Source organism: Silene latifolia, chromosome 1 (genome assembly GCF_048544455.1).
Source record: "Silene latifolia isolate original U9 population chromosome 1, ASM4854445v1, whole genome shotgun sequence".
NCBI lineage: Eukaryota > Viridiplantae > Streptophyta > Magnoliopsida > Caryophyllales > Caryophyllaceae > Silene > Silene latifolia.
This window is the reverse complement of record NC_133526.1, coordinates 86,574,851-86,646,939: the sequence shown is the minus strand read 5'-3', so window position 1 is coordinate 86,646,939 and position 72,089 is coordinate 86,574,851. Positions and strand designations below refer to the sequence as shown.

The window sequence follows — 72,089 nt, the reverse complement described above, 5'->3', positions numbered from 1 at the left end:
TGGATGTGTTTGTCTATGGTTCGTGAGGCGTATCCTCGGCTGAGTGGAGTCACTTACGGGAGTGGCTTCACGCCCTTGATTCGCCCTCTGTGGAAACTACCACAAGAGGAGATGTGCACATTAAGGAACATGGGTTTTCGCTCGGAATAGATGAGCGGGGATTTGGTGGGTACGGCTACGGTACCCCACTCGCGACGTGGAATATCTGTTTCGATGGGTATTTTGGCAGGGCCACACACTTTAGTGTGTAGTCAGGTGTGTGGAGATGTGACGGAGTTGGGTGAGCTATGTATTGTTATCTTGTATATCTTGTTTTGTGTAATCAGTAACTGACCTCGTTTAAATGTTTTAAAAACTATGGTGATCTATTCGGGGGTGGTGAGCAGTTGTTTAATAGGTATACTATGGATGTGCGCGGGATTATATGGGGATGGAGTCGCCACGAGTCTGATAGTAGTCTTCTGCTGTGTTATCATAATACCTTTTTGTTACTTTAGTTGTAGTCTGGTTTTAGAACAGTTATACTTTACTGTTGGTTTTGATGTAATCACTTTAAAATTTATGCTTAAACTATGTTTCTTGATGGTCAGTTTTTATTACTATGCCTCGGGTAACAAAGATGGTAGCACTTCCATGCATTAGGTAGTCTTGGTAAGGCACCTTGGTATATGGGGGTGTTACATCACTAATCAAGTGTTATGTGTGAAGGATTTGAAACTCAAGTGTGGGGAAGCTTTTGCCTAGGCTAAGAGAGATTCTAAGCCACTCAATGAAGGAAGAAGAAGCTATAGAAGAGCTAAAAGGAGGATCCCCACGAGTTGGCCTTGACTCATGGGAGCTTGAGCTAAGAGAGATTGAAAGTTTTTATACTGAAGCGAAAATCGGGCGTCCTAGTATCGGGACGGGCGTCCCAAAAACTCAGGACGGGCGTACCAACCTTAGGGACGCACGTCCCTATCTGCTTGTCAAGAAATTGTTTTATCCTGTTACAAAATTTGGGCATCCCATGACCCAAGACGGGCGACCCAGTGCTCGAGACGGGCGGACCGACTTCAGGACGCGCGTCCCCCTCTGCATATACAAAATTTTCCTGAAGCAAGAAACGCCCGGCTCCATCAACGAACCGCACGTCTCCCTCCAATGCTACTCTTCTATTGGCTACAAATTTTATTTATTTTCCTCATTTCCACCACACATATTAAAACACATCAACTTCTCTCTTCTCTAGTAAACCTAAATCTCCCTCAGAGGCACTCAAACCCACCCAACCTTATCTCCAAACAAACAAATCAACCTCTCTAAACTTTAGCTCACCCAAATATAGGGTTTTCCACAAGCAAAGAGATCTAGTTTATAAGGTTTGATTTCACTCTCATACAATCACAAACAAATACCTTAACCCAAATCAAAATAAAAACACCAAGAAGGTTCATGACAAAAGAACAAAGAAGAACAAGGATAATTGAAAGTTCTTCAACATTACATCTCAAAACAAGAAGGAGAGAAAATGAAGAAATTATTGATCTTTCAAGACTTGATCGGTTTCCCCACATCGAGTTTGTTAATGATGCACAAAGAGTTGTCTTCCACCGGATATTGGGTAAGAACATCCTTCCAACTAAATTTGTTTGTCATGATACATTGAGAAAGCTAGGGATCTATCATCAAACAGAAGCATTGTTCTACTTTTTTGGAGTCTATACCATGTTTCATATGCATGATACTACAAATAAATCACTTGTGCTTTAATTCCTAAGCCACTTAAAGATCTTCACCCTTAACAACACCATATGCATAGAATTCCGATTGGAAAATGTCACAAGAATGATGACATTAGTTCCGTTTGCGGATAGTTTGGGCCTAGATATGTCAACCACTCGGACATCCAAGCCTAGAAACTATAGTGTGAAACCGCTTTGGAGATCCCTAAAGGGCCGTGATATGACAAAGATTAAATATTGTTTAGGCTCCTACATCCAAACCCCCATTATTCGATTCACTTACCATTTTATCACGAGCACCCTACTTTCTCGACGTGACCCGACCATTGTTAATGAGCTTCATCTTACTTTCATGGAATCATACTTGCAAATGCAAGGTAGAAGTGAGTACCATTTCAATGCTCCTTTGATACTACTTGAAAGATGGGCACGTTTTTGAAACGGATGTGATAATGAGATAAAGCATATTGTGAATGGAGGCTTAATAACAAGAATTGCAAAGTGACTAGGCTTAATGAAAGGCTTCTTTTCCAAACACACCATTGGATAGCCTATGAGGTATATGAAAGGAAAATCAAATAGTTGATAAAGGGAAGCGCCCCACTAACCCTTCCAATGGAAGGTTTAACAAGGGTTTCACCGAGAAGAGAGCCCCATTCCTGACTACTTTCCTACGTAGTGCCCGAAAACATAAAACAAAAGAACCAAGCCCCACCCCCTACTCAACAACAACAAGAGCATGAGCATAAGAATGAAGGGGAAAAGATCCCTATTCCTCCATACCCCTTCCCTTACCAATACTACAACCACCCTAACCCGTTAATTCTCCCAAAGGATGACTTTGCCACGGGTCTACTCCAAGCTTTACATTAACAACAATATGATGATAGGGTGGATGCTTACTACGCACTATATCCTAGTTTCCATCCAATGGCTCGCCAAGGGCGCATTAATGAAGAAGGGATGCTTCCCTCTTGGGCTGAAGTTGACATACTCTTTCCAAATTCAGCACATGGGAATGGCGGAGCAGGTGACAATGGTGATGGAAGGGAGAGTGAAAATGACACCGTGGAGGTGAATAGCGATGGGGATGAGTTCATGGACTTCTATGAAAGTGATGAGTCTAGAGTGAATTGGAGCGATGAGCTTGAAGGAGATGATGATGATAAGTGAAGAGTTCTTTGGCTTGATGGAGCAGGCAAGAGGCACCCACCATGGCTTATGTGAGCTTTTCTTCCTCTCTCATCTCTTTGTCAAAATGATTTGTATTATAATTTGGTTTGAATAGTTATTGTTGTTTTGGCTTTTTGCCTAGTGAAGTGTCCTAGAAACACCAAAGGACTTTTTCCACCTTAGCCACATCAAGGTGATGACAATTTTTGTTCCCACTAGAAAAATCCAAAACGATAATTTGCATAGCATTGCATGCATGGCCTTGTGGCCAAACTTCCCCCATAAATTTAACCGGTTTGGGGAAGTTTAGTCACAAGCATCCCGAGTTAATCTAAATTAGCTCTCCGAATAATACAAAGCATGCATCACTTAGACTAGTTTAGCTTGCATTATTTATAATATAATTTCATGCATTTGCATAATCCCTATCGTATTATCCATTGAGGACAATGTCCATACTAGTGTGGGGATGGGGAATTCTAATATTCTAACATCTAACCTCTAACTTATTTCAAAAAAAAATGATAAAAAAAATTTAAAAATCCAAAAACATGTTCCTTTCCCTTGTAGTGTAGAAAATGTATATATTGTATATATTTGTTTGTTTGTTTGTCACTCTTATCACATTGGGTCGACTACGCCACATTAAAAGCATGAGGGAAATAGAAGACCGCATGGTATGATCTTTCCAAATCTCCTTTCTCCATCTATATGTTAATGACAATGTGGCTATATTTTGATTGATGCAGTATAAACCAATGTGTTGCTAAGAGTTTGCATTTAGTTTGAATGGCATATTAGTTGATAGTAGCATTTGCATTAGAGTTGTATATATAATAGTTGCATCATGGCATGCAGTTGCATTTTAGAAATTTTTTGTGAAAATGCCTATTTGGGAAGCTTGACAAGAGTATGTAAGGTCCTTGTAGATAATTTTTCTCTTTGAGACTTTGTTTGCTAGAATACTCTCAAGGCACCCTAGGATGTGTCATACTAGTATCCTTTGATCCATGGACTAAGACCTAGTCAAGGGTTTGTGTAACACCCCCATACCCAACCAATCCATCCAGACTATGACCTCAAACCCATCCATAGGAAACACAAGTAAATTAACTGGTAAATCCACTTGCCCAACCACCATAGACACCTTTTTATACAACTTATGACATGACACTGACTCCCCCGATGTTATAAACACATTATCCTTTACCAACTCCCCCCCCCCCCCCCCCCCCCCCAAATTTATGCAGCATGACCTTTAGACACAAGTGAATGGGTTGCCCCTGAATCAAATAGAACAAAAGTCGATTTATGATTAACAATAAAAGTACCAGTGATGAGTTGCGCATCATCCTCAGCCACCTGTTTGCATGCCCATCATAAAGAGTTTGTCGTTGTTCTTCTGACACCCCCCCCCCCCCCTAGACAGTAGTCGCCGATATAGTAGGTTTATCCGCCGAATTCTGAGTCACACTATTGTTCGGGCGCCAATAAGATCCACCATTGTTGCGGTTATAGCCGCCATTGTTGTTGCTCTGACCTCCCTGGTTGTTCCATGACCCAGATGGCATGTTACTCGCCAAACTATGGCTCGGAGTTTACGAATATTTTTCCTGATAAGATCATGTAAAGCCTTCACCTCCTCCTCTAGCATTATTACACTCAAACCGTTTATGGCCTACCCCGCCACAGTTAAAGCATTGCAAGGTAGAGTTGTCGCTCGTACTCCGACCGCCTCTTCCCCACATATGAGATCCCCCACTAAAGCTAGATCCTCCAGAATAAGTTTTAGCCTGATTGTGGTTACCACGCTTGTAGCTTGATTGATTGCCACTCTTATTCTCAGCTTTTCTCTTATCACTTCCCTTTCCTTTGGCCTCCTTGGCCATATCAACTAACCTCTTCACATGCCCTGCTCTCTCATAGGCTTTCTTTAGATCCAAAATCACCCCATCTGGTAACTTTTCCATAATCTTCAGCGATATTCTCCTCTCAAAACGGAGAGCCAGACTCAGTTGGCTCAACTACATGTCCTTCGTCGACAGTTCATTGAACTTCTAATAGTATTCAGCCACGGTTATACTATCAGTCATAGCAAAAGTGTCAAACTCGGCCCTCAACTTGCTACGAATATGTTCTAGAATAAAGTGGTTCCTCACCGCCTTCTTAAACTCTGCCCAAGGAATTGCAGGTTTACCCAAGTTCCTATAGTATGCTCGTGCAGCCTCCCTCTCATGGTGCTACCATACCCTAGCCTCATCTCTCAGATAGAACGCAGCGTGTTCCACTTTTATATCCTCCGGACAATAAACAACTTCCAACACACTCTCCATTTCCGGGTGCCAGTTGTCGAGCATTTTGGGCTCGGCGGTGCCCTCATAGGTGGTAGGGTTAAAGCGGGAAATAGTGGTGCTCAAACAGGACGCATCAACAACTGTTTCCATCTCTTCCCCTACATTCTTTAGGGCCTTAGCGAGCGCCTCTTCCTACTCGACCATCGTAGCAATTTCATCTAGGCTCATCTCAGAAGCCTGGATATAAGCAGCAGATCTCTTTGGCGGCATTTTGAGCTTCAATAAACAAGACAAACGTAATCACATAACCTACGGCTAAAAACAAAATTTCACATCCGCCAAAGAGGTACTCGGTCGAGTACACGGAGGTACTCGGTCGAGTAGGAGCCACTCGTTTGAGTATACTCACTACTCGGCCAAGTGCTTAGACTCCAAGAGCTGATCTAAAATGCATATAAAGCATACTTGGTTGAGTACCATAGGTACTCGGTCGAGTACGCTCCACTTGGTCGAGTACGCTCCACTCGGTCGAGTACTGCCTCTACTCGGCCGGGTGGTCATATTCCAGTAGCTACTGCCAAAATCACGTTCTCTCCTACTCGGTCGAAGGCCAGGATACTCACTCGAGTACCCCCTACTCGGTCGAGTACCCCCTACTCGGTCGAATACCCTGCTACACTCGGCCGATTCATGCAAAAACGATACCCTCTTTACCATTTAAAAACATATAAACCACACTTCCTATTTTACATGTTACTTAGTAACAAAATGCCAAGTAATAAACACTAAATCATGCCTCACACCATTCTATAATACATTAAACATGTCTATTACTCCATATCCATCCAATTCACATCACAACTCCTTCCATCCAACATACTTACAAAGAAACACACACAAACACATATAACGATCCCTCGACACACCCCGTAGTGATCGGCTAGAAGTTGTAAGGGCTAAACTTGCAGTCTTCGGACGTTTCACAAACCTTTGCGGTAGCTCCAAATAACTCCTGCCCTGGTTCATTTTATTTAGACACCCTATGTTCATTGGTTTTAGGTTCCAAAATCGTCGCTCTGATACCACTTTGTAACACCCCCAATCTACAAAGCTGCCTTACCAAGGCCTACCTTAGCAAACGAGAGTGCTACCATCTTAGTTATCCGAGGTAGTAAGTATTACAGATACCATAATGAAACGATAATATAAAAAGTGTAATAATTTAAGTTTCAAATTTCAAAACTTCAAATGAAAAGTAAATACAACCAATTGTCATAAAAATAAAGTCTACTAGTGATCATCAGAAGCTATAACCAAAGCGAGACTCAGCGACATCCCATCTGTCCCGCAAGAGAGCTCAACCAATCATAACCTGCTAGATATATGTTCACTATTCCTCAATGGATCACCGCAGATTTTGCAACAACAGAAAATGAGTTAGTCAACTGCACAATAAAACATGTTATAACAACAACAATAGCCATCCAATCTCAATCCTACAACAAAACAAACTCCAACCTCCAAGTAACATCATCATCTGAGCCGTAGCCCGGATCTACCAGGTAACCCGACGCAACAGGTACCCACACCACCAGTGGGAGACCGCAGCCTTGCCACTTAAGCCCCGCTCATCGCAATGAGCAATCCCAGATCATTAATGTGCACATTCCCCTTGTGAAGGGAGTCACAAGGGGCGAACATGGGGGTGAAGACCATCTCCCGACAATGACTTCACAATCAATACCAACCACTACAAGAAACAGTGTTGATTCCTACGGATGTTTTCCGCCGGTAATAGTAAATATAATATTTCGTAAGAATAGTGATTTTCCTACGGAAAATCTGTCGGTACTTGGGCGTCGGAATTTTTCGTAAGAAAGAATGAATTTCCTACAAAAATTTTGGTCGGAATTTTGTTTCCTACGGAGCATCGGTTGGAAATTTTGTCGTTTAACTTTTCCTTCTTCTCTTTGACAAAAATGTCATTCCTACAGATTTTTGTAGGAAGCTCCAGGCGCTCCTACAAAGTATTCAGCGTCGGAATTTTTTCCCAGGGAAGCTAATTTATGAAATTTTTTCCCCTCCAACGGAATTTTGTAGGGATATAAATGAAATAAGGCACATTTTGCCCATTTTCTAGCATCCTCAATAACCCATATACCAATACAAACACAATCAACGAAGATGCATCATACACAACAGCAGAGTGGAAAACCACAATTCCACACATCAACTTGCAATATAAGAAAAAGAGGCAGTTTTTCATAAAAACAATAATCTCAAATATGTATTACTAACATAAAATTCCAAGGTAAAAACATGTTTTGCCCCTTCCAAATGTATTTGATAACAACTTTTAAACAATCTAACCTACATAAAATGGTGCTCATGCACCACTGCTTCCATCTTCATGATGGTCTTGGCAGAATGACGCAAATTGGAGCACGTGTGAGAGTTTATGCAATTTTTCGTGCATTTTCATGATTCTTTATTTAGTCACTTGAAACTTGTCTTAGCTAATTCTTTGGGCTTTTGGTTTTATTCTTTGAACTTACGTTCTCCGCTTGCACTAGTTACACTCTACTCACCCAAGTACCACCATGAGAAGTAGGAAGATGATGAATAAGTATGCCTCATGCAGTCTCGTATGTCGTCTGTTCTATCGCCTTATGTGGAAGGCACTTACAACTTCAATCAAATGATGGCCTTCAATGAAATCTATCCTCTTCCCCTTTAGTTGTGCCTTAAAATTCTCCTGAAGAAAAAAATTACAAACACAATAACAGTAAAAATAGTATTAATTTAAAAAAAAAAAAAAAAAAAAAAAGAGGTCGGGGAAGGGTACAGATTAAAACCAAGACATAACTCTTCTCAATTCTTAGAACTGAAAAGGTAAACAAGGTGTAGATAGATAATACTCTACTCTACCTCTTACGATATATATGAGAAATTAGTAAAAAAAACGTTTACCTCTCACAAGTATAGTCAAAGTACTCTTTCAAATTCTTTGGTTCTGCTCAAGGATAAACCAAAGAGTTAGGCAAATATATGCTTTACAGATAAAAACAAGTAGAATATTTTAATCAAGCCCTACTATCCAGAGTTCGCTAAATTTATAGGTTATGTTGATTGCCTACGTGTCCAGTCTCAACACTTCCTTACAATCAATCTAAGTATGAAAAGAGAGAAGTGAGTACAAATAAGGAAGAATGGAGTAGGTACAAGTAAAAAAACTTCCTCCATAATCCATATAACATATAAAGTCCACTCAATTCAGTTTTATACTTATAAAGTTCACTCAATTCAATTTCCCACTTATGTCTCTAATCTCTACACATCCTTGTATTAGGTATTTAATTAAAGGATATATCAAGCTTCTTATTTAGGTCATTGGTTCACAAAAGTACGTCTTTTAAAGTGATGGATAAACAATTGCGAACAACCTGTTTAAAAGAAAAAAAAAATGGGAAAATATTTTACCCGTCATTTGTATTCCCGAGAAGCTTGGCCGGCGTAGGTTGAAGGACGGTAGAGTCATGGAAACGCAGGTGGACGAGATGAGTGTTTTAGGCATGACGACAGAGGGAAAGGAGGAAGCGGAGAAGAAAGGAGAGGAGGGTTGTAGGCACGGCCAAGGGACGATAGCGGAAAACGACGACGGAAAACTGCAGCTCCGGTGCCGCCGGTGGCCGAATAATTGGGATATGAGCCTCTTAGGGTTTTGTCAAGGAATTGGAGAATATGGGGTGGAGACTTTTGAATTGTGATTCGAAAGAAGGGTTAGAGATTTTAAGGGATTAGTAGGCTAGTTTTGTCGAATGAGTTCTGATAAGAAAGTCCGCAGGAAAAGCATTGAGTTCCGTCAAAATTTCTTTAGCGCGAAAAGGATCTAATTTCCCTCCATCTGTTCCGACAATATTCTGTTGGCACCTATTAAATTCCGTCGGAATTTTCAATGCTCACCCGACAACAATGTATTATGTCGGTATAATCTATCGGAAATACAAAATTTCGACGCCTTTTCTATTCCGTAGGACCAATTCCGTCGGAAACAAGACTTTTTCTTGTAGTGCAATGATACCAGTAACAACCAATATCCACAATACTATCACAACAAAGAATCACACAATAACACAATACATGAAATCAACCATACACAGACTAAGTAGGAAAACCCTACCTTATTCACAAATCCACAATCAATCACAACAACAAGGCTAGAGCTGTTCCTCTACGAAATATCCACCTAATAAGATCAAGTAATTACTAACTATAATTCATCATTAACTAATCATTCTCAAGAACCAACCCAATTAGGGTTTATAGCCAATTGACTTAACGTAAAAAGGGTAGAAATCTAGGACTTACAAACTGGTAGGCACGCGAACTACGAAATCCGAACACCAAAATAATAGATCCTTGCCTAGTAATTAATTAGGGTGATTAAGGAGTGAATTAGGTTATAAAAGTGATTATGAAATATTAATGTAATACTACGGATTTATGAGTCTCTGGATACTCTATCGAGTAGGCTTTACTCTGTCGAGTAAGGGTGAGTTGCAGTTTAAAATAGTTTATGACCTGTTGGGTACTCGATCGAGTAACATAGATACTCGATCGATTAAGGGGGGCACTCGATCGAGTACCTCAGCTACTCGATCGAGTAGCCGGTTTACGGGGGTTGATTTGTCGGGTTTTGTTAATAATGCCTTTAAGTATATAATAACTTCCGTCACTTTTCTTTACACTTTTAAAACTTAATTACTTTCAAAGAGAGAAATCAAACTACGTTCTTCGCATCAATCGCATTGTTGGCAAATCCCGGAGCTTGGAAGGTCGGATTTTACCTTTCTTTATACCGCTGTGATCCTTGCGTCGAGGGTAAAATCTATGTACCGTTTTTATAGTATTTTATTAAAGTTGGTTAAACCCTAATGTTGGGAATTGGGGGTTTTGTTGTATTTTATGATTGGTAGTGATTATATGTTTGTATGTTAGGAGGAGGATTCGTAGAGGAAGCGTTTTGATATCAGCTCTGAGAACTCAATGCTTTTCCTGCTGGACTTGGTTGCTGATAGTAGTTGTGATTGATTGTATCTGTCTGTGTTCTTCGGGGTGCGTCCCTGGCTGAGTGGAGTCACTTGCGAGAGTGGCTTCACGCCCATGATTCGCCTTCTGTGCAACCCGCCACAGAAGGGATGTGCACATTAATGGATTTGGGTTTATCGCTCGATGGAGATGAGCGGGGCTTAGGTGGGAACGGCTGCGGTCCCCCACTGGCGGCGAGGAGTGACCTGTTGCGATGGGCACTGGCGGGGCTACACACTTTAGTGTGTAGTCGGGATTGTGGAGTTGGGTTTGGAGTTTGGAGAATATCTCGTGATGATTGAGTGTTTGTTTTCTTTGTATTATTGGTTTATATAAATTGTGTGATTAGTCTTCGACCCGTTTAATGTTTTAAAAACTGTGGTGATCCATTCGGGGATGGTGAGCAGTTATTGAGCAGGTATGAGTCGAGTTACAGGGATAGCTGGGATGTGCCACCGTCTGATGATAGAAGTCTTCCGCTGTAGCTTAGTAGCTTAATAAACATTTCAGTTAGCTGATTAGACAGTTGGTTTGAGAACATGTATTCGTGTTTTGGTTTTGGTTTTGGATTGTAACCTTTCGCTAAAGTATTTCTATTTAAATGTTGTTTCGTTATTGTCTATTTGATTACCATTGCCTCGGGTAACCGAGATGGTAGCATCCTTATACCTGGGTGGTCCTGGTAAGGCACTTGGAGTATGGGGTGTTACAGTTAATGACGACGGAAATGATAAATATACACTCCTTAATCATTCTAATAAAAACCGCGAAAAATACCCTTCAGACCGGGTACTCGGTCGAGTACCTGACGTACTCTGCCGAGTGCGCCCTACTATACCGAGTTCCTCACAACTCGGCCGAGTGCTCCCAAAACAGTAGCATGTCTAAAAGCACTCGACGACCAACTTGGTCGAGTACTGTTAGAAAAAGTGGAGCAAATATTACCGTAAATAATATTATAACATAAATATAATAATATAAATGACATAAATAAAAGAACAATAGTGTAAAATAGAGTAGAGAAGAAAGATGTAGCCTGGGTCGAATCGCGCTAAGCGCTTTCCTAAGAGAGATAACGCCTCCACTGCACTGGTTACCAAATAGTGCGTTCCTCTCCCAAGATACGACAACCCGTTGGACTCCTTCGGTAGCAGCAAGAGGAGCCCCCGAACCGACGATCACCCGATGCTCAATAATATTTTTAAGATAAAATCATTTATAAGAAAAATTCTCTCGTAAAATAATATAAATAATAAGATAGTTCTGTGTAATACCAAACTCTAGTTAATAAAACCATTTGTTATTTTTCCACATACCAAAAACAAAGCACCAAAGCTTAAATATATGGGTAATATGTATGATGCTCTAACGTTGCACAAAGCTTACGTAAACACCAACATAAATACACCCCATTAACTCACATTGAAAAAGCCGAATAATTAGTGCTAACCAATTACCAACTTATTCACATGTACGTTGCAAGATTTAGATTTAGGAAGGAATAATCTCTGAGAATTAAAATGCAACATTAACAATAGCTTTTAATATTCATAAATCCACCAAAATAAAGACCATTGACCATATAAATCTTTTTCATAACTCATAAGAATAACGAAGGAAAAATACCTTAATAAACCATATTTAATATATTTTCTCAAATATTAAAACACATTAAATAATTCTTAAATCGCAATATTTTCCAACAATCCCCCACATGATTTAAGAATTTAACACATTTTAAAATAATAAATAAACAAGATTTAAAATCCAAAAAGAAGAAATATCATTTTATAAAATAATAACAGTGAGCATATTATACCGCGTAATAGGTATAGGTACCTTTCGGGTTTGAACCAACACTTAGTGTAAGTGAGCTTGCACTCGAAAGAACCATAGTGGTATAAATACTTTGAACTACGTCCCTTAGATCAAGTTTGGACTCACCACACACACGGCACGGGCAATCGATCAGGTTCTATCAGTGGTGCGCGTTAATGGTCATGCGCAGGTATCTTGTATCATGAGTGTATCTAGGGAGTTGCCCACGTCCCATAGTAGCGACCACACTACGAACACTCACTAGATGAATCCTCCAAGGGTAGGTGTGACATCCACCTCGCAAAAAATTATGCCTTCGGATTCATTAAGAGTCAATGCTCAACCTCAAACCGTCACAACCAAAAACAATGAGAGCACCTCATAAAACACAATACCAGTATACCACACTTCGCCATAGGAATGAGACGCGGACCAAAATAATATATCCATCAAACGAATGGTGCTCTCCTTAATTATCCCACCTACAGCTTCGTTATTACCCGTTGAACTTCTTTCATGGGATCTCCAATCTATGAAGACGAGTTTCTGCTACGATGGCTATCATATGGGCAATAAGTCTCATTCCCCTCGACGATTCGATTCTCATAATAATTCAAGTACGTATTTGTCGGCCGGCTTTTTCATAAACGGATCCGTGATATCACTTTTATCATATTCAAATAAAGAACATCATCATGATGGAAAACCACGTGTCTCAAGGACCACGTCTCAAATATCAAATATCTCACTTTCGATTGATCTAATCAAACTTTTGTTTTTTAGCTTTAGCTAAAATTCTTTGATCAAATAATAACGGAATATGAGCATATGCGGCTCGGATATTATAAGTATATATAATATATCTCGATAACTTTTCGATCATTTCGCTTCCATGCTCGTGGTATCCAACATAATATAATAGTAATAATAATCCACAACGAAAACTTCCATGATACCGCGCACATCTCTATAAAAATAAATAGCAATGATACCAGACCTCCGCCATATAAAAATAAATAGCCATGATAAGAGTCCTCCGCCATATAAAGATAAATATAATATATAACCATGGCTGCCTTTGGTCTCAAAAATAAATAACCATCTCGCTTTAACATATCCTTCAAGTAAAGAAGGAAAACACAATTAGTGAGATATATTATAAACATCCAATAAATAATATATGTCCCAAATTCTACACTTTTACCATATTAAAACTAGTACATGTGATAGAATCTCATGAATATTTGTCACCAATTTAATATTGTCAAAACTCACACAACAAACCAAAACTCTAGATATTCTCAATAATCACATATCAAAGCTAAATAAACATAGTGATAAGATTAATATTAATACAAACATTACTCTTTAAGCATTTACAAAATGCATTGATAATATTGATAACGAAAATAACCACTCATGAAACCAAAGATTAAGAAAATAAATCAAACTCAAAAACATACTCCATACTTGTTATAAACGTCAACTTATGAACAAACTTGAATAAATCATAAACCTAATAGAATAAATGTGACAATCAACCTTTAATTTTCTCATAAGTTACAAATCACCAAAGGAATAGTGATGTAGTCATGTAACATTATAACAAATGCAACGACAATATAATTAAAATGGCAAATAAGCATAATGATTCACAATATATGCTCATAAATCCCAACATAAAAAGTATTTATCATCTAACTTGATATTATTGACAGTTAAAAGGTTATTCACAATTCAAAAAAGAATTCTCAATACTAATCGTAGAGACATATACATTGTCATCAATTTTTTAAGGAAAATAATCTAGTTAGACAAACATAAATAATCCATAACATATTTCTCATCACCCGAAAAAAAAAAATTATATTTTTTCCACAAACATAAATATTTCACACTCAAGTTGCTCCGAGAATCACTAGAGTTAAACATCATACAAATTTTAAAAACAAAAACAACCCCCACACTTGTCAAGTCCATGATAAACGAAATATTAAATCGACTAATATAAATATATAGTAAAAATGTCAAAATATCCGGCAAATAAACAAAGCACACTTCACCACAATATTTGATTATATATATGTAGATACCTCATTTCTGCACCTCCCACAAACCACCCGGTGATGATTGGGCCGCATGTTTGGTACGCGGAACGATTTGTGACAGTTCGTAAGTTTATCGTCAAGTGATTGCTCAAACACTGATGTCTACCTCTTAGTTGTCATCTACGCGCCAATACGGTCGTTTTGACAGTAATTAGAGTACATTTGGAGTCCGGGCCTAAAACCGTCTTCATTTTCTGATAACCGTTAAATCCCGAATCAAAATGTTCTGGAATGTTCCGGATGTTTCTATTCCATATTTTATAAATATTTCACAATCTTCTAATCTTTGGTAAACAATTTCCCGTAATATTCATACAAAATATTAAGGAAAATAAGATAATCCCGTTATTCCATAAATTAAGCACGGAAATCTTTCTTCCACAGGAGGAAACCGCCTGGGAACAGACGCAGCAGGTGCTGCGCCTCTTCTAAGAGACGCAGTGACTGCTGCGCCTCTTCCCAGGTCCTTTTCTGCGTATTTTTCGTATCTTTTTCATATCTTTTCGAGATTCACTTCCAAAGTCTCTCCGAAAACCCTATGCCTTCACGTGATTAGTATAAATAGGAGCCTTCGCTCCTCATATTTCTCACGCGAGTGTCCGCCCTTATCTTCTCCCTTTGCATTCTAGACCACATTCTTACTTTTTGGCGTCTACGTGCTTGAACTTTCGACCACGTAAGCTCGGATCCTTCTGAGTACCAGCCTCGTTTGCATGACCGACCAATTTGACCAACTCCACAATCAATCAACTTAATTAATCTTAATCTTTTTCCTCCTACGAGGGCACTTTCGTTACATTCGAGTCGAGCATCGCTAATCATAAACTTAGTTCATCTTGTTTCGTCAAACATGTAAGTCCGAGGGTGTGAATCCTTCTTTATTTATTGTTATTTACTTTTTGTATCATTAATGTAAGATTTATGTCGAAAATACTTATTAAAACCGATTTATAAAACCATGTTTAAAACCTTTTTTACAGATTACCAGAAGATAACCGTCGAGAAAGGACGCAGCAACTGTTGTGCCTCTTTGAAGGAGCGCAGTACCTGCTGCGCCTCTTCGTGAGGCTGCCGCAGTTCCTGCTTCCTTTCTTCTTCCTTCGTCCTCTGTAAATTCGTTTTCTTTTGTTTTGTTTTCGTCTTGTTCGTCAATTCTTTGATATAATAGCATAATAATCCCACATGTACGCTGTTTATCATTCATTAGCATGTAATTAGTGATTAAATCCGACCTTAAATCCCTTATAATCAAATATTTATTGGTTTTCGTCATTAAAATCAATCCGGGTTGTAGAGATTCGATTCATTCGTATTGAGTTTCTGGAATTCGACCTTTGATATATTTCCACCTGTCATATTCGTCATTAGTTCGTCATTAATTCGTAATGTTTAACCTATTTAGTTCACCCATGTCACTAATCAATCTTTCATTCATGTAATTAATTCGTTTGCATTCGTTTCATCCATGTTTTACTGCCTTTATAACTCATTCACATGTAATTAATGTATTAAATCACTTTCATCCGAGTCGAATATCATTATTAATCCTTAAAATCACCAACGAACATTAACGATTTGCAGTTCCGGCTTCACAGCCAGAGCTCACCCTTGGAACAGACGCAGCAACTGCTGCGCCTCTTCCAAAGGGCGCAGTCCTGCTGCGCCTGTTCCAGGTTGACTTCTGTCTCTGAACTTCCGTTCTTCCTTGACCTAGTTTAATTAGTTTACGTATAATTAACTATTACCCGTATTATCGCCTAATGATTTGTTCGTTAATTCATTCCTTTTTTCTTTTTCTTAAATTATCCGTTTTAGGAGTATTTTCGACATAAATCGCTAAACCCGATGTAATTATTGTAATTTTTATTATTTTAATTTTCCTTTATTGTATTTATCATTGTATTTATCATCATTTGTATATTTTCACATGTAATTGAACCTTAATTTCTACTTCGACCTAATTGTTTGTTAAATTAATTGTTCACCGACTTAGTTTAATCTTCACATGCTAGGATCAAAACTTGGATGTTGCATTGCATGCATATAATCGACGATATATCGAGTATGAATAACTTCCCTAATCATTAGTAGAGGCCGCTATCGAGGCGGGCGGGATTAGGTGTTCGATCAAAAGAGCTTCCTAATACGTACCCTCATCCCTTACTCCAGATCTCTGTGAACATCCGTGTTCATTGGCATCCACGAGAGTCATTCTAGACATAGAATGCTAAGGGTAACGAGTTCTTAGTGTTCATGTCACTACTTTGTGTCTTGACATGGCACGAGGTATTCGAACGGTTCCAATTTCTCATAAAATTGGTGGCGACTCCACAAATGCAAACGCTTGTTTCCCAAGTGCCCCCGTGGCCCCCATTGTCCACAGTTTGGCGACTCCACTGGGGATAATACACTTACGTGTAGCCAAAAGGGTGAAACTTGAACAAGGTTAGGGAATAGTTTGTACAAGACAATTGTCGGTTTTCATAACTCGGTCTTCCTAGATCGTTTCATTCGGCTTTCCTAGGCCCAACCCAACCCATCCGACCAATCGTCCCGTCTAAACGGTCCTAATTATTATTTGGGCCTAAGGATGGATAGCGATTGACGTCATCCATACCATGATGCTTACTCTTGTTTGTATCAAGGACCTTCACTAATTTAGGAAATGGACTAGGAATCGGCCATACTCTTGTTTGGTACGAGCCTCTCCACAGACTTCGGGTTTGATTGTTCGGTATGGCAACCCACCCTTTAAACCAAAACCCTTTTAAATGCACTCAGCATCCCGTTATAATGCTTGTATAAATATTTGTACCTTACGTGATCACCGTCTCTAAACGAAACCATGACGATTTTTGTAAAATCAAAATCCCTTTTAAAATATAAATTTCGAAAAAGGCCAATGATTAGCGCAAAACCGAGTCAAAACTCTGTCCATTTGTCGAGTCAAATTTCGGGCCCAAGCCCATTTCAAAACCTCACTTCGGGTCCACTCCTACAACTACACTAAAGTTGACTAGGCCCAACATTTTTCAAATCTTGTCATTTCTTCAAAAGCTCACTGACACAAGTGGCACACATCCACTTCACGAGTCAAAACATTTCTTTCTTAGTAAGTGTGCTAGAATGGTCGATCGTGTTTTGATTCGTCGTCGATCTCTTATCCAGTTTCCAAGATGCCTGAAACAAGTGACGTGAACTTCAACCAACTCCAAGATGGTAATGATCGAATCCTAACCGCCCTAGCTCAACTCCAAGTTACCCAAGACCAAGTGTATGATCGCCTTAACACCATCGGGGCCGGATCTACACCGTAGAAGCAAGGTTGCCTCCTCGGGAAAGTGAAGTCGTTGATGACTTCGTGAATGACTTAAGGGACGAAAATCCTCCTATGGGTATGCCTGCAGCTGAGAAACGACTCCAATACTTAGAGGAGCAATTGATGTATCTTAAAGGGGATGACATTTACAGGGAGAATAATCGCAAGTATGAGGCCGTGAGTTCCAAGTTGCCAACCAACTTCAACATGACGGATATCCCTAAATTCAAGGGGCATGAAAACCCTTTGAACCACATCCGTGCTTTCAAGGACTACATGTCTATCAAAGGCATTAAACCCGAGATGTTCTTAAGGATCTTTCCTTCATCTCTTGACACCATCCCAAAGCAATGGTTCTACTCTCTAGAACACAAGAAGATCGCTACTTGGGAAGACGCCGCGGTCGAGTTTGCTAAGCAATACGCGGATAATGCCGAAATCCAAGTTAACATGCGAACTTTAGAGGTTCTTACCGAAAATGACAAAGAAGGTTTCACCAACTTCCTAAGTAGGTGGAGGAAGACTAGTACCCAACTAGTTGAACGCCCGGATGAGGCTACCCTCGTGGAGAAATTCGTGGACAACTTAAAGCCCATCTATGCCAATCATTTGAGGTACCAAAATATTAAAACTTTCAAGGACTTAACCGTACTAGGAACAAGGATCGAAGATGACATCCGTAAAGGGCTCTTGTCCAAAACGGTAGGTCGAGGATATCAAGGCTCAACAAGTCGTTCTTACGGCTCCACTAGCAAGACCGATGAGGTTAACCTTCTCGGGCCATCCAAGAAGAGTACCCCACCAAGGAAATTTACAAATCTTGGGGACACTTACTCCAATGCTCTAAAAAGGCTAATGAAACAAGGCAAACTCCAACCCATAGGACCTACGCCCGAACCTGAAAAGAAGTCCAAGTTCTGGGACGAGAACTCATACTGCGAATATCATAGGGGTAAGGGGCATGACACAGAAAAATGCTACAAATTGAAAAATGTGCTTCAAGACATGATTGAGGATGGTCGACTACCAATACCGCTGGGAGGTAAGCCCAACAACACTCAGAATCCTCTTGGAATTCTAGTGATCACAAGTGAAGAATCTACCTTAGATTGTTCACACCTCAATTCTCCAGTTGAAGTTGAAATCCACGCAATCGAGAATGAAGGGTTCTACTCTACCATTTCCCCTACCATCGCCGACTTCATCGCATGGGCAAAGAGTGTGGATATGCAAGTTTCGGAATTGGAAAATGTGGTGACAACTTTACATAACCCTAACGCAACACCTAAAGAACATGCGCCACTAATCTTCTCTCAAAATGCTACTATGCAAGAAATAGTCGCCGTGGTTGATGAACTAATCAACCAAATCACACAATTAGAGGACGAAATCATGAGAATGAGGGAACAAGCTACAGTCAATGGAGTATGGGCCGATGATGATGAAGACGAGTATCTCATTGAACACTCCCTAGTCAAGGAAATATTCCAAAATGGTGAAGACCAAGATGTGGACCACCTAACTCGTTCGGGGCGTCCATATCAAAGTACTACTCAAAATGGTCCAACCAACGTTGTCACACCAAATGATAACGAAGATGACTCCACCGATCATTTGCTCAAGCAATTACAGAAGACAAAAGTTGATCTTTCAGTCTGGGAACGAGTAGCAAGCTCATTCCCACATCACCAAGCTTTACTGCAAGCTTTGGCCAAACTAAATGTAGCACATAACTCCACACCCGACGATGTAGTCAACTTGGTCTTCCAAGAATCACCGAAGCTAAGTAATCCTATTACTTTCTCATATGAATATTTGCCACCCTTTAGCGCTAGTCACAACTTGGCTCTTTACATCACTGTCATTTGCTTAAAGAAGAATGTGCCAATGACCTTGGTAGATGACAGCTCCGCGGTCAACGTCATACCCCTCAAAACGGCATACAAACTAGGCATGAAAGAGTCGGATTGGACCCCCACCAATCAAGGTGTTCGCGCATATGATGGTACACGACGAAAGGTAGTAGGACTCATCAACCTAACCGTAGCCACAGGGCCAATTGAGCGAAAGGTTAACTTCCAAATAGTGGACATTGAAGCTTCCTTCAACATACTTCTAGGAAGACCTTGGATTCACGCTTCCAAAGCGGTAACATCCACTCTTCACCAAAAGATCAAGATCCCATTGAATGGCAAAGTGATGACGATCACTTCGTCACCCATCAAGGCGATAATCGAAAAGAAGTCGAATAATCAAGTCCTTGCGGATCCAGTATATGAACTTGGGGGCTTTCAAAGCATATGTGTCATAGAAAGTGAATTGGCACCCTTATACTACGATCCCTACTCCAACTTGGTGGTCAAACACATACTCAAAACCCAGGGATACTTCCCTGGAATGCCTTTGAACCCTACCCGAAGAAACACCTTCGTACCCTACAAGGAAGGTAACTCAAAAAGAATACCACTTGGACTAGGGTACAAACCCACTAAAGAGGAAGTTCTCGAGATGCTCGCTCAAGTTCAAAACCGTAAGTACGTAGGAGTCCAAATGCGACCCTATCTCCCTACCCTAAATGGATAATTTGTTAAGGAAGGAAGTCAAGAACTCTTTCACGGATTTCCCGAACCTTGGCATTATCTCGAAAGGAAGCTAGCCGGAATCGAGATCTTTCACGATTGCTACTTCATTCCTCCAGAAACGGTTCCTACCGTCAAAGCCCGTCAAGCACCTTGCTTAGACGAACATGCTGTTAGTCTACTGTTTGGAGAAGATTGATTTGTTAGAGCCGCGCAGGATGAGATCATTACCATGATACTTCAAGACAACCACTTCAACTCTACCGCGTTAATCACAGAAACAAACACAAACCAGCAGAAAGGATGGAGAAAATCAATCAAGTGGACCAACAGTCAAGGAAGACTTTTCAAGCTCACCACTGGAGAAGGAGAGATATTCAAAGGAGAACCAGAAGACGATGAATTCGAGTCAGAGTCAGAGTCGGAGTCGGAGTCAGAGTCGGAGTCTAGAGAAGTCACTAAGGAGTCTCCTCCTGTCGTCACCCCCATTCCCTTTGTTTCTCCTAGCTTAGCCTCAAATAGTAACAGTAGTTCGGGAAATGTCCCAACAACTGTCCCTTTACCGCCGCTGACCACAGATCAGATGGCTTCTTTGTTTCAACTTTTCTCAAACTTTAATATGAATAAATCAGGTTCTGCTTACTCTTTGTGTTATCTTGAATGCAATTCTGTTTATGATGATACTGAGGATGACCCAGACCCAGACTCAATCGAGATACCTCCCTACATAGCCAAGGAAATACTACAAGAGGGGGAAGGGGGACCAGTAATAGAGAACACTGAACCCATCAATGTAGGAACCGAACTAGAACCCCAAGAACTTAGGATAGGGACAACCTTGAGCCCCACCGAAAGGGCCAGTTTCATAGACCTCCTACACGAGTTCAAAGACGTTTTCGCTTGGTCCTACCAAGACATGCCAGGGATCGACAGGGATATCGCCGAACATAGAATCCCAATTAAGCCAGGTTTCAAGCCCGTGAAACAGAAGCTTCGTCGAATGAGAACAGAATGGGCTCTCAAGATTAAGGAAGAAGTCGATAAGCAATTCGAGGCCGGGTTCATCAAAGTTTCCGAGTACTCTGACTGGGTAGCCAACATAGTACCTGTACCCAAAAAGGATGGGAGAATCCGTGTTTGTGTTGATTTTAGAGACTTAAACAAAGCAAGTCCTAAGGATGACTTTCCTCTACCACATATCGACATATTGGTGGACAATACCGCAGATCACGCGTTACTATCCTTCATGGATGGGTACGCAGGTTATAACCAAATCAAGATGGCCATAGAAGACATGCACAAGACCGCCTTTGTCACTCAATGGGGAACCTATTGCTATACGGTCATGCCGTTTGGGTTAATCAACGTCGCGGCTACATATCAACGTACCGCAACTACACTTCTACATGACATGATGCACAAAGAAGTTGAGGTGTACGTAGACAACATGATTGTCAAGTTCAAGGATAGAGAGGGGCATATTGCGAATCTTCGCAAATTATTCTTAAGGCTACGAAATTACAACATGAGGCTCAATCCTCAGAAGTGCACATTCGGAGTAACATCTGGCAAACTCCTGGGATACGTCGTTAGCCAACGAGGTATAGAAATAGACCCTTCCAAGATCAAAGCCTTGATCGAAATGTCGCAACCTCAAACAGAGAAAGAAGTCAGAGGATTCCTGGGAAAAGTACAATATATAAGTCGATTCATATCGAAGCTCACCATGATCTGTGAACCTATCTTCAAGAAGCTAAAGAAAACAGATCACAGCATGTGGGACGATGACTGTCAGAAGGCATTCGACCGAATCAAGGAGATATTAGCTAAACCACCAGTGCTCATGCCACCTCAACGAGATAAACCTCTTGGTTTGTATCTCACAGTGACTGAAACAGCCATGGGCGCCATGCTACCTCAAACCGTAGGAAAATAAGAAAGGGCTATCTACTACCTTAGTAAGAAGTTCTTGGAGTATGAGTGCAAATACTCACAACTCGAAAAGACATGCCTCGCTCTTGTGTGGGCAATGAAGAAGCTACGCCATTACATGCTTAGCTACTCCGTCAAAATATACTCCAAAATGGATCCAGTCAAATACCTCTTCGAGAAACCCGTCCTCAACGGATGATTAGCAAGATGGAATTTGATGCTCTCAGAGTTCGATCTCAAGTACATGCCTCTAAAAGTTATAAAAGGGCGCGCCGTTGCCAAATTCTTTGCAGAAAATCCCATCAATGACGCACAAACAATAGATACTTGGTCATTTCCAGACGAGGATATACTCCAAACCGATGTAGACTCCTGGGACCTTTACTTTGATGGAGCATCAAACTTAAGAGGATTTGGAATAGGAGTGTTGCTCATTTCTCCTAAAGGCGAGCATACACCAATCTCTGTCAAACTTGACTTCGAGGTGACAAATAATGCTGCAGAATACGAAGCTTGTCTCATTGGACTACAAGCGGCAGTGAGCTTAGGCATTAAAAACCTCTGAGTACATGGGGATTCATCTTTGATAATCAATCAAGTTACGGGATCTTGGAAAATCCGAAGCGAAAGCTTAGCACCTTATCAAGCCAGAATAGACCAAGTTGCCCAATTCTTTGATCACGTGACCTATCTACACCTACCTCGGGAAGAAAATCAATTTGCAGATGCTCTTGCAAAACTCGCATCTTTGATTAATATGCCAGATGACATGGTGGAAATGCATTTATGTATCGAACGACGATCAGAGCCAGCTTATGTCCACCAAATCACCGATAAAGAGGAAATCACAGAGGAACCATGGTTCCAAGCAATCCTAAATTTCAAGCTCAACGGTACCTATCCACCGAATATGGACAAAAGGGGACAACGTGCTATACGCCTACTAGCTTCCCAATACGTTCTCATGCAAGGAGAGTTATACAAAATAACACCTCTTGGTGTAATCCTACATTGCCTTGATCATTCACAGGCGCGGAAAGTAATGGAAGAAGTCCATGATGGAGAATGCGGTCCTCACATGAGTGGGCCCATGATGGCAAAGAAAATCACATGTTTGGGGTATTATTGGACCACAATGGAATCCGATTGCATCAAATATGTAAGACATTGCCACAACTGCCAAATCTTCGGAGCTGTACAGCATGTCCCTCCTTCATTGCTCTATACGATGACATCTCCTTGGCCATTTTCTGCCTGGGGAATTGATATAATCGGGAAGATAACTCCGGCCGGAACAGGAGGTCACTGTTTCATCCTCGTGGCAATTGACTATTTCACCAAATGGATAGAAATGGCTTCCTACACTAGTCTCACGGCTAAAAATGTGGCAAAGTTCATACAAAACAACATCATCTGTCGATACGGTTGCCCACATGAGATCATTAGCGATAATGGATCACATTTCCAAGCCGAGACTAAGTAATTGCTAGCCAAGTACAAAATTTGGCATCACCACTCTTCGCCATATAGAGCACCGACTAATGGCGCGGTAGAGGCGGCAAACAAGAACGTTGTCACAATTCTCAAGAAAATGATCGACAACTATCGAGATTGGCCAAGCAAAATACCCTTTGTTTTGTGGGGATATCGCACATCTGTTAGGATGCCTACTGGGGCCACCCCTTTCTATTTGACCTACGGTATGGAAGTTGTACAACCAGTCGAGTTAGAAATACCATCGTTGCGTATCTTACTCGAAAGTCAAATCCCGGAAGCCGATTGGAAGAGGGATAGATATGAAGAACTCATCCTCCTGGATGAATGTAGGCTACGCGCCTTGAATAATCTCCAAACCTATCAAGTATGTATCAAATGAGCCTTCAACAAAAAGGTCAAGCCAAGGAACATCAAGGAAGGAGACTTAGTACTCAAGTCGGTTAGAGCTCTTTTACCTGTCGATCCACGGGGAAAATTCAAACCTAATTGGGCCGGACCATTTCTAGTCAAGTCCATACTTCCAGGTAGTGCGGTTAGAATCACAGACCTAGATGGGAATGAATTTTCCAACCCAACAAACCTTGACTAACTAAAACGGTATTATGCCTAGAATAGGAACAAAAACGTGCCTCGCGTAACCTCACGTGTCGCTCTTGTGGCACTAAATAAACGGCCCCTGGCCAAGCTGAAATAAGCCAATGTCACTCTCCTCTTGCATTTTGACAAATTGTCATCCTCATATCATCAAATAAACTAAATTTGCACCTTTAGAGTAAGTAAAAAGCTCATGCTTATTTTCTAAGTTCATTACAAGATCTTGCTTAGAACAATTATTCTTTTACATTTACTCGAACTACGCGCAAGGATTTGATTTCATTTTTAAATGAATACGTACGTAGGCAATCATTCACGGGATACAACCCATTAATTCCAAAATGTAAATAGAAGGACATTTGCAATTACATTTAGAATTCGACAAGAATGATAAATAGAAGATGACAACGGTTTCATAACCAATTAACATCCTTTATTTCATTTATTTCTAATAATAATAATACGTTACATAATAATAATGCCAAATAAAATGAAAAAATAGGCTAGGATTCTAAAAACCCCACCTTCTTATTACAATAATAATAATAGTAAATAATAATAAAGACTTGGGCTATTCCTCCATCTTCCTTTTGCCCTTGTCATTCTTGTCATATTTCTTGTCACGACCCCGAGCCGGACGCTCTTGCGCCACTTCGGACCTAATCAACAACGGTCTTTCTCGCGGTCTAGCCTTCCCATTCTTGTCCATACTTTGTCCACGGCAGGAGAGGTCTTCGGTTTCTTCGAAGGATGAACAACTCGAAACCCGGCTTCTTCCTCTCCCTCAGTCAGATGCTTCTCTTTCTCCTTTTCCACCTCGCGCACCTTGTAATCAACAGGCTCGCGCTTCCTCAATCTCTCGCGCTCCTCCGGAGTAGTAGCTTTCCTCCATCGCAGGTAGGAGTCCGACACCCATAAGGCACTAACAAAAGAATTCAAGAACCATACATTTCTTTGAGCCCATTTAATGGCCCACTCCTTTCGACTCTCAGTAGTAAGCGCCACGGCAGTCTGCGGGACAGTGTCAAGCTTCGGGATTGTCTGCTTTAGTCCAACCTGTCTCATCAGCCTCTCCGGGAAGATGCATACCATGAATTCCAAGCCAGGAATGCGCACAGATCGGGTAGGATCCAAGGAAGATACTCCAGTGACAGATTTGAGGTGCCACCATGGTACAATCCACCTAATCAAGGGGCCGTCATCACTCTTCAATTTATTCTCCCAATAATTGCAGACTTGAGTGAAGTCCACCATGTAAAGCCTGATCCTAATTGCAATCGAGCGAGCATGATAAGAAGGAGCATGAACTGGGGGCTCGATCAATCGAAGACGCTCCATAAGCCAGACCTACCAAAAGCGGGTATTAGAACAAAAACAAAAAAAACGATAAAAAAACGATAAAAATGAAAAAATGAAAAGAAGAGAAAAGTGTTCTTTTACCTGCAGAATAATGGGACTTCCAAAATAAGGTAGGTCACGATTGGCTTTCCTGTTATCCAAACCCAATAGGATCTCTCCTAAGCATAAACAAGCTGGCCTCCTGCGCAGTTCCATTTGTTCAACTAGGCCTAGGAGACGAAGATCACCTCTCAAATCTTCATCAACATGCCCTTGAAGGACATATACATGTAACAAGCAAAACCCAAATGCCATTCGCCTAGCAACATAAGAAATGGTGGGGTCGGCCCTGTTAATGAATCGGTCAATAAAGTCCAACATTCGCACTCCTTTTGAGGTCACTAAACGGTCCACCTCAATTCTAGTCAACCCAAGCAAGTCTCTAAATTTGTTCTTATACCCTTGTGAAGTAGAAGGAATAGCAGGCAACTGTTCTGGGTCCCACCCACCGATCGCAACAATTTCTTCAGGAAATGGGCAAATGTCACCTCCGGGGAACGCAAAAACATGATACTTCGGATCCGAATAATCAAGACAAGCATCTAGGAATGGTTTGACAACCTTGATAAGCTTCAAACTCAACAAAGATCCAAGATTATAAGCACCCATATCGTGCTTCTCCATGTTGGAAAACTCGTTGGTCCACTCTTTTAGACGAATCTCCAAAGTATTCATGATGAGTGATTATATTGAGAATTTTATGTAATAAGACGAAGAAGAGACGGAAGAATTGTGTGAATAAAAGCTCTATCGACGTCTCTATTTATACTGAAATCTGTTTCCAAAAATCCGCCAGAACGGATACACTTGGGAACACGCCTCTTCCTCAGCAATGTTTCTGTGATTTTCCGCGTTGGATCTTTCCTAAATACCTTAGCAAATAATTTCCTATTCCTACGGGTTATTGTTTTGGTAAATACGTCAAAATTACCATAGTTCGTGTTTCCTAATTCCACTGGCACGCATTGCGAGGCAATATCAGCATTTTCGTCATTTTAGCACACTTGTATATTTTCATTTTAGGAAATCATTTTCATTTTAATTTATTTTAAAACTTATATATATTTCTTTTATTTATTCCTTTTATTTAAACATTTCACTCCCGTCCTACATTACATTTCTAACTTATAGATCTCTATTTTTTCATTTTTTTTTGGGGGGGGGGGGGAACCCTCCCTACCATCCGGTCATTTCCGGTAAATTTCTTGCATTTTTTTAGCACTTTCTTTTGCATTTTTTTGCACCTTTGAGTCATTCGTTTTGCACTAATTTAGGCCATATGTATATGCAAATGTACGTTCTATTTAATTTCTATGTAAATTTCGGCAGAATGACGGTGTAAACCGTTATCTATCAAATCTATTCAAAGCTAACCTGCAGGTACAAGCAACACAACCCAGCAGCAAAGGCACTTAGGCCATCATATACAGTCAAAAAAGGAAATGTACAACAAACTGGGGGCTCGAGCCCCAAGCATGATCCAAAATGTCCAAAAATGCAGGTCCTAAAATGTACAAATGTGCAAGATACAAACAACAACAAAACAAAACTACTGCTGGTCGCCCTCTAACTCCGCAACTCTCGCCTCGAGAGCAGCAACCTCGGCGTCACGAACCTCGAGCTCCCTCAACAAGCGAGCCGTCTCCTCCCGAGACTGGGCCAACTCTCGCTCCAGCTCACTCCCCCCTGCATACAACAAAATTGACTCATGTCAATCATTTCAAGCAATTACAAGAAAAGTTGGAAAATCAAAATTAGGAAGAAAAGACATAAACGAAAGGTTCATACCTGACGACCTCGACCGCCGACAAGTGCCTCGACGGCAGTAGCTCGCAACCGGTTGGCTACCCTCCATAACGCCACAAACCAAGACGGCGCAACCTGCATTTTCAAAAAAAAGAAGTTCTTAATAAAGGGATAAGTTCAATCAAACGTGTTCTTACACAAAAATCGTGCAAATTAGAGGCTCACCCTCCGAACCAGATGCTGCCAATCATCCAGGCCAGCATCCGTCACAGGCACGTCAAAGTTACGCAGCTCGGAGATCGTCGTCCTCCCGGTCGCGTCAGTGTACTCAAGGGTCTCGGGGTACTCTAGGGGCTCGATGTCCGCCGCCTCGACCTCCTGCAAATTCAAATGTTTCTCATTAATCGATGATCTTTCATCGTATTCTCAAAATCAGCAAAAATAAAGAAGAGTAAGATGCTCACCACAACCGGCCAGTGCGCCAACCTCCCGTAGAGGAACGCCGAGTAGTCCTCACCAGGAAGCAGGAGGGCGTCACCACCAACGCCAGCCAAGTCAGCCTCCCTCTCAGTCTCAGAAGGCTCCCTGGACATCGTCCTAGGAGGATCGATGGGAACCGTCAAAACATCTCGAGAGCACTGACGAGCCAAGCGCTCGCCCAAGTACCTCAGAGGACCCATCGATGTCCTCAGCAGTAGCTGGCTCGAGCTCCTAGGACGAAGGACCTCAGCCACAAAAGGAGGCGCACCAGCGTACTCCGTCCAAGGCCTGGGCACTCACTGGGAAAAGATAAGCAAGGAATCATTCTTATGATCGGTTAAAAAGTAATGAAGAAGCAAAACAAATATAAGTGAGATGCTCACGCTGTCCAGCTGAAGAGCGTTCACGTCCCGCCGGTAGACACCATGAGAGGAGCGCTTGCTCCTCGTGCGACACATCACCCAATCCCTCACGACGGGATATGCCTTCTCCAGCGGCTCCGTCCTCTTGGGCGAGAGGCTCGGAAAGTAAGAGTACGCCCACGCCTGCAAAGCAAGATAGCCAATAACGATCTTTCGTAATTTGATAAGGAAAGAAAATGATCTCAGTCTAAATGAAGGTTCATACCTCCAACAGTAGTCCAGGGCCGACAGCACCAGGAGAAGTCCCCTTCTCCATCAACTCCGGACGAACCATGGCCCTCATGAAGCGGATGAGGACCGCAAAAACCAGCGATGACCGGTCCCACGCCCTAGGCAGCTCAGGTCAGAAAGGAAGGGAAGGAGTTTTGTCGACAGCCTCTCTCCCTTGTCTCCGAGGTAGATCGAAGACAGAAACCACCAAAGCCACAAGCGGGCCCTCTGCTCAGCTGTACAGGGAGGAGGAGCCGTCTCTCCCCCGTCAATCACCACCAGCGCCGGGGTCTTCCCCGCAAAGTAGTCTCAGACATAAGAACTAGGCACCAAGCCAGGCACCGTAACAGCCATCGGCGCCAAGTTCCAGCCGATCAACCTCCTAGCATCGGCCGAGTCTACCCTCATGGCAGTCTCCGGCCACTCCACCACCTCAGTCCCATACGGCAGGCCAGAAATCATGTCGTAGTCCTCCAACGTGACTCCCACCTCACCAAAAGGCATGTGAAAAGTGGAAGTCGTGTCCCAGAATCGGTCTAAGAAAGCGCGGACCATGCTAAGATTAGCCCGCAGCTTCCTCTTCGCGATATCCCTCCAAGCCTGCACCAAGGCACCAAACGCTCCCTGCTCGATCATGGCGCACTCCTCCGCTAACAACCTCTCGTAGTACTCCATCGCCGTCGTGTAGCCCGAGAATGATCTGATGTTACCGGCCTCCTATTGTGATTTGAAACAAAAGCTATTTTAGTTTGAATGAAATTGGAAGAGATATGAGCAAATGAGATAAAAGAAGATGAGTGATGAGTAATGAATTCAAGATTACCAAGCTCTTCACCGTCCTATAGGACAGGTGACCCTCCGCAGCCCAAAGCAAGTGCATGCTGTCCCAGATCTCAGCCCACGCAGGTGCTCCCCTCAGCTGACGACCTCCTCGCCCAACATTGGCCGCCTCGGGGCCTCCTCCTCCTCGGCAGCCTCCTCCTCCCGGACCTCGTCCTCAGCAGCCATCACCGCGGCGGTGAAAGCCTCCTCCAAAGCCTCCTCGATAGCACGAGAAGGGTCAACAACAGTGTCTATCTCCATGGGAGCTCTCCCAGAAGTAGAAGCCTCGTCACCTGCAACATTAAAGTAAATTTAGGCCGCGTCAAGTGACGACGAGCCTTGATTAGGGGATTTTCGAGTTTTAGAAGCCCGAAATCGCTCTTTTCTCGCCATCTTTGGCCGTATTCCCACAAACCCGATCACTCATGTGGTAATTTGGGTCAAGTCAAGCCTAAGTTGAAGCCTAGTCATGGGTTCAAGTCTAAATCTCGGCAGCATTTCGTTATAACGGCGATTATGCCCTAGGAAAGTGTCCTGAAAAAGCCGTCACAAACCAAACTTTCGAGATGGTATGAAGTTTACCCATCATCCAAGGATTCCAAATGTCAAGTTTCATCGCAAATGGGCAATCCTAAGGCCATTTTCGAAGCAATTTACGGTTTAGCTGTGAAACCGTCTCAATTTCACTCAAATGCTGAAAACTCAACGAAAATTCGAAACAAATACATGGTTATGATCCTTATACTACCAATTAGCCATTTCTAAAGTCAATTTTGCAAGGCAAAATCATTTGGGGGGAAAGCCCCAAATTTTCGACATTTTAGGGTTGGAAACCCTAATTTTGTCGATCAAGTTCATCCATTATAGAAGATTAATGCAAGAATGATATACATACCTCGATTAGTCATGGCAAATGCAAACTTTTGGATCAAATTTTGGCGGAAATGGTTAAGATTTGAGAGAGAAATTGATGATTTATGTTTCGAAGCAAATGAAATAAACCCTCTGTTTCATCGCGTTTTTACGCAGAAAAGACACCTCCAGGAATAGACGCAGCAGGCGCTGCGCCTCTTCCAAGAGACGCAGCTCTTGCTGCGCCTCTTCCTTAGCTTCCCTTCATACGAATTTTCAAAAATTCGTTATGAGTTCGTTATTTGTGGGCCCATCTTTGGTGCGCCTCTTCCCCGATGCCATTTTATTCTTTTTGGTCCGTTTGACGATTATTCTTCGTTCAGACCCGCATTTCTAAGCCAACAACAGACTATTATACGTTATTTATCGCTTCCAAGACTTTGCTTGTCACAACGAGCAAGTATTCCTTCACAGGTGTTTCGACACGCCTTCATTATATTCCCCCAGCGAGAGTAAGCGGATCGACAATCCCTCTCGAGGCATGGAGATACATTACTGATAAAGTTTCCCCAACGAGAGTTCGCGACATACAATCGTCCCTTTCAAGTTCCTTCAAAGTTTGTTTGAAGACGACCCAAGCAGATTTCTCCCAGCAGTTCCCGCCTGTGTCCTGCTACTCACAACATTTATTGTTTCCCCGCGGAGTGCGATAAAGGTGTCGTTCTCCAGAAGTTCTCAAACCAGTAGAGTTCCTACACTCAAGCCTTAGTTACCCCTTAGATTGAAATTGTATTCGGGCCTCCTTCCCGTTGATGCTTTCCTTTAGGGCCCCACACCCTAGCACAAATCCTTATATATCTTTTAGGTCTTACCCTTAGCTCCTACGCTTACCCTTAACTCTTATGCACCTCCAGAAACATCTCGAGAAAGAAGTCTCAGGTATGATCTCTTCTTATGGCTGGCGAGCCTCCTTACGTAGTCTAGTGGACTTTAAACGACCCTCCCCGATAGTCGGCAGACTCTAAAATGTTCCCGACGACAGGTCCTTTGTTCAGACCCCTTGAACTGCCTCGCGTCGCCATAGTCGTTAGGTTGTAATCTTCGATTGACCTGATGGCTATACTTTGACTTTCGCCTTGTCCAAGCCTCAGTCAAAGTGGGGGCTCTGTAGATACCTCATTTCTGCACCTCCCGCAAACCACCCGGTGATGATTGGGCCGCATGTTTGGTACGCGGAACGATTTGTGACAGTTCGTAAGTTTTTCGTCAAGTGATTGCTCAAACACTGATGTCTACCTCTTAGTTGTCATCTACGTACCGATACGGTCGTTTTGACAGTAATTAGAGTACATTTGGAGTTCGGGCCTAAAACCGTCTTCATTTTCTGATAACCGTTAAATCCCGAGTCAGAATGTTCTGGAATGTTCCGGATGTTTCTATTCCATATTTTATAAATATTTCACAATCTTCTAATCTTTGGTAAACAATTTCCCGTAATATTCATACAAAATGTTAAGGAAAATAAGATAATCCCGTTATTCAATAAATTAAGCACGGAATTTCTTCCGCATGAGGAAACCACCTGGGAACAGACGCAGCAGGTGCTGCGCCTCTTCCAAGAGACGCAGTGACTGCTGCGCCTCTTCCCAGGTCCTTTTCTGCGTATTTTTCGTATCTTTTTCATATCTTTTCGAGATTCACTTCCAAAGTCTCTCCGAAAACCCTATGCCTTCACGTGATTAGTATAAATAGGAGCCTTCGCTCCTCATATTTTTCACGCGAGTGTCCGCCCTTCTCTTCTCCCTTTGCATTCTAGACCACGTTCTTACTTTTTGGCGTCTACGTGCTTGAACACCACGTAAGCTCGGATCCTTCTGAGTACCAGCCTCGTTTGCATGACCGACCAATTTGACCAACTCCACAATCAATCAACTTAATTAATCTTAATCGTTTTCCTCCTACGAGGGCACTTTCGTTACATTCGGGTCGAGCATCGCTAATCATAAACTTAGTTCATCTCGTTTCGTCAAACATGTAAGTCTGAGGGTGTGAATCCTTCTTTATTTATTGTTATTTACTTTTTGTATCATTAATGTAAGATTTATGTCGAAAATACTTATTAAAACCGATTTATAAAACCATGTTTAAAACCATTTTTACGGATTACCAGAAGATAACCGTCGAGAAAGGACGCAGCAACTGTTGCGCCTCTTCGAAGGAGCGCAGTACCTGCTGCGCCTCTTCGAAGGAGCGCAGTACCTGCTGCGCCTCTTCGTGAGGCTGCCGCAGTTCCTGCTTCCTTTCTTCTTCCTTCGTCCTCTGTAAATTCGTTTTCTTTTGTTTTGTTTTCATCTTGTTCGTCAATTATTTGATATAATAGCATAATAATCCCACATGTACGCTGTTTATCATTCATTAGCATGTAATTAGTCATTAAATCCGACCTTAAATCCCTTATAATCCAATATTTGCGGGTTTTCGTCATTAAAATCAATCCGGGTTGTAGAGATTCGATTCATTCGTATTGAGTTTCTGGAATTCGACCTTTGATATATTTCCACCTGTCATATTCGTCATTAGTTTGTCATTAATTCGTCATGTTTAACCTATTTAGTTCACCCATGTCACTAATCAATCTTTCATTCATGTAATTAATTCGTTTGCATTCGTTTCATCCATGTTTTACTGCCTTTATGACTCATTCACATGTAATTAATGTATTAAATCACTTTCATCCGAGTCGAATATCATTATTAATCCTTAAAATCACCAACGAACATTAACGATTTGCAGTTCCGACTTCACAGCCAGAGCTCACCCTTGGAACAGACGCAGCAACTGCTGCGCCTCTTCCAAAGGACGCAGTCCTGCTGCGCCTGTTCCAGGTTGACTTCTGTCTCTGAACTTCCGTTCTGCCTTGACCTAGTTTAATTAGTTTACGTATAATTAACTATTACCCATATTATCGCCTAATGATTTGTTCGTTAATTCATTCTTTTTTTCTTTTTCTTAAATTATCCGTTTTAGGAGTATTTTCGACATAAATCGCTAAACCCGATGTAATTATTGTAATTTTTATTATTGTAATTTTCCTTTATTGTATTTATCATTGTATTTTTCATCATTTTTATGTTTTCACATGTAATTGAACCTTAATTTCTACTTCGACCTAATTGTTTGTTAAATTAATTGTTCACCGACTTAGTTTAATCTTTACATGCTAGGATCAAAACTTGGATGTTGCATTGCATGCATATAATCGACGATATATCGAGTATGAATAACTTCCCTAATCATTAGTAGAGGCCGCTATCGAGGCGGGCGGGATTAGGTGTTCGATCAAAAGAGCTTCCTAATACGTACCCTCACCCCTTACTCCAGATCTCTGTGAACATCCGTGTTCACTGGCATCCACGAGAGTCATTCTAGACATAGAATGCCAAGGGTAACGAGTTCTTAGTGTTCATGTCACTACTTTGTGTCTTGACATGGCATGAGGTATTCGAACGGTTCCAATTTCTCATAAAAATTGGTGGCGACTCCACAAATGTAAACGCTTGTTTCCCAAGCGCCCCCGTGGCCCCATTGTCCACAATATACAACTTACCAAAACAAATAAAAATAATTAACAATAAATACAAATGTCGTTTCTATAATATAAATAAGAGATATTATATAGTTGTATTGAGGTTAACAACAATAGACAAACACACTTATAAAACAACGAATAAACTTGGTGTTTGATGATGATTAACAAATTTATAGTCTCATCTTAGACAACCAACATGTAAATATAATACTTACGGATTAATCACATGTTATACACACAAATAACATATTCTACCTTAACACCAAGACATTAACAAACTTAATCTAGCTACATGCCAAAGAATCATGTGTTTCATTCATAAGTGTATCGTAAGAATATACTATTATAATATTATTTACGATAACGCGTTTTATCTCTCTTAGATTGTTAGAAAAAGTGGAGCAAAGATTACCGTAAATAATATTATAACATAAATATAATAATATAAATGACATAAATAAAAGAACAATAATGTAAAATAGAGTAGAGAAGAAAGATGTAGCCTGGGTCGAATCGCGCTAGGCGCTTTCCTAAGAGAGATAACGCCTCCACTGCACTGGTTACCAAATAGTGCGTTCCTCTCCCAAGATACGACAACCCGTTGGACTGCTTCGGTAGCAGCAAGAGGAGCCCCCGAACTGACGATCACCCGATGCTCAATAATATTTTTAAGATAAAATCATTTATAAGAAAAATTCTCTCGTAAAATAATATAAATAATAAGATAGTTCTGTGTAATACCAAACTCTACCATTTGTTATTTTTTCACATACCAAAAACAAAGCACCAAGGCTTAAATATATGGGTAATATGTATTATGCTCTAACGTTGCACAAAGCTTACGTAAACACCAACATAAATACACCCCATTAACTCACATTGAAAAAGTTGAATAATTAGTGCTAACCAATTACCAACTTATTCACATGTACGTTGCAAGATTTAGATTTAGGAAGGAATAATCTCTGAGAATTAAAATGCAACATTAACAATAGCCTTTAATATTCATAAATCCACCAAAATAAAGACCATTGACCATATAAATCTTTTTCATAACTCATAAGAATAATGAAGGATAAATACCTTAATAAACTATATTTAATATATTTTCTCAAATATTAAAACACATTAAATAATTCTTAAATCGTAATATTTTCCAACAAGTATAACCTACTGGACCGAGTTCACTATGTCCAGAATTCTGTGGTATTAGACACTAGGTCTAGTCCGAGTCCTAGTAGGTTTAGTGTACACTCACTAGGTCCATCCAACACTCCACTAGGTCCACTGTAAGGTCTCTCCTTAACCCAAGTGGCCTCTCACGCATCCCAAGGTCTCTTATACGGGTCGCACTATATTCGGTTATTACATTTTTGCTTTTCTTAGTTCTTTGTTCTTTTATCTAATGTAGTACAATTTTCAATGGAGGGGAAATTAGAGGGGCAAGTATGTCAAAAGCATACTGCAATGAGCAATTTGCGTACTACGATAATCAACATCCTTTACAAATTAAAAGATGAGTTATCTAAATGTAAAAGATCATATGTTTAACTTTATAAATTTGCTTTTTTATCATTTGTTTGTCACCATGAACAATTAGAGTACTTGATTTTTAATGTTGGGTTTTCAACTTAACATGCAGTTATTGGCAAATCTACGATGTTAGGTTTTCTATATTGAACGTTGAGTTTTCAAACTAATCAATTAAAATTTTCATAGTTAAAACTTTGAGTTTTTCTTTTAAAAAAAAAACATAAAAAATAGACATACTTACTCCAACCTTTTAGCTAAGTTAAAACTTCTAGTTCTCAAATTAAAAAACAAATTTTTTAACTAAAACCCTAAAGTTTAAATTAAGAGTTCTTAACACAAACTTAAATTAAAACTAATTATTGATTTTTCAAGAAGAACTATAACAATTGAATTAACATAATATTTCTACAAATTTTTTCATTATCATTATTGTTGTCAAATACCAAGTATCCCGCAGCCAACGCGGGATCCAAAACCACACCTTTGTGTCATTGCACAATTTGCACATGCTCTTTCATTCCATTTGAGCTAATTTGCTTTTGATAAAAAAAAAAAATCACTTAAAATCTGAGTTCTTAAGTTAAAATCCTAAGTTATCAACTTAAAATTAAAAGTTTCAATTTAAACGCATGTCAAGAAAAATAAAATTAATTGGCTTGATGATTTTCTCACATAAGAAACAAATTTCAACTAATCAACTTCATTTATGTTGAGAATAGAAGAAAAGATGTATCAAAAACAAACCTCGCTTGATGATTTTCTCCTTGCTCGATATTATTGTGATGAATAAAGAGGTTAGCTTTTATAAAACTTAAGTTTGCTCCCTTATATTGCTATCCTATTGGAGACATAAAGGAACCCACAAAGCTTGCAATGAAATTGAGTACTTATTTTGCTTGAAGACACGATTTTTCTATTTGTGAGATGACTAGTTATTTAGTGGGTTAATGATGGTTTCTTTTATGTGAAGATGACAGTTTCCTTAGATAATTGATATTATATTTTTTTTATCTAAATTATTTGTTTTTTTATCTAAATTATTTATTTTTTATTTTTTAGATAATGGGTTGATCTTATTGCATGAAACCGTTTTATATAACAATTTGTGATAATTTAAAAAAACACTAAAAGCATCCCAAATACGACGGAGGCCGGACCACGATAGAGAGGAGGTGATTGGGCCAGACAAGACGACCCGCTGAGCCGTGCCGGGGGAATGGTGGGCACAAAGGGCTGACCCACCCGATTACCTACTTTAGGTCGACCCGGCCTCCCGGACCTAACTCGTCCCTCTTATCATTTTCTACCTGCCCCGACCCGACCAGGCTCGGCTCGGACCTGTTCGGGGTACCCCTACTCAAGCTCGACTCGCTCTCGGGTCAACCCTGCCTGCACATTTGACCAGACATATTATAGGCTATATCCAATTTTTTCATAAGGCCGTTGACTAGTACAAATTTTTGGGCAAGAGAGTTTGACACTATGTTATTTATTATACGAGTACGAAGTATTATATTTTACATGCTTAACCTCTTTACTTATAACTAATTTTCTTAGTTATTAGACTAGTATGTTTTAGTGAAGGGTATATATGTTTTTAATGAATGGTTTTACGACAACTGTATTTGTGTAAGTGGTAATAGTTTGACTCTAAACCGCCCCTAACTCGTAAGGTTATGAGAGATGATACTCATGAGTTAGATTCAAATCCATCAAATTTGTCTTTTTTGGTCGTTTTACAATTAAAAAAACATTAATTAAGTTTTTTACAAAAGACCAACTCATGAAAATATGAGTTTTATAAAAGCACTAGTTTTAAATTTTCATGATGATAAAACTCATATTTATTGCATTAAGTCATTATTTAACCTTTGTTATTGTTTTGTGTGATAATTTAAGGTACAAAGTACATGATTACGAAGCACTAATATTAAATTTTCATGGACATATTTTACTCTGTCACGGACATTTTACCATAACTTTTCCATTCATTACCCTTCTACCAAAATCCAAAAAAAAACTCTCTTTCACTTTGGATCAGAATTAGCCACGTTTTCACCCAGTTACTCAATTAAAAATTTTAATTCTCATACAAGTATTAGTTAAGTAATAATTCAAACTTCGATAATTAAACATCAAATTTGTTATTCAATTAGTACGTCTAAATTGAATTAGGAATAAAGAAATAATTAGGGTTTATTAAAATTAGGTTAGGGGATTGGCAGGGATGACGATTGGCGAAGGAGGGAGGCCGGAGGTCGGACGTGGGCAGTGGAGGGATGGACGACAGCAGAGAAGGGTGGTTGTCGTGCGGAAGGCAGGGTGGTGAAAGGTAAGGGCGGGGGAGGGTGGTTGTTTTTTAATTTGTTAATGTTTATTTTAGCAAGATATGTTTTATAGTTTGTTGGTGTATGTATCTGGCTGGAGAGTGCACGGAGGAGGGGCGGTAGGAAAAGTGGCGCCTGGTGGTGGTTGAGAGGTTGAGGAGAAAATTGAAATAAGAATAAATTTATAAAAATGAAGTGTTAAAATGGGAGGGGTAAAAGAGTAATTTGTGTCCATAAAAGAGTAATTTGTGTCCGTGAATGAGCAGCACCCTCCTAGACCTAGGCCGACTTCGTGCTGGCCCGGACGCTTTTGAGCGAGTCTTAATCAGTCATAATAGGTCGGGTGAGAGAGGGAGAGGAGCGGGCCTGTCTAGTTTAGGCTTGGCCTTAGCCCGATCGACATATGTCATTTTTACTTTTTTTTTTTTTTTTTTTATGAGGCCGTGCGGGTTAATGTGGGTTTGCTTTAAGCTATAGCCAGGCCGGGTGAGCCACTAAAAAAGTGCACGTCAGCACGAGTGAGACGGGCTAGGCTTTCTCGTGCCGGTAGCGACCTCTAGTTCATTGCCTTAGTCTGACTGACGTTAGCTGTTACGGAGTAGCTTTGATTATCTGGTCAACGTACATCAGTTTTAACATGACACGTGTCAACATTTGAGTAGTGTAGAGAGAATTCTAGAAGATCATGGAAGTTGGGAAACAAAAAAACCAAAGACCAAAAAAGTTGATTATTTAAACGCAAAGACTTGATTAATTACCCTTAATTTAATCACCCGGTATTTTATTTTCCCCGTTAAACTCCATTAATTAATTTTCTTTTAAAAAGAGCCAATCATAAATCATAAACACCTTGATTATTTAGACGCACTTGCACATTTACCTTCGTTTCTCCGGTAAGCTTCTCTTTCTCTCCTCGCAATTTCCCAATTTTTTGGACTTAGGGTTTGTTTCTGATCCCACTTTAAGTAATACCAAGTATTTTAGAAGACGCATTGATCTACTGTTATTATTATTATTATTTTTAAATTTAAATTTATTGTTGCTACAATTTGTGGATCATGTTCGATGGTTAACGGATCATTGGATTTCGGAGTCAGGCTGCGTACATCCGATTATTTTGGGCCGGTCTAACTGGGATTTAGGAGTGAAATTATGGAATTGTTTATTGTTTGTTTTTTTGAATTTTCAATTTGGGTCATTCGGAGATTGTCTCTCTGTAATGTAAGTTAGTTGCGTACATCCGACCCTCGCTTATCCCATCATTTAGAGGAACCCTTGAGGCACTGGGGTAATCAGGCAGTTGTCTTTTTGTATACCCCTTCATTTAGAGGAACCCTTGAGGCACTAGGGCAATGTTGTGCGATGAAACAAATGAGCACTTAGAATAAGCTACATTTTTAATGTGTTAGGACTTAGGGAGTAAATAGATTGCCAAAATTCGTGTGGTTGTGTTTAAGAATCAGAATTCCATGGATAATCCACTCTTTCGCTTTGGAGGAATTGGAATTTTTGTATCATGAATTAGAATCAGAATTAGAATTAGAATTAGAATTCATGTGCTTTTATTTATGCGACTATCCCATGAATTAGAATTCATGTGCTTATTTTTGCGGGCAACTTAAGAACCACTTTAGGTTGTTGGCAGTTGATTCGGTTTTGAGCTGACTCTCGGGTTGTGTCATTGACGAAATTTATGGTGTTGGTGTTAGTGAGGTTCAGAAGGTTCATCCTTTAGATCCATCTTGTGTTGTAGGCTTTCTTATCACATAAGAATTGTTCTTCATTTATGTTGTGGAGTATGGCAATACGGCATTATGGACAAGTTAATGTTTTGACATGTATAGTTGATTGAGTCTTTCGTGCTATTTTGGATGAAATAATCTGTATTTCAATTATTTTCAACAATTTGCCATTCGCAAAGGATGCTTGTGGTGTTTTGAAGTTTCTTTGCATTTTAATTTCATTGACGTTAGGGATTGGAATGTATCAAAGGTATTCTTTAAGAAGGATTAGTTTAATTATTGCCTTAAGAGATCTGGTATATGGACTAATTTTGGTTGCCACCGAGGATTATTGGCTATTAAGTATTCCGTACTTGGTTGTGTTGGGATCATAATAGAGCAGAGATGGGTCTCTAGTTATTGAATTTGGTAGATGGTCAATGCAAATGACGTAGAACCCTCTTGCCAGTCCAATGTTGGAGTCGTTGTTGGAGTTTCAAGCTGCTTTCAGAGGCTGCATCATTAATGAATATGGCTAGTTTGATTTCAAATGGATGAACCTAAGTTTTAATTACTTCACTTCGCCTTTGCCTGATTTCTGATATTAGTGAGTTGTGGTGCGGTGAGGAGCTTCCATAGTTTCTATTTGGTGTGGACTATCATTTCATCGTACTTGGCCTAGGTTTGTTCAGCTGAACTTTTTGAGGCTGGTCATGAAATTACCGCGTTTCTTACTTTGTAGTTTGTACATTCTTTCTTTCTTTCTGGTATAGTAATCGACCATAAGGGAAGCCCAACCCACACACGGGGCTGGATTGTAACTATTTAACGATGTCAACCATTGATGCACCATTTTGTTCGTTCCTTGAACGTAGCAACTTAATGGTATCATTAGGTGCTGCCAATACAGTTCGGCATCAATAAACCTATACATTGCCCTGATGTATTAGTACTTGAATTTTGCTTCTTAAGTTTGATCTTGTCATTAATATGTTGAATTCATTTTAAATTTCTAACCTTCTGTGAAATATTATGTGTTGTTTTAACAATTAACACACTTTCATTTCTGTTTTAAGGCCTGTTCACATTTGATATAAAACTTCGTGAAGAAACTTCTTTGAAGATGGAAGAGGTAAGCATTTACTGGGTCACCTGATTTCTTTGCTGCCATCAACGCTAATAACATCTAAAATTGTGTTTCTTGACATTGTCTACAGGAGGGTCACAGAGTGACTTTGAATGTCTACGACTTGAGTCAGGGACTTGCTCGCCAGCTTTCTACCACATTTCTTGGGAAAGCTATAGAAGCAATATGGTAAGTGATCTGCTGAATGCTTTGTTTCAGTTTTAAGGTTACAGGTTGCACTCTTTCTGTTTAATTTTCCTTTGAAGCCTTGTGCAAGATGATTCAACCATGCTTGTCTAAGATCACATTACTTGTGAACTTGGGGCTTACTCTGTAACCCTTTTTTTTTTTTTTTTTTTTTTTTTATTGTGTTGACGCATTTCCTTTAGCCTTCAATTTGTAGACAGTGTGATTAAATTATTTTTTCGATTTCTGTTTTTCTCTACTTTTTTTGTGTCGGTGAAACAAAAATGGTACTTGAATATTAAGCTAATAACATGCTGAAGATAAGAACACCAGGATATAATGCATAGTGTAGGTCCTTATTTGGTTCGTCCTTTGATAATAGGAAATTAGGAGGAAGGCGTTAAAAATAAACCCATTATTCGCGCACAAGGGATTTTGTAAGGATGCTAGATTTTGCAAGTACAGCCACATTGTTAATTGTTTTGCTACAGTGCTAGATTTAATATTGTTAGCAGCTCAAAGAATTCTTTATTTCGAGGTTTGACTTTTGCAATGATGCATGTATAGTAACTACATGTCCTGAAAGCCTGAAACCCTACAGATAGTTGAATATGTTCTGTAAACCGTTTCAGCATCTCAACCGTGTGCTGTCCAGGTTTGATTTTGCTGCCTTGCCACTTTACTAGTTATAGTTACTACCTGAGTCTAGAACTAGCGAGTGCTATGTTGTAAAATTGAAATTGTGGTAGTGATTGAGACGTCATGTCCACGTGGTATTGTATTATTAAAGATACATGTAGTACTTGTTTGGGCCTTTGGGGTTATTGAATTATCATTATGCAATGATTGAAGGAAGATATACTTGTATGTGTGAAAGGGAAATGCTGTTTTTACTTGGGCTATGTAGATAATAAGATCACATTTTCCGCCGATCTAGATAAATGGGTTACAATTGTTTGGTATGTGTCCAGATTATCTCAACTTAAACTTGACCCAAATAACTTTCATTTTGAGTTTGTGCTGCATTTTCATGGCAGGATAATATTTGCCGGGCCTTGATATGTTGTAGTACAATGGATTTATCTTACTTTACCTGAAAGCAGCCCTCTTTTTCTTGCAGGCACACAGGGGTTGTAGTCTACGGCAATGAGTACTATTTTGGGGGAGGCATACAGCATTGCGCTGCTGCATCTACTCCATATGGGACTCCAATGAAAGTCGTGGAACTGGGGGTCACCCACATACCTCAGGATGTCTTTGAGAGTTATCTCGAGGAGATCAGTCCTCGATATACAGCTGAGACTTACAGTTTGCTTACTCATAACTGCAACAACTTCAGCAATGAGGTTGCCCAATTTCTAGTCGACACATCTATCCCCGACTATATCCTTCAGCTCCCTAACGAAGTCATGAGCAGCCCAATGGGTCCTTTGATGTGTAAGTTCTGTTTTTTGTGAAAATAAAATTGTCCATTTGTCTGATATATCTCCATTAGCTTGAGTATGTAATGGCTAATGCCACCTTCCACCTATGTTGATTTCCCACAGTACCTATGATCCAGCAACTGGAGTCAACTCTGAGAGCAGGTGCGGTTCCACAGGCACCACAGTTTCGACCATCATCAGTAGGTCAGGTTGTGCAGCCGGTAACAAACATTAATAACAGCCAGAACAAATCTTCAGAAGAATCCAAGAAAATTGCTGGATCCAAGGAACAATCATCCAAAACTGAGGATACAAGTAAGACCTCGGGCAAGGACGTGCCTCCTGCTAGCACTCAAGACCCTCTGGGGAGCGCCAGAAACAAAGTGCAAGAGGAGATAGCTAAAGAATTTGCTACTATCATGGCCTCAGGAACACTCAGGGCAAGTGAAGCTGCAGCTCTTGCCACTCGTCGAGTAATGGAGAGATATGGACACTTGAATGCTGCTTCATAAAAACATTATTATTTGTTATCATCTGGAGTGGTTCGCCAGTACGACAATTGCTGTACGTGGTGGGCTTGGTTGGTATTGATTCATTATTCTTCAGTTGGTTATGGTTTATGAAAGCGTGCTTTCGACATTACTATTATTAGCTAGATTGTTAGTCCCATGTCCTCATTCCGATTGAACTCCGCCTAACGAATTTGAAGCTCTATTATATAAAAGCTCTTTGTTTACGTTTTGATTTTACTTCATGTCTTGTCTCTTGTGTCCGTCTATCATCCTTCTTTAGCCGTGAACTCTTAAATGTAGCATCATTTAAATTTAATTCACGAATCGTTCATTTGTTGAAAGGAAGTATCGACTAGTGAGCTTGAATTTTTTCTAACGTTATATTATATCATCTCATCATACATCCCCAACTGATAAGAAAATTAAGGCTCTGTTTTAAATATCTTTTTCACGAAGTAGCTTATTTGACAAAAATTTTAGGTAGCTTATTACTCTTTTGACAAATAACATTTTTTTAGGAAATAAGCTACCTGAAATGAAATGCTACCTAGGGTAGCATTTTAGATTTTAGAGACATGAACTGATTTTGCTTTCCTGTTTTGTGTTTTCTTAATTTTTTTGTCAAAATGAAATGAGAGGTTTATTGTGAATAGGAGGGAGTATAATATTACATTATTATCATATCCTTTTACGTCAGTTCACAAAAAATGAGCTACCTTTTCAGCTAGTTTGTCGAACATTTTTCATATAATCTTTTTTTTTTTTTTTTTTTTGGCAGCGGTAAAAACGAGATTTATACAGATGGCATTTGACTCATTTGGTCAAATGTACTTATTTTACTAATACTATAAACTGGAACAACAAGGAAACTACATCGGGTAACATAAATGTGTTGATAGCGAACAGATGACTGAATTCGGGAAGCAACTTCAACATCCTGAGCAATCTTGGAGCGACGAACATAGATGGCCAAACGATCGAACCAAACCTTCCTCATCTTACCCAACCAACGAGACCCTTGACCCATCGAGAATGAACAAAGTGTACTCACACCACAAGGACGTAGAAAGGAAAGGCGGAATGTAGACCATAAAAGCCTACCTCCAGAGGAGATAAATCTCCTACACTTTGAATAACAGCACTCACTACGGATAAGAAACTCGTAGCCAAGAAAGGAGAGAAAAAACATAGGGAGCAAAAGAAAGAGCCACATAATCAGCCCCCAAACCAAAACCAACATAGCAACAGGACAGAGGAAGATGGACACAACACACACCCCCGGATGTAAAACAACGAACTTCCTTATTGACACAAGTAAACTTATTGACACCATTAAAACTATTTGGACTAACCTAAAACAACTTAGAGAAATTTTAAACACCATAAGTTTGCAAAAGTGACCACCGCATCCGACCAAACCAACACAGCTACCAGGCCCCTACACAACCCAACCGTGACTACTTCACATACCCATACAGAAACTTCAACCGCAGACTCAAGACAAAAGGTCAGACGGACCCAACGACCACAACAAGACCACCGAAACTGGTCGATCAGACAAAGGGACCACACGAAAGCCTAGAACAAACCACAATTCTCAAAGGCAGCCTCCCGAGACCACAGCCTGGCATGCAACAAGACCAACAAAGTCCAATAAAGAAACTGGCCCGACACCCGAAAACATCAACCTAACACCGGACTAGTGACAAACTGCAACAGACAGGCAGAGAACCGATAGGTGGGGGAAATGGGGGGATCACCAATCGGTCCCAAACTGCAACTGACACAAGGGTCTCACCAGACAACGGACCGATTGGTGGGGGAAATGGGGGGGATCACCAATCGGTCCCAAAACAGACCCGAAAAGCAAGCTTAAAGACAAAACACAACAAAAGCTTGCCTGACACCAACAACAGTACAATCGATCACCAAGACATTAGAAAACCATGGACAAAGGGCCTTACCAGAGGGTGGGGAAAGGGGCGAGGGGAAGGGGAAACACCCCCTGACCAAGGATGCATGCAAGACCGGCGCAGACAAGGCAGAGAATCGGAAGAAAAGGAGGCCATGTGGATCAACAAGCCCGATCATTACCACCAAACGGTCAATCAACACAGTCGTTCATCAGAAAGCGCGATTGAAAGAGAGCCTTTAGAGGAAGAAGAATGGGAAGAGTCGATTTCACCGGAGATAAGCCCAGTGAAGAGCCCATCTCCGGCGAAAGGTCAGGGGAGGATAAGGGAGGTAGTGTGTGGAATGGGGAGGCGGCGGATCAAGGTCTAGATTTAGGGTTTGTTTTTGTGTAGAGAGAAGGGAGAGAAGACTAGAGAGAGAACGAGTTGTTTAATGATCATATTTTTCATATAATCAGTTACTTTTTAACTCATAATTTTCAATTACCTAATCCGTCTCCTTTTTAGATTTTAGTTAGGTTTTCACTTTCCAGTTACCTTGTTAGGTTTCAGCTCATTTTTAGCTAGTTTTAACAAACATAGTCTAATTAGAATTCACAATTATTTCCTAAAATAACAAGATAGAATCTAAGTTGACCTAAGTAAAATAAATAAGGTAAAGAATCTAAGTTCACCGAGTAGAAAAAAATTAAGAGTTCTCAATCGAATACAGGGTACGACCGACGACATGTTAACCCGTGATGGTGAGCGAGGTAGGAAGTATTTTTTGAGAGGGAAGAGAATCATAAAATATACAAAAATACGGAATAAGAAGGGTGATAGAAGTCGGGGTGATAATGTGATATGCCCAATGGTCTTCTCAGGCTTTAACTACCACTCCACTGGTCATCACAGTAACAAACTAACAAACTCCACAAAATCTTTAACGAACTTGTAACTGATTAGCTAACTACTTTTCCCGCCAACAGTGCATAACTGTATGTGTCAGCCTATTATAAATAAACTACCCTTTTTTTTTTCGTCATACCATAATTACAGTTTTTCATCTCTCAAAAATTTTACAAAATCACAACAACCAATCCCTTCTAATTCTCTCTACTTCCATTTCTTTTCTTTCCATCGTCTCAGACAACTAACAAGAAAACACATCACACAATCAGTCACCATGTCTGATTCTAAGAAAAGCTCGGCTTCTGCCAATGTTTCCGACTCCTTGAAAGACTTCTCTACCACTCAAGAAGATATCCCGCCTTCGCTAAACACGTCCCAAGCTTTACCAGACATGTTTCAGTCACTTCCAGAAGGAAGTACATTCATTGATCTGCCTTCTGAATCCTCTGACGAAGACCCGCCATTCAATCTAAGAACTCTAAGAACGACGTTGGACGATGAAGCTGCATGGCCTGCACGTGGATCTTTCCTAGAAGTACCCACAGACGACATTCCTATGTTTTCCGAGTCTCCGACTGTAGAAAATCAAGAAATGATGAATCAATACCAACTAACTGATGATTTCCTTTCTCAATCTTCTGATAAAGCTGCATCTTTCCAAAAACAGATCCCGTCTTCAGAAGACACGTCTCAAGCTTTACGAGACATGTCTAAGTCGTCTCCTAAATACCCGTTTTTAAGTGCAAGCACTATAATAAGTGACTTAAAAGACATAGTTGCATCTACACCTCTCCAAGATGATAGCACAGACGATATTCCGTCTGAATTGTCTGACAAAGATAACTCGTCTGTTAACATAAGAACTCTAATAAGAATGTCAGAAGACGGCATTACAGCTTACCAAGAAAACATGCTTGATAATGTCGAACCTTCACAGTTGAATCAATCACACTGGATTTTTGTTTGCAAATTCAGACCTGCTAAGTATCTGAAATTTGCAATCGAAGCTCTGAGTAATCCCCAAGTCAGTTGCCAAGGGTCAGGGAGGATCGATATTGATGATGATAGTTTTAATATCACGGTTCTGAATTTGAGCAACAATGTTCTTGGACATCTACGCTTGAACCCAGCTAGGTTTCGATGTGCCAAGCCCTTGGAGGGGAAGAGGTTAAGTTTTCTTGAGGTGTCTCGGGAATTGGCTTATGTCGAAGATGAGGGTACTGTATATCTTGGCATTCAGAGATGGACTGATCAACTCGATATTCGTGTTTTACCAGGTAAAATCTTCAACTTTCTTGGGTTTATTTCAGTTTATGTTTGCTGTTTTTTTTTTTTGCTTGAAGAATAAAGAAGCATGAGAATATTTGCTGCATTCATGTATGTAACTTGTTTCGAGTTTGGTTTGAACTTGTGTTCAGTATATTGCGTTCAAGCGGTACATTGCTCTTTGCTGTAGGATTAATGGAAGATATTTGGCAAATGTTGACTGAGTCGAAACAAGTCCTATCAGACTAAAAAATACTCCGTACCCATTATTTCAGGATTTGTAATTCACTGTAGGATTAATGGAATATGTTTTCAGGATCATATGATATACTGTATATAGTAATGTTTTCGGTTGTTTCAGTATACGGATTAGTTAATTTCACTATTTCGTACTTAAGGAAATGTAATAGGAAAAAAACCACTGTGCTATGTGTTCTAGTTGAGTTCAGAGATTAAGGTAATCGAACTTTTTGTTATCCGTCCAAGAATGTAAGTATGACTGTTTTCCCATCATTATCTGTTTCAGCTGCTGAATGGTTTTATATCAAGTAACTTTTTGATTATTTGCTGATAATCTTATATGGAAGATAGATCATGCGAACCTCATTCGACCTGGACTAACCTGACTCGAACCCATAGTACGCAGTGTAGTAGTCTCGAATCTAGTTGATCTAACAGAAAACAACTCGATACAAAACACCCCAAAACGATAGATGTGAAAAAGAAGCCTGAATACGTATGATCTCAAAACGACCCTACCCATGAGCTGATGCTCAACTATTCCCAGAATGACTGTGCAGTCGAGATGGCACAGCCAGACTAACCAGTTAAGCTACATATCACATAATCTAGTATAACCAATGGCTACTGCAATAATACACATTCACTCATGTTTACAATGTTGTTTGATGTCTGATGTGCTGTTTATTGTTTTTGTTTTTGTTAGAAGGAACTAAAGATATTCAAAGGTTTTTCGCCGACTTGAGCTATACAACTACTGCAATTTGCAAGTTTCCAGAGGACATGTCATTCTTCTTTACGGCTACTGTACCATCTGACGATTTCAGTAACATGATTGATCATCTACTCCAGCAGCCATTGCCTCCTCAACAAGGTTCTTATTTCTTGTTCAATGTGAAAATCTATAACCGGAAATGAAAAATGATGTCTTGCTCTAATCCGTCTCATATTGTGTGCCAGTTTCAGTTGTCATCAAGGACAACGCCTTAACTCTCAGGGCAGGAAGCGATAACAACCCATGGACTGCCGACTATGCAATGCTTAAAGTAACATCTGAAATACCATTCATTGTTTCACCTTCCGTTCATTTTATATAAGATTGAAAGGAAAATTTATGGTTTCATATATTACAGGATGATGGAAGTTGCGAAATGGTAGAAGGGAAGACTTACAATACAACTTTTCAATGGATTAATGGTGGCGTTGCTGAGTCGCTGCGAAGGGCAAGTGAGATGAATGCTGCGTTCGTGGTGCTCTTTCATGCAGAACGGCCCAGGACTATTATCTTGAGATTCATCCTCGGGGACGTGGGTTACCTGGACTTGATGAGGCATTGTGTGCCGTGATAGTTTCTTCCACTTGCTGTTAGAAGATCACCAGAAGCTAGCCTGCTCGATAATAAACACTGATGCACCGTATTGTTTTTGTTTGGTACCGCTACTATGTTAGTACATTTCTAATTTCTGTTGCTTGGCTTGTAATTAAGGTTCACAAGATTTTCCCTATACTTTATTAGGATTGTTGAACTGATCAAGTTTTCAGAATTCTGTAATAATCCAATCTTCGTTTAATCTCATAATACACGGTAATACTGATATTGTCGTCTCATAATAAATTCCTGAACCAAATTCTCACTTAAATCAAGTCCCAATGACGAGAATGAATGGCTAAGATACTCAAAAGCTTTCAATATTTTGGGGGTGGATGTTCGTCAATCTCTAAAAGTACGGAATAAGAAGCGTGTTGTAAAAGTCGGAGTGCTATGCCCAGTAGTTTTCTCAATCTCTTAACTAACTTCTCAACCGGATAAATGAATCTCCCACCAAATTATATTAACTGCTCATCACAGAGTCTTTAACTAACCTGCAACAGAATAACTAACTACTTTTCCCGCCATTTTTTCCATCATTGTATGTGCCAGCCTTTTATAAATATATACTACCTCTCTTTCACGCATTCATTTTCTATAACTAATCTTTAATTCTCTCTACTTTCATCTATTTTCTTTCCATCGTGTCAAACTCTGAAAACTCTCAAGAAAACTAAATAGCATGTCTGATTCTAAAAAAATCTCGGCTTTTGCCAAAGTTTCAGATTCCTCAAAAGACCTGTCTACCACTCCAGAAGAGAACCCGTCTTCAGAATACATGTCTGAAGCTTTACCAGTCATGTCCGAGTCGCTTCCTGAAGACCCGTTCAGTCTAAGAACTCCAATAAGAAAGTTAGAAGGCGAAACTGCATTTGCAAATCCCCAAGAAGAAAGCACATATGACAATTGTATGTTTAATGATTTTCCGATTAAACAAATATTGGGTGCTGTCTTTTCTGACTCTTCTGACGAAGAAGACCCGCCTGTTGATCTAAGAGCTCTAATAAGAAACTTAGAAGACAGTGTTACAGATTCCCAAGAAAACATGCTTGACGGCATTGTCCATCCTTTAGATAAAACATGGTGGTTTTTTGTTTGCAATTTCAGACCTGCTCGGTATCTGAAATTTGCAATCGAAGCTCTGAGTAATCCTGAAGTCAGTTGCCAAGGGTCAGGGAGGATCGATGTTGACAATAGTGGTTTCAATATCACGGTTCACAATTTGAGAAATTCTGTTGTTGGACATCTACGCTTGGACCCAGATAGGTTTCGATGCACCAAGCCCTTGAACGGGAAGAGGTTCAGTTTTCTTGAGCTGTCTCGGGAATTGGCGGATGTTGAAGATGAGGGTAATGTATATCTAGGCAATCACACAGATACTGATCAACTCGATATCCGTGTTTTAGTTGGTAAAATCTTCATCTTTCTTAGGTTTATGTCAGTTTATGCTTGCCGTTTTTTCTTCCTCGAAAAATAAAGAAGCATAAGAATATTTGGTGCATTCATGTAACTTGTTTCTAGTTCGGTTTTAACTTGTTCAGTATATTGCGTTCAAGATGTACATTACTTTTTGCTGTATGATTAATGGAAGATATTTGTCGAAGGTCGACTGAATCGTTACAAATCTGAGACAAGTCATTGAGCTAAAAAAACAACCCATTCTTTCAGGATTTGTAAATCATTTGGAATCTTGGATCATATGAATATAAATCATTTGGAATCTTGAATCGTATGGATATTATTACACGGCTTAGTTAATTTCACTGCTTCAAACTTTAGGAAAGGTAATGGGAAATAAATTATAAATAAAAAACAGTTTTACCACGTGTTCTAGTTGAGTTGGGAAATTAAGGCATCATATTATTGATCGAACTTTCTGCTTTTTAGAGTCATGAAATGTAAGTATCACTGTTTTCCATCATTATTTGTTTCGGCTGATGAATGGTTTTGTATCAAGAAACTAAAACCAACCTTGACTGACCTGACTCAAACCAATTATTACCAATGGCCGCTGCAATCATACTCAGTTCACTCATGTTTTCAATGTTGTCTGATGTTTGAAATCTGATGTGTTGTTTTTTGTTTTTGTTTTATTGCTTGTTAGAAGGAGCTGGAGATACTAGAAGGTTTTTCGTTGAATTGAGTTATAACTTTGCTGTAATTCGCAAGTTTCCAGACATGCCGCTCTTCTTTACAGCTATTGTACCATTTGACCAGTGCAGGCTCATGATTCACCATCTACTCCAGCAAAAAGCGCCTCAAGGTTTTTTTTTATTCCTCGATATGAAAAATCTGTAGCTGAAAGTAACAAACAAAAGGCGGAAAATGATGGATGTCTTACTCTAATCTCTAACAATCTACTTTCATGTTGTGTGCCAGTTTCAGTTGACATCAAAGACAACATTGCAACTCTCAGGGCAGGAAACGATAACAACTCATGGACTGCCAACTATCCCATGCTTAAGGTAACATCTGAAATACCATTGATTGTTCCACCAAAGAAAGATTCCATTCATTTGTAAAAAAATTACATTTTCATATGTTACAGGCGTATGGAAGTAGAGCAATGGAAGCAGGGGAGAATTACAGTACAAGTTTTCAATGGACTAATGCTAGCGTTGCTGCGTTGTTGCAGAAGGCAAGTGAGATGGATGATGGGTTCGTGTTGCTCTTTCATGCAGAAAGACCCAAGAGTATCATCTTGAGATTCTACCTCGGGGAAGTGGGGTATCTAGAGTTTATGAGGGAATGTTCCACAACATTCTCTTGGACTCGCTCTTAACAGATCACCAGAAGCAAGCTAGCTCATATACTGATGCAATGTAATATTTTTGCTTGATACATTTCTAATACTCGTATGTGCTGCAAGATTTTCCCTATACATTACTACGATTGTTGAATTGGTTAAGTTTGCAGAATTCTCTGATATATCAATTTCCTTGTTCGGCAAACTTTTGTGCAGATGAATGCGGATATAGCATAGTTTTAAGTTAGGGATCAAATTTACAGAATTCATATGTTCCCTGACATTGAATATGTTGCTGATTTTTTTTCAACTACCTAGCTGTATGTTGTATGAGCATGTACCGGAATACTGATGGTTCTAACTGCCTGTTGCATGAGCACGTAACTGGCTGATAATTAAGAGTACATGTAGTTAGTTTCAGCTGTCTTACATCATGTGAGTCTTTTTTCCCAGTCTGTACAAGGTCATATAGTCATCATATGGCATGGTGCCTGATACGCATACTGTAACTCTGTAAGTGCTTACTTGATATTGACGGGAATTAAACATTGATTCAATGTTCGTCTATCCAGTTAGGCACTTGAACAACAACATTATCATTACTGTGGTACCTCAAGGAACTGCAGGGTAACGAGGCCAAATGTACTCATCTTAATCTCGCGCTAATAAAAAATAATTGTTTTCAGATGATCCAAAATGAGAATTAGGTCGTGAAGTGTATGTGTATCTACTGGTACTATAAAAAGAACAAGTGCTCGTGTACTAAGTCATTCTACTTCTATAAAATATAATTAAAAGGCTACCTTAAAATGACAAATAAACGCCACCTACATAAAGCCACGTAGAATCAAAAAGCCACTAAGATTAAAATTTAATGTGACACGACATATTTAAATGTAATGTTGCATATTTTTAATGTGACATGGCGAATTAATTTGACATGCATTATCAATTTATTATTACATGACATTAATTTAAATCATTTATCTATAAATTAATTTAATTCACTTATATCTATAATATTAAAGGATATTATCATTATTATTAAATTAATTTTGTATATTAAATATATTGTCTTCCAAAATTTATATAACCCTTACAAATTTACATCAAATTTCATAATTTATAATTAATATTTACATTTTAATTGAAATTTTTGTAATAAAACATGTTAATAAATTACATAATTTATAATTAAAATTGAAATTTTTGTAATAAAATATGTTAAGGAATTAATTAAACCTCTTCATATTATTAAACACTCACCGTTATTAACATTTTCCTATTTAATTCATTGTTTTCAAAATTTTTGTAATGAAACTTGTTAATAAATTAATTAAACCTCTTCATATTACTGAATACCCACCATTATTAACATTTTCCTATTTAATTATTTTTTAATTAAACATGGTAATAAATTGATTAAAACTCTTCATAATACTTAGCACACCAAATTAATTAAAAGTTTTTCCTATTTAATTAGTTTTTGTAAATAATATGTTAATAACTTTATTAAAACTCCTTATATTACTTAACACCCATAATTTTCATTAAAATTTTATCCTATTTAATTCATCTCTTGAGGTCCTGGCCAATCAATTATCTAATTTAATAATACCACAAAATAAATTAAAAATTAAATTAAAATATGGGAATTTATGGTCGTGTAATGACTTTTAATAAAACTTATAATACCTATAATAGTTTTTGTTCACTATATTGATTTAAAATATGCCCATTTATGATGAGTTTCTAAGTTGTGGTTGTATTTTATAGTTTAATTTATTCATTTGATTATATTGAGTATTATTCTTTAGTATTGTTGTTGTTGTTGCTATTGTTGTTATTGTTGTTGTTGTTGTTGTTGTTGTTGTTGTTGTTGTTGTTGTTGTTGTTGTTGTTGTTGTTGTTGTTGTTGTTGTTGTTGTTCCTGTGTCCAATAAAGTATATTTTAATTTATTATGTTGTTGTTTTTATGAATCGTTTGCTTTATATTTGAATTCATGTTTTCCAGTTGGTTTAATTTAAGTGACTTACATGTGACAATGTTTTGATTCCTTTGTCAACTTTTTGCCAGGTTGATGTTTTATCTTTTGGTCAATGTATTTTTTATATAACTTTAAAGCACCATGAAAGGTACCAATCGTTGGTTGGCGCAGTGGTAGCATGGGGCTGCGCTTGGTAGAGAGGTCTGCGGATCGATCCCCCACAACTGCGCTTGGGAGGGGTTTAAATACCGTAATCCTTGGACACGCCCCGAAATCCGGATTAGTCGGCCCAATGTGGTTCGGATTATCGGATGGTTTAGACAAAAAAAAAAAGCACCATGAAAGGTATGTAAATGCAGATAAGGCAAACCATCACGTGGGTAATCTGAAGAGGGAAGAAATACAAAAGACACGAAACTGAGGTAAAATTAAAAGTAAAAAAAGTAAGGTAGAAACTGATAAATAATGGATGATTGTTGATCTCAAAATAGAAGTCTTATAATATTTCTTTTAATTTGTTATTAAACGTATATTGTGGTTATTAAATAACGTATATTGTGGTGTAATTTTACTATTATACTTTCCCGATCAACCTATTTGAATTTGTATTTTCGTATTCACGAGTATAATCATATATAACATATATTTTTCTTTTTCATTTTGTATGAACTATTATCAAGGCATGTAATAAAAGGAAGCAAAAATGAACCTTTGGGTAAATATTAAATAGTATGATTTCTAAATTCTACTTCACATGTTTTTAAGTAGACCTGGCAAAACGGGTCAACGGTTCGGGTTCGGGTCGGGTCAATTCGGGTCGGGTCAGTTAGGGTTTCTCATTGATTTCGGGTTAACTCGGGTTGGGACGGGTCATTTCGGGTTTCAGGTCTATTTTGGGTTTGTTGTCGAGTCAGTTCCGGGTCAAGCGGGTCTGGTTGTTTTGGGTCGGGTCATTTTCGGGTCAATGAATAATAGAAAAATTGTCATTTCAAATCTTTTCCGTTCAATTAGAGTTATATTTTGTCGGGTCATTTGGGACAGACCAGTTCGGTTCAAGAAAGCTCGGGTCATGTTCGGGTCGGGTCGGGTCAATTCGGGTTTTCGGGTCACATTCGGGTGATGTAATTCGGGTCACTTCGGATCTCGAGTCAGCTTTTTCGGGTCGGGTCAATCGGGTCGGGTTGCTTTTGCCAGGTCTATTTTTAAGTTTATGTGTTTTTTTTTGTCAAAACAGGAATAATACATAAAACTTGCTCACATAATTTCCTAAAAAAAAAAAAAAGAAAAAAAAAACTACTCTCATAATTAATAATAAATAAGTACAAATAATTGAATGAAAAATCTTTAAATTTTTACAATTTACTATTTGAACCATAATGACAATAATTAATCATTTTAATTATGTCATTTCCTCTTCTAATTTAAGTTTTTTCAACTCCCACCTTTTGATTGTTTTTTCTATAAAATTTACTTTACTTTTTTAAGTGGTTTATGCTTTTTTAACCATTAAACGTATATTATTGTGTAATTTTACTATTATGCTTTCCCGACGATCAACCTATTTGAATTTGTATTTTTGTATTCATGAGTATAATCATCTTTAACATATATTTTTATTTCTCATTTCATATGACCTATTATCAAGGCATGTACTAAAAGGAAGCGTACTAAAAGGAAGCGAAAATGAACCTTCAGATAAATATTAAATAGTATGGTTTCTAAATTCTAATCCGTATAGTTTAAGTTTATGTGTTTTTTTTTCAAAACCGGAATAGATTATTTTATAGTCTTTAATACTATTTTTATTTTTATATAGGATCGTGGACATAAGTATAACAAGGGATGAATCAAATTCTTGAAATAGTAATAAGGAACTTCAAAAATTTTATGAACCTTTTGGAATTCGGATTTAGGGAATAAAGTTTTTTAGATTATTGAGCAATTGAAATGAAAATTTAATTCGTAATATATACATGGAGTAGATACCGGCCATACCATTGAGTTTACAACCTTATAAGGCGTCATTGAAAATTTTTCCATAAGGAATTTATTATATACGGATGGTTTCAACTTTTAATATTTAAAAAACCCACTTTATTATACTGCGGAGTAAAACACACGTATATATAAAGAGTCGTCTTTGTAGCTACCACATTGTCACTTGCAGGATTCGATTCAAAAAAATAAACCAAAATTGTCAAAGAAATAAGGTATTAACTAATTAATTTCTATGTATTTCAAGACTGTATATTTTTAAATGGATCAATAACTAATTGCTCCAACAAATATTAACAATACGATAAAAATATCAAAACTGAAACAGACAAACCTAGTTATTCTATTATAAATAACGGAAGTATAATAAATCATTTGATTGTACGCCTTTTCTGAAATCGAATGCAGCGAAATTCTTTGGTTCTTGTTTTGATTATATAACCCACTGTCATCCATATAACTACCAATTCACGGTCTCCAACTAATTGGAAGCAGTTTACAAGGATGCTAGATTTTTTTGACTTCTGCAATGATGCTTGTATAGAGTAGCGACATGTGCGAAAACCTAAAATCTTACTGTTAGTTGAATATGTTCTGTAAACCTGTTTAAGCATCTCAAATGTTTGCTGTCCAGGGTTTGATTTTACTGTCTTATCAGTTACTCCTTCTGTCCCGGTCATTTGTTGTTCTTTGGTTTTGACACAAAGACCAAGAAAAGAGGAGATGGCTAATTACTAAATGACATGTGGACCAAATTAAGTATGAATAACCAAATAGTTCATCAAATGTATTCTTAAAATAGAAAGTACGACAATTGACTGAGACAACCAAAATGGAAAAAGAGAACAAATTACAGTTATCACCTGAGCCTAAAAGTAACATAGTGTTAATGTGTTATGTCGTAAAATTGAAACTTGAAATTGTGGCAGCGATCGAGACATTATGTCTGCATCGTATTGTATTAAACATACATAATTGTACTTGTCCGGGGTTATTGAATTATCATTGTGCGATGATTGAATGGTGATACACTTGTAGAGAAATTCTTCCTGTCGTATCACCTCATTGTACATCTGAACCAATGAGGAAATTAGAATTTACAATCATTTCCATAAATAACAATGTAGAATGTGATTATGTGAAGTAATTTTTCTATATTGTTTCTTAAAAAAGGACGAAGGTCTGCATTTAAAACTGATAATTGCTCTTTTATGTATGAGTTTGAGTTTTAATATTTCATGTACTTTTTTTGTCAAAACATTTCCTTACCGTTTCTTCTTCTAAAACCCCAAAAAAAAAACTCCCCTTCTTCTCAAAATTAAGCAAGTCTTCATCAAATTACTCAACTACCATATGAATCTAAACTCTCATATTAATCAAGTAATTGTCCTAGCTTTATTTAGTCTTATTTGTTTCAAGTTAAATAGATGTTAATTAATTGAATTAAGAATTCAGAAAATTAGGGTTTATTTGGGTTAGGGTGGTTGCAGGGGTTGGAAAGGGCGGCGGTCGGCGGTAGTCAGACTAGGTTGGGAGGCGACGACGGTTGCGGGTATCTGGATGGAGTGGATCTTGGTGGGTGGTGGCATATCTGTGGGGGAAGGATGGCGGATATGGGAGGGCGGGAGACGGGGGCAGAACTCGCTGACGGTGGGGCGAGTCTGCCGGGTGAGGGGAAATAAACTAATGTGTATCTCGTGCGAATGTACGATTTTTTAGATTGTCATGTATACAAAATTTATACAATTAGAGCTAAGTATTTCAATACACTTTAAATTAAAATTTTAAAATCTACGGTTGTTAGTTTGTAATATTAGTTAGAATAGAGAAAATTTGACATTTTTACTCTGAATAAATTGATCGTTTTACTGAAACTATTTTTGTCAGATAAGTTATTTATTTAAAAAAAATTTACTTCAAGTGAAACAACTTATGATTATTTACACGCGTTTAAAGCCTCCGATGAATCATATAGCTAATTATGTAATTTTGTTATAATATACAAAGTAACAAATATAATGAAAATATATGAAAACCGCGCACTAATTCAATAAAATGACTAACTTTTTTTAAAAAAAATTGTCGATTTTAAATATAATATTAATTACCCGAGTGTATGTAGAGTCAAGACAAGGAGAAGGGCGAACATATGGAGTAGTTTGGGCAATTACCTTCTGTTGGCTGGAAGATTCTGACATGGCTACAAAAAAGACTAGTTGTTTACAAAACTAGCGTTTTTTTTAGTTTGTGAGTAAAATAAGCGATAGTAATAAATGAGATGATTACCAATCTAATGTCTTTATACAAATGTTCTATTAAACACTTCTGGAAAGAGATCACTGGTAGTTCTTTTCCATCTTTATTAACAATTATATACGTTATTAAATAGAAGATAATCTACCCCTTTGCGATTCATGGTGGATAAAATTTATTATAAAATGTGCGTTACGATATTTTCCAATAACTTTATGATAAAACTGCTTATTGTCTCTATGTTAATACCCACGTAATATTAATCAACAATTTTTTTTGTGTCTCTATTTTCGTAAATAAAAGGTTGTCTTAACTCTTACAATAGATTATTGTAAAACGACTTTGCAAAATGACTTTTTGTTTTTTAGATAGGAATGTTGTACGCACAGTTAAAATATTTTGGTTTTAGTAGTTTTAACGATTTATGATTTAAAATACACGTATTGAAAAATGAGATAATAACGACTAAAATACCTAAGACCCAATTATTAAAGTTGCGATATTTGATAAGATATTGTGACTCATATATTAATTATATATTATATATTGATTATATATTAGGTCTAATATATGTTTAGAATATCCACAAAAATACAGGCTCAATTTCTAACTAATAGTGTGTACGCGGGAAAAATTTTAGTTTCCGTATTCTTTTTTGAAAATAGGAGATTATTAACAATTATATACGTTATTAAATAAAATGAAATCTACTATTATGCGATCCATGACAAATGACATTTATTTTAAAATGCGCGTTATGATATTTATTTGTTGGCTGAAAGATTCTGACATGATTACCGAAAAACTAGTTGCATACAAAACTAGCGATTTTTTATTTAGTTTGTGAGTGAAGTGAGTGATAGTAATAAATAAGATGAATACATATCTATGTCTTTATATACGGATGTTCTAATAAACATTTATGGAAAAAAGATCACTGGTTGTTCTTTTCCAACTTTATTAACAATCATATACGTTATTAAATAGAAGATAATCTACCCCTTTGCGATCCATAGTGGTTGACATTTAATTGTAAAATGTGCGTTATGATATTTTATTTTTTGGCTGGAAGATTCTGACATGGAAAGAGTTGTTATGGAAGTTGTTTGGGCTAAAAATCACATAATAAGGAAAGGTCCACTTAACAAATAATGGGTCATAAGATAAAGGATAAGGAGAAGGGGAGCCCATAGTTGGAGTAAAGCACGGGCTAGGGGAGTGGGCTGGCATATGCGGGAAAAGACCAAAAGCCCATTGGAGGAGACGCTTGGAATTAGGAAAGAGGAGTTAGGAAGAAGTCAGGGAGATCAGGGAGAATTGAGGGAGACGACCAAACATGGAAAGAGTTGTTATGGAAGTTGTATTCCCTTTCCATAATCAAGGAAGGATATGACTAGGGTTCTTACCCTATAAATAGCCAAGGGAGCAATCAAAGAAGGACATTCACGTATACACATTCATATTCACATACGCACACATACATTCGTTCAAGATCATACAAGCTCGATACCTAATGCCAGCAAGATTAGCATTACGATACAATTGTAATCATCCTCCTATTTAAAGCTAGTGCAATATTTTGCAGGGTACCGTCCCTCCCGCGGTTGTTCCCACATTGGGTTTTCCGCGTCACCAAATCTTACGTGTTAATTTATATTTCGTACTCTATTTCCATATTTAAATATCGTCATACAAACAAACTATCAAACATACGACGAGTAAGACCGCATTGACCTGAAACAACCAATTGGGTAAAAAATATCTAAACAGTTTGGCGCCCACCGTGGGGCATTGTGGTCGTCAATCATTGATAATCTAAGTACGTAATGGATAAGCAAGCATCGGAATCCGTGTCAGGGAGCAGACAGCCGTCACCACCGCCGACCTCTACTCAAAATCCAGCATCGACAGTGGTAACGCAGGCTCCCGGACATACCTCAAGAACCACACCAACAGCAAAAACTTCTTTGCCTCCTAAAGCTCCTACTGTCACGAACCAAGCTAGATCAGATAAGGGAGCGACAAGCTCAGGCCTCACCCCGCCACCTAGCCCCACACAAACCTTGCTCGCTGGCGTGGAGAACCTCCAGAAAGCCATGGAAAACATGAGGGAAGATCAGAAGAAAGCTAAAGCTGAAGCAAGGAAGAGGGACAGAGAGCTCTGGGCGCAGATAGACATCCTGAAACAGCAATCTGCTACCTCGATAAGCAGGGCGGGGGAAGGAAGGTCTCCACTAGTAGATCCGACACAGGGGGAATCAGGCAGCAGAAATTCACTTCAACAGATACCAGCCGAACTGGTAACAAGGTTGGATCTAACTACAGTACCGACGGATGGAAGAATTGTAACACCCTCATACTCCAAGTGCCTTACCAGGACCACTCAGGTATAAGGATGCTACCATCTCGGTTACCCGAGGCATGATAATCATAAGACAATGAAGAAACATACTTTATTAAATAAGTTTTAGCGATTACATAACCAAAACCAACTGTAAGCAAAATACAACTGTTCTCCAACTATAAACCAACTGAAAGGAACTGTCCTAACAAACACGGCGGAAGACTAAAGACTCGGATATGTGATGACTCCATCCCCTGCTAGATCCCACGCGTATCCAAGATATACCTGCCAAGCAACTGCTCACCACCCCCGAATGGATCACCACAGTTTTTAAAACATTTAAACGGGGTCAGTACTAATCACACAATTCACTATATATATTAACAATAAGACAAACAGACAGCTTAACTGTCACACACACACATTCACCACCAACCAATTCCCATCATCTCAATACTGACTGTCCACTGGACCAGCCCTGCCAGTGGGGGACCGCAGCCGTTCCCACCTAAGCCCCGCTCATCATACCGAGCGATAACCCTGTCCCATTAATGTGCACATCCCCTTCCGTGGCGGGTTCCACGAAGGGCGAAACTAGGGCGTGAAGTCACTCCCGCAAGTGACCCCACTCAGCCGAGAACCCATCTCGAGAACCATCAACAGCAATTACAACCACAAACACAGTACAATCATTATATCAAACAACCACATACAACACATCACCAATATCCCATTATGGGACTAATACTGAGTAGGAAATCCTACCTGATATGCACACAATCAGACGGTCTCTACAGCTGAATAAAAAAGCCTCTTCTATGAACCCTCCTCTTATCATACAACACATAGAGGCTACCAAATCACATACTACACATAAAACCCCCAATCTCTAAATTAGGGTTTAATCAAAACAAAGGAAAGACAATAAAAAGGGTACATAGATCTTACCCTTGACGCAAGGAACTCAACGGTATAAACAACGACAAGAACTGACCGTCTGAACTCCGGAAATTGCTAAGAATGCGATTAAGAAGATGAACTTGTTTGCTTTCTCTCTTAAACAGAAATTTAGGTTTTGTAAAAGTGATTTAGAATAATGACGACGATGCTTAAATACCTTAATCGCATAATTAACAAAACCCGAGAAAATTCCCCGTAAAACCGGCTACTCGATCGAGTACCCAAGGTACTCGATCGAGTACCCCCCTACTCGATCGAGTACCCCAGCTACTCGATCGAGTACCCAACAGGTCAGAAACTATTTTAAAACGCAACTCACCCTTACTCGACAGAGTGAGGCCTACTCGATAGAGTACCCAAAGACTTATAAATACGGAGTATTACAGTCTTCCCTCCTTAAAAGAACTTCGTCCCCGAAGTTCAACCCATACATAAAAAAAAAAAACAACCATACTGACTCGACCAAGACACAACAACTTAGCTAAGGACTCAAGAACTCGACCGAACATAGAACATGAACTCTTAACCCCCATTCTACCAACAATGTTTACTTCCACAACATGACTCACTATATCGTATCTACCACATATATATCTCTCACGACACCAACTCCATACATAATCAACTACCATCCTTATCATCAACTATCAATCCCAATACCAAGACACTCATAGACATCAAACGGAATGTTACATTCTACCACCCTAAAAAGGAACTTCGTCCTCGAAGTTTACTCAGACTCACAACATCATCCTCCAACTGTCAACACTATGTAAAATATTCTCACACTCTGAAGGATCATACTACTGCAAGCACGGCCATGGCCTTTTAACAACATCAACCACAAAACAAATCCCTCTTTTACGCTATGCTAACACTCTACTTCCAATTATTTTACAACATGCACAACCATGAAACTCACTTTTATCGCATCCTACTCCTCTTAAGACAAATGTTACGTCCTCGTAACTCACTAATACCAAACCTTATCTATATCTCATTACCCTCTTTACCACCACATGCCAAAGATAACCGTTTATAAACCAAACACTCACTATTCTTATATCCAAGGCTCCCGTACCTAAACATTTCTCATTCCTCAACTCATTCGGCATAACACCTAACCTATACCATAAACTCGTAGCAAATCGCCATACCCACTCTTCATTATTACTGCCAAACAACATACCTCTCTATGTAAGGCACTTATCTCCCAGCAGCATAACTCACGATCCGCACTCGTTACGTACACGCACACTAGATCCTCAAGTTCTTTCTTTCATTACCGCAAAACTCATACATAACTTAATATGACATTAATTCCCCCAACACCCTACACTCACTGTCTCAACAAAAGATTATGAACTACCTGCCGCTTTCAGATCATTACAACACATGTTCTGCGAATCATTTTCCCTTACCATGTCTCATCTGAAAACAAGATCAAAATTACTGTAACAACCTCTCACAACTGTGTCCCATCAACAGAATATCATTATACCATGACAACAACGAAAACATATTCAACTCTATTTCATATCATACTCTACCTCATTCCCAACTTAACCTGGTAATGAAAACATCAATAAACAAGACAACTGTCTATCTGCACAAACTAAAACTCGCAGGGAACAACATCAAACAAAACAACAATCTATGTATAACTGCTATGTACTTTCGAAACTCGAATCATAATCATCCCGCCTACTCCACCACAACCGGTGACGGCATCACAACACCGCCACCAACAGCCACACCATAGTGCGAAAATACCCGTATCACCGCACTATGTACCGTGCCCGGATCACCACCCGAGGCACCACAACCACACCGATAGACATCACAACTGCATACAATTCCCATAAACACGACAAAGATAACTTCTCAGACAAGAAAAACTTACTCAAATCCACTTTATTAAGTCACCACGCAACATATTATATGGATACACAGATAAGCATCTCATGAACATCATCTCTACCATTTCACGGAATACACATGTGTTATTAATACACATAAAATTATAACTAGCCATGTCAATTAATCAAATTATTACCTTTTTGGATATCATTCAATTAAATTACCGTGTCCAACATATATATTACAGAACATTCATAAAACAACTTTATAATTATCACACCATACCACTTCTTGTGAGGTCAGAACCTCACACAAACATTTACACATATCATAGACCCGTAATCACAACCAACTAGTCAATCCTGACCACGTAAGTTACCACTCGATAAAGGTTACCTGTCGCCCGAGTTTAACTCATATGCCCCTCATAACATATTCCCCCATTCGCACAACCATCACTTCCTGCCAAATATAACCATACATTTACTATTCAACTATTAGCATCCGCCTCATCTAACCACATCTTATACCCTCTCACAATCATACACAACAATCAGGTCCCTACCAAATCAGCCTCTTTAGAATTGCTACCTTTCTAATATACCATCACTCTTAACCACTAGTGATAACACCACAATGCCACCACTGCTCGTATATCAAACCTCTTACACTCATATCAAAATAACATGGTTTTTCTCCTATTTTTTTTGTTAACATTCCAAATAACGAACATCAAACCCATCCACAAAATTACCTCAACATTATTCCCAATACTATCTTATTTGTATTGTCATCCAACTCTCCCCCAAATATCTCGTATCGTGCCAATACTCCACCAACTTCTTACTCCCTTAATTCCTCGAAATTCATTATCAATCATGTTGTCCTGAAACTCCTATATAACCTTCAGCTAACATCCTCGTGATACTATCACACATTTCGATGATTCCTTACCTTTATATCACATAACTCCGGTGAACATTTTCCTCAGCTTACTTTTATCCTTCTTTTCTCTTTACACTCAATAATACCAATTTAATAGCTCAACTCCTTATTACTTCTATCTAACCCTTTAGTGCACCAATTACCTTCTCATCGCTCCAAAACTCAAATCCCATTATTTTATATCGATATCATCTCCCTCCTTCTTATCATGGATCTTCTCTTATTATGCTCTCACTCACACACACTTGTCACTAATTTGTCCATAAAAAAAATCAACGTTTAACGTTCAAACAATTACATCTCCCTTTTTACATCTCTAGGAATCAAAATTCTATTATACCGTTAATTGCCCAAGGAAATCACACATTGGTTTCACCTCTTAATAAACCAAATCTCCCCAAACTCACTCACTGTCTTCAAATCCACCTCGCGACATGTCTCCACAAAGTTCACTATATACCACTCTTCTCAACCCCTTTAAAACGAACTTTCACTATGTATATTCTTAACCCACACGACTCCTAACCATCCCTCTCCATGATTCTTTACACATCTCAAGCTGCCACCATTTGCGTCCCTCATTTCAATCTTTTCATTCTCACGTTCCATAAACTCACATCATCCCTTGCCCACATTCATTTACTTTTACATTACTTAATATACAAACATATCGCTCATCTCATCTCACCAAACATGCTCTATGTCTCAATTAAGCCATAACGATCTTTCTTTTCTTTTTCCACTATCTATCACAACCACATATAGCTCGTCTCCTCCCACCAAACTCATGCTCACCAAAAGGTGCCACTCACCACCCCATAGGATGGGGTAACTTACGTATCAAGACCAACATACATGTAAAACAATACATAAAGAAGTAAAATAACATCTTTGAATTAAACATAATATGCAACGAAGTCAAAAGATAAGCATATGACCCAAAACAAGGGTCACTAGATCGAGTACAGGCCACTCGATCGAGTAAGGGACTGACTCGATCGAGTAGGTCAAGATCAGAAGCACGTAAAACAAATCACCAGGACTACTCGATCGAGTAACTAACGTACTCGATCGAGTTCCCCCTTACTCGATCGAGTACCAAGGATACTCGATCGAGTACCCCAATTCTCAGCACTGTCCAGTATTCGTAAAACAGTCATAACTCACTCATTTCTTGGTCATTTTTGGCGTGTGACCTATCGTTAGAATCGTAAAAGAACAAGCTATCACCTCCAATTGGAATCACATCAAAATCATTTATGCATCTCAAGTTATAACAGTTTAAAGACAACTTTGCTGTAATCAGACGACATAACTATTTGATTTTTACTTCCAAACAGCTTAAACAACAACCAAGCAAACAAACCAGTCGAAAACTCATAAAACCAGTATTCATAATCATATGTTACTATTTTCAAAAGCCAAGCAACAACATTTATCATGCACATAATTTATCCAACTTGCCAATTATGACTTACCCACATGTTTTTATTCTATTACCTTTCGTAAACAAAATCACAAATACATGACATCAAGTCCCCTATTCACATGTTACTAGCATAACAACATTATAAAATAACTTCCATTATATAACATGCTTAATCAGGAACCATGTTATCACACCACGATGATTCATCTTTTCCCACTAATTCATCCATCATACCACATATTTACCCACCATATTCGTTCAACACATTCACCCAGCAGATGTTCAATTCACACTCCCAACCTTCTGTACTTTTACTCAACACGACAACAACATGTATACTTACACATCGCTTTATATATATATATATATATATAGACAAAACACTTTTCCTTACATAATTATAACATGCCAAATTACACGTATCAATCATTATACTTTCATGCTTTACAATCAACCAACATATAATTCACGTCATCATCATCAATTCATGCAACATACTACTACATAGATACACACAGCACACAATATGCACATAACGATCCCGACACATATCCCATGGTGACCGGTTCAAAATTGTAGGGCGAGTTCGCGACTTTAGGACGTCTCCCAAGTCTTTGCATTAGCTCCTACAACCTTTACCTCGGGTTCATTTTAATTGACTCCCTATGTTCATTGGATTTATTGGTTACAGGTTTCAGGATCGTCGCTCTGATACCATTTGTAACACCCTCATACTCCAAGTGCCTTACCAGGACCACTCAGGTATAAGGATGCTACCATCTCGGTTACCCGAGGCATGATAATCATAAGACAATGAAGAAACATACTTTATTAAATAAGTTTTAGCGATTACATAACCAAAACCAACTGTAAGCAAAATACAACTGTTCTCCAACTATAAACCAACTGAAAGGAACTGTCCTAACAAACACAGCGGAAGACTAAAGACTCAGATATGTGATGACTCCATCCCCAGCTAGATCCCACGCGTATCCAAGATATACCGCTGCAAGCAATCGCTCACCACCCCGAATGGATCACCACGTTTTTAAAACATTTAAACGGGGTCAAGTACTAATCACACAATTCAATATATATATTAACAATAAGACAAACAGACAAACTTAATCGTCACACACACATTCACCACCAACCAATTCCCATCATCTCAATCGATCGTCCTTTGGACCACCACCGATGGGGGACCGCAGCCGTTCCCACCTAAGCCCCGCTCATCATACCGAGCGATAACCCTGTCCCATTAATGTGCACATCCCCTTCCGTGGCGGGTTCCACGAAGGGCGAAACTAGGGCGTGAAGTCACTCCCGCAAGTGACCCCACTCAGCCGAGAACCCATCTCGAGAACCATCAACAGCAATTACAACCACAAACACAGTACAATCATTATATCAAACAACCACATACAACACATCACCAATATCCCATTATGGGACTAATACTGAGTAGGAAATCCTACCTGATATGCACACAATCAGACGGTCTCTACAGCTGAATAAAAAAGCCTCTTCTATGAACCCTCCTCTTATCATACAACACATAGAGGCTACCAAATCACATACTACACATAAAACCCCCAATCTCTAAATTAGGGTTTAATCAAAACAAAGGAAAGACAATAAAAAGGGTACATAGATCTTACCCTTGACGCAAGGAACTCAACGGTATAAACAACGACAAGAACTGACCGTCTGAACTCCGGAAATTGCTAAGAATGCGATTAAGAAGATGAACTTGTTTGCTTTCTCTCTTAAACAGAAATTTAGGTTTTGTAAAAGTGATTTAGAATAATGACGACGATGCTTAAATACCTTAATCGCATAATTAACAAAACCCGAGAAAATTCCCCGTAAAACCGGCTACTCGATCGAGTACCCAAGGTACTCGATCGAGTACCCCCCTACTCGATCGAGTACCCCAGCTACTCGATCGAGTACCCAACAGGTCAGAAACTATTTTAAAACGCAACTCACCCTTACTCGACAGAGTGAGGCCTACTCGATAGAGTACCCAAAGACTTATAAATACGGAGTATTACAAGAATAACCCCACAGGGGCTGGGATACCTTACACCAGAGACCTGGCCATCAGCCAGCTGTACGGAGGCACGAACAGGTGGCATCCCTGTCAGCAGTTTCACAACAACTGAACTGGCAGCAGGGAACAATCGTTACTTCTACTCCCCTAGCTGCTGGGACACGCCAGAACCTTCAAGAATTCGGGTCAGGAGGCAGCATATTGAATCATTCAGCAGCTGACAGGCGGACCCTCGACTCAGGCAGCATAACGAACCAGCAGTACTTAGAGCTAAGAGAGATGCTAAGCAGGGTCCCAGGATTGCCGCTCCCACTCGAGAAAGCAGCACCTGACAGCTATGCCGACTCACCATTCATGGACACCATATCCATCACAGCCTTGCCAAAGGGATTCACAAACCCAAATATGCCTCTCTTTGACAGCACAACAGATCCCTTTGACCATATAAGCCGGTCTGACAAGAGAAGATGATGACGAATGCAGCCGTAGGGCAAGTCAAGGAGGCTTGCATGTGTAAAGGATTTGGATCCACCTTAACAGGGCCGGCACTTCGATGGTTTGTAAGCCTGCCCAACAGGTCGATATCCACATTTGCTGAATTAGTAAACGCGTTCACCCAACAGTTTGCAAGCAGCAGAAAGCCGCAAAAGCATGCGGGAGATCTGTACAGAATCGTCCAGGGGGCATGAGAGACCATTGAAGAATACAATACTAGATTCAACAATGAGAAGGTATCAGTACGAGAGTGCGACGTTTCGACAACAGTAGAAGCCTTCAGGAGAGGCCTCCACCATGACTCCGACCTATACAAGCAGCTGACCATGCATCCCTGCCATAGTTTTGAAGCAGTACAAGAAAAGGCAGCTGCCGCAATCAGACTGGAAGAAGACATCCTAGCCAGAGCCAGTCTACCTAATACACCAAGTGTTTCTAATACCTCAGCCGTGGAGAAATCAGGAAGAAAGCAAACCACCAGCAAGAAGGATGAGAGATATAGGCCATATGGAAGGGGAGTCAACAGAATCGAAGAAAATCAGCAACTCCCTACTCTGGCAGAATACGGATTCACTACAGGCATCGGAGGAATCCTGAAGGCACTCAAGGAAATGGGAGATGGAGTAAGGTGGCCCAAACCACCAGTAGAAGGGCAGGTATGGCGGAAAGATGGCAAGAAGAAGTGTGAATTCCACCGCGACATCGGGCACAACACTGAGGATTGTTACACATTACAAAGAGAGATCAAGCGCCTGTATGAGCAAGGAGAGCTGAGCCACCTATTACCACGTAGGGACAAGCAGCAGGATAAAGTAGGTTCTACAAAGCCTGCAATCCCACCCACATGCACCAAAATCATAAACGTGATAACAGGCGGCTCAGACCTGAGTGGACTGACATACTCAGCAGCTAAAAGGCATGCCACGAAAACCAAAGGAGACAGGCCAGAAAATTCTTGCAGAATTTCTCACAGCGATCTGCCAGCAGTCACCTTCGATGAGGGAGATGCGTATGACGAACGAGAATATCACTATGCACTCATTATCACCTTGTCAATGGCTAACTGCACAGTCAGAAAGATCTTGGTAGATGCAGGTAGCTCGGTCAATCTGATTATGCTGAAAACCATAGAGAACATGGGATTCAACGAGAAGGATTTGCAGAAGAAGACTATCTCACTAGTAGGCTTCAGCGGAGAGACTGCCAACTCACTGGGCGAGATAGTCATCCCAACCTACGTGGGAGGAGTCAACAAGCAGATCAGGTACTTGGTCATAGACGGACCCTCTACTTATAATGTCATCCTGGGTAGGCCGTGGCTACACCAGATGAAGGCAGTCCCTTCAACATATCATCAATGTATAAAATTCCCCACACCATGGGGAGTAGAGACAATAAGAGGAGATCAGGAGGAAGCTAGAGGCTGCTATAAGAAGGCACTAAAGTGCACTGCCAACCCTCCCGCATAGCAATTACAGAAACAGCCTGTCCAGGATGAATATATCGAGCCCCCAGCAGAAGAGCTAGATCAAATTAACCTAGACAAGCTGCACCCAGAAAGAACTGTGCTAATTGGAGCAGGACGCACAGGAAGCTTGAGACAGCAACTAATCAAATTCCTGCAGGATAACATGGACTGTTTCGCATGGTCACACGACGAAATGATAGGAATAGATCCGTCCATCATAACGCATAAGCTCAGCGTGGACCCAAAGTGTAAACCCATCCAGCAGAGAAGAAGGAAGTTTGCAGTAGAGAGAAACAAGGTAATCAACCAGGAGGTAGATAGCCTCCTGGCAGCAAAGAAAATAAGAGAAGTAAAGTATCCAGAGTGATTGTCTAACGTGGTAGTGGTGCCTAAGAAGAATGGAAAGTGAAGAGTATGCATGGACTTTACCGACCTCAACAAAGCGTCCCCTAAAGATCCCTTCCCGCTGCCTCATATTGATGCAATGGTGGATGCGACAGCTGGGCATGAAATGTTGACGTTCCTGGACGTATGGAGTGGGTACAACCAGATCAAGATGGATCTTGCAGATCAAGAGAAAAAGGCATTCATGTCAGAGAGAGGAATATATTGTTACAACGTCATGCCATTCAGCCTAAAGAATGTAGGCCCACATATCAGAGGCTGGTTAACCGCATGTTCAAAGAATAGATAGGAAGAACTATGGAGGTATATTGATGACATGGTGGTAAAGTCGGAAAAAGCCAAAGATCATATGCGGCACCTGACAGAAACATTTAGCACCCTAAGGGAGTACAAAATGAAGCTAAATCCATCTAAATGTACCTTCGGGGTATCCTCTGGCAAATTCTTGGGCTACATTGTAACTCAAGAGGGATAGAAGTTAGCATCGAGCAGATCAAAGCCGTCTTACAATTAGAGTCACCTGAAAAGCCTAAAGATGTTCAAAGACTAGCTGGCAAGGTATCAGCCCTGAGCAGGTTCATCTCAAGATCGTCAGATAAGTGCAGGCTATTTTACGACATACTAAGAAAGAGTCAGAAATTTGAGTGGACCGCGGATCACGAGAAAGCATTCAGAGAGCTAAAACACTACCTCAGTAGCCCACCACTGCTATCAAAACCGGAACCAGGAGAACCACTATTCTTATACCTAGCCATCACAGAGGTGGCAGTGAGCGTTGTCCTAGTCAGAGAGCAGGGAAAGGAGCAGAAGCCAGTATACTACGTAAGCAAGTCTCTGCTGCCGGCAGAGACCAGGTACACATCTCTTGAAAAATTAGTACTAGCACTGGTAGTAGCATCTTACAAGCTGCGCCCCTATTTTGAGTCCCATACCATACATATTGTGACCAACTACCCGCTGAAATCTATTATGAGGAAGCCGGAACTATCAGGCAGAATGTCAAAGTGGTCTGTACACCTCAGTGGGTACGATATCCAGTACGACCCCAGAACAGCAATCAAATCGCAAGCACTGACAGACTTTATGTCAGACTTCAGCCCAACTATCCAAAATCTGGCAGACGAGGAAATCCTCACCTTGGGAGGGAACAAGGAGGCAGAAGCCTGGCAGATGCATATTGATGGAGCCTCCAACCAAAGGGGGGCAGGTGTAGGGTTGATCCTGCGGTCACCACAGGGAGACCTGATAGCACAAGCGGTAAGGTGTGAATTCAAGACAACGAATAATGAAACGGAGTACGAGGCCTTGATATTAGGAATGAAGCTAGCTCTGGAATTAAGAGTCAGGCACTTGCACATATCCAGTGACTCTCTACTAATAGTCAACCACGTAAATGATGAATTTATAGCCAGAGACTCTAAAATGATTGCATACTTAAAAGTAGCAAGGGAGTTAAAGCAGAAATTCGAAACTTGCAAGCTTAAGCAGATCCCCAGAGATCAGAACGTGGAAGCAGATGCCTTAGCAACCCTGGGGGCAACATTCAAACCGACAGAACTGTCCAGCATCCCCATAGCACACATGCTAGAGCCTTCTATCCAGAAGGCAGATGAAATAGATAGAGGAGAACTGGAGGATCCACAGAACGGAGAGGGAGTCCAAGCAGCTATAGAGGTAGGTGAGGACTCTCAGCTGCCTAACCAAACAGCCGAACAGGCAGATGATTGGGATTGGCGCACACCCTACCTAGACTGGCTGCGTCATAGCAAGCTGCCAGATGACAAGAAGGAAGTGAGGGCTTTCAGAGTAAAGGCCTCTAGGTTCATACTTATTGACGATATACTATTCAGGAAGTCACTAGCAGGCCCCTACTTACGATGCCTGGACAAGGAGGAGGCGCAGACTGTGTTACATGCTTTCCACAGTGGCGAGTGTGGAAACCATGCAGGGGGCAGGAGTTTGGCAAATAAAGCTCTCAGGCAGGGATACTTTTGGCCCACAATGAAGGCAGATGCAGCAAAATATGCACGCAAGTGTGATGCCTGCCAGCGCTCAGCACCAATGATCCATCAGCCAGCAGAACCGTTACACCCTATCATTTCTCCCTGGCCATTCATGGCATGGGGCATGGACATAGTAGGACCTCTGCCAAGAGCCACAGGAAACAGGACATGGATGCTGGCAATGACAGATTACTTCTCCAAGTGGATAGAGGCAGAAGCATTCACAGAAGTAAAAGACAAACAAGTCATTTCGTTTATAAAATGAAACATCATTTGCAGGTTTGGTATCCCATCAGAAATCATATGTGACAATGGTTCACAATTCATCTCCAACGATACCGAGGGATACTGTGCCAGGTGGAACATCACCCTGAAAAAATCAGCACCCAGGACTCCAAAGTACAACGGGCAAGCTGAGTCCAGCAACAAAATCATCATGGACAACCTGAGAAGGAGGTTACAGGAATTAGGAGGAAAGTGGGCAGATGAATTGCCACTAGTATTGTGGTCAGATAGAACAACGCCAAAGATAGCAACAGGTCAAACACCCTTCAGCCTGGTGTTTGACACGGAAGCAGTCATTCCATCAGAAGTTCTAGTTCCCACTCACAGGTATGGATGTATGACAGGGGAACTAAACAGTGCAGAGATGGTCAGAAGCCTGGACACAGTAGACGAGCTGCGAGCCAGTGCAAAAATACGTTTGGCTGCCTACAAACAGTCAGTGGCCAGGAGTTACAACAAGAATGTGAAAGTCAGACTCCTGGAGGTAGGAGACCTGGTTCTCCGAGAGGTGTTTCAAAACACTAAGAATCGAAAGGCAGGCAAATTCGCCTACAAATGGGAAGGACCATACCAAGTAGAAGGAGTTGTTGGCCATGGTGCATACAGACTGATGACAATAGACGGTCAAATCATACAACGCCCATGGAACATACTTCACCTGAAGAGATATTACTTTTAATAATAAGTAGATTTTAGCCTTCAGAATG

At 39.7% G+C, this 72,089-nt stretch overlaps 3 protein-coding genes across 5 annotated transcripts; all 3 read left to right on the top strand.

Moving 5' to 3' along the window:
- Nucleotides 1-38,236: 38,236 nt before the first annotated feature.
- On the top strand, nucleotides 38,237-42,708 carry LOC141607523 (uncharacterized). 2 transcript variants are annotated; one of them, XM_074426881.1, is made up of 5 exons: nucleotides 38,237-38,395; nucleotides 40,300-40,355; nucleotides 40,441-40,538; nucleotides 41,656-41,972; nucleotides 42,083-42,708. In XM_074426881.1, the coding sequence occupies exons 2-5, from the start codon at nucleotides 40,347-40,349 to the stop codon at nucleotides 42,469-42,471; spliced, it is 813 nt and encodes a 270-aa protein (XP_074282982.1). In that variant the 5' UTR covers nucleotides 38,237-38,395; nucleotides 40,300-40,346; the 3' UTR covers nucleotides 42,472-42,708. The 2 variants fall into 2 exon arrangements, with proteins under 2 accessions (XP_074282982.1, XP_074282987.1); XM_074426886.1 differs by lacking the exon at nucleotides 38,237-38,395 and adding an exon at nucleotides 38,420-38,444.
- A 2,705-nt stretch (nucleotides 42,709-45,413) lies between these two features.
- LOC141596447 (uncharacterized) lies at nucleotides 45,414-48,360 on the top strand. 2 transcript variants are annotated; one of them, XM_074416653.1, is made up of 4 exons: nucleotides 45,414-46,552; nucleotides 47,488-47,655; nucleotides 47,742-47,827; nucleotides 47,915-48,360. In XM_074416653.1, exons 1-4 carry the CDS (start codon nucleotides 45,550-45,552, stop codon nucleotides 48,125-48,127), a joined length of 1,470 nt encoding a protein of 489 aa, XP_074272754.1. In that variant the 5' UTR covers nucleotides 45,414-45,549; the 3' UTR covers nucleotides 48,128-48,360. The 2 variants fall into 2 exon arrangements, with proteins under 2 accessions (XP_074272754.1, XP_074272832.1); XM_074416731.1 differs by having other exon boundaries at nucleotides 45,421-46,552; nucleotides 47,491-47,655.
- Nucleotides 48,361-50,265: 1,905 nt separating this feature from the next.
- On the top strand, nucleotides 50,266-50,947 carry LOC141596372 (uncharacterized). Its single transcript, XM_074416537.1, has 3 exons — nucleotides 50,266-50,413; nucleotides 50,530-50,615; nucleotides 50,699-50,947. The coding sequence occupies exons 1-3, from the start codon at nucleotides 50,329-50,331 to the stop codon at nucleotides 50,930-50,932; spliced, it is 405 nt and encodes a 134-aa protein (XP_074272638.1). The 5' UTR covers nucleotides 50,266-50,328; the 3' UTR covers nucleotides 50,933-50,947.
- The last annotated feature ends 21,142 nt before the right edge of the window (nucleotides 50,948-72,089 follow it).

What these genes read in the sequence shown, in the direction of transcription:
- LOC141607523 (XM_074426881.1), top strand. An exon ending in AAAGCTATAGAAGCAATATG is followed by an intron (nt 40,539 to 41,655) that starts GTAAGTGATCTG and finishes TTTTTCTTGCAG; the next exon opens with GCACACAGGGGTTGTAGTCT. An exon ending in CCCAATGGGTCCTTTGATGT is followed by an intron (nt 41,973 to 42,082) that starts GTAAGTTCTGTT and finishes GATTTCCCACAG; the next exon opens with TACCTATGATCCAGCAACTG.
- LOC141596447 (XM_074416653.1), top strand. Translation starts at nt 45,550, where the DNA reads ATGTCTGATTCTAAGAAAAGCTCGGCTTCTGCCAATGTTTCCGACTCC. An exon ending in CGATATTCGTGTTTTACCAG is followed by an intron (nt 46,553 to 47,487) that starts GTAAAATCTTCA and finishes TGTTTTTGTTAG; the next exon opens with AAGGAACTAAAGATATTCAA. An exon ending in GCCATTGCCTCCTCAACAAG is followed by an intron (nt 47,656 to 47,741) that starts GTTCTTATTTCT and finishes ATTGTGTGCCAG; the next exon opens with TTTCAGTTGTCATCAAGGAC.
- LOC141596372 (XM_074416537.1), top strand. Translation starts at nt 50,329, where the DNA reads ATGCCGCTCTTCTTTACAGCTATTGTACCATTTGACCAGTGCAGGCTC. An exon ending in CCAGCAAAAAGCGCCTCAAG is followed by an intron (nt 50,414 to 50,529) that starts GTTTTTTTTTAT and finishes GTTGTGTGCCAG; the next exon opens with TTTCAGTTGACATCAAAGAC. An exon ending in CCAACTATCCCATGCTTAAG is followed by an intron (nt 50,616 to 50,698) that starts GTAACATCTGAA and finishes CATATGTTACAG; the next exon opens with GCGTATGGAAGTAGAGCAAT.